The sequence below is a fragment of the Prinia subflava genome, chromosome 7 (genome assembly GCF_021018805.1).
Source record: "Prinia subflava isolate CZ2003 ecotype Zambia chromosome 7, Cam_Psub_1.2, whole genome shotgun sequence".
Classification (NCBI taxonomy): Eukaryota; Metazoa; Chordata; class Aves; order Passeriformes; family Cisticolidae; genus Prinia; species Prinia subflava.
The window spans coordinates 13,282,405-13,354,493 of NC_086253.1; the positions used below are offsets into that span (position 1 = coordinate 13,282,405).

General features: G+C 38.0%; 1 long non-coding RNA gene across 1 annotated transcript; it reads left to right on the forward strand.

Annotated features, from left to right (window-relative positions):
• Window positions 1–24,917: 24,917 nt before the first annotated feature.
• LOC134552509 (uncharacterized) lies at window positions 24,918–59,083 on the forward strand. Its single transcript, XR_010080881.1, has 3 exons — window positions 24,918–25,017; window positions 42,128–42,243; window positions 56,678–59,083. It is a non-coding gene; the product is annotated as an uncharacterized LOC134552509 (long non-coding RNA).
• The last annotated feature ends 13,006 nt before the right edge of the window (window positions 59,084–72,089 follow it).

Below are 72,089 nucleotides of genomic sequence, written 5' to 3' on the forward strand. Positions count from 1 at the left end.
GTTAGATCTACATTTACATGAAATAATCTCCAGTCCATAGGGAAAGTGCAGCATCTCTGTCTTAGCATATTAACATAATCAAAAGATCACAGTACTTTTGATTGAAAACTCCTCTGAAAAATCTAACAATTAATGTCCCACTGCAAGGAGCTGTAAGTTGAAAACTTGAAAATCTGGCCCCTGTTTCAATACCCTGATGAGAGTAAGAATTTTGGAAAAGTCTGGCCTATGCTGTCATTCTGAATACTAAAAATACAGCTTCATACATGCAACTCACATCACTTCTGTATTTAACTGTACCCAACGCAGCAATGCCACCATATGGTGTAGTTCTCTTAGCTATATCAGTATTTAATTGACAACACCAATGGGAGCCAATGAAAATACAGTGATTATGAGTCAGTATGTGGATAACAATGCCAGGTACAGACATCCTCAACATCCTCAGAGGGAGAGCAGGGAATGCCTGAGGGAATTCATTAGCTTCTAACATCCTTTCCCATTACTTTCAAGCCCCTAATTTCTGTCAGTAGGACTCACCAGCAAGTTCATGTCTGCTGTCTTCTGAAAACTGCAGGATGAAATTTCCCCACGCACAGCTTGGAATAAAACAGGCCATGTGCAGTTGAGCAGGCAAGAAATGTGTAAGACTAAATGTAGTTTGCACTCAGTTTTTTTCCCAGGCATCGTACCTCTTAGGGAAGAATACTATGCAGTGAGTATGAAAACTGTCATCTGTTGTGCTGGAATCCTTATCCAAGTACCTTGGAAGTTTCTACCAAATTCTGGTTTGGTTTTTTTTAGTGAAACATTCATGAAACATATGGAATTTTTTTATCAACTTACAAGAAAACACAAACCCAAACCTCATAGAGAATATTTTTCTTTTTATGAATGTTATCGTTTCTGAAAAAGGTTTGAGACCTGGAGTTAAACTTTTTCCACTCTGTTCCTTAAAAATCTCCTCTGACACTACTTACTGTGCACAAAAGGTCATAGAAATAATAGAATATACTGAGTTGGAAGGGACCCATCAATGTCATGGAGTTAACTCCTGGCCCTGCACAGGACCATCCCCAAGAGTCACATCATGTGCCTGAGAGTGTTGTCCAAAAGCTTCTTGAACTCTCTTGGGTGAGAAACCTTTTCCTGATATCCAACCTAAACCCCCCCTGACTCAGCTTCATGCCATTTCCTTGAGTCCTGTCACTGATTATGACAGTGAAGAGATCACTACCTGCCCTGATTCCTCACAATAAAGTCTTTCTTTAATCTCCTCCAGGCTGAGCAGACCAAGTGACCTCAGCCATGCCTCATACAGCCTCTCCTCCAGACCCTTCACCATCTTCATGGCCCTCCTCTGGACAATCTCTAACAGCTTTATGTCTTTTTTATACTGTGACACCCTAAACTGCCCAGAGGATTCAAGGTGAGGCCAGCTCAGAGCAGAGCAGGACAATCCCCTCCCTTGCCCAGCTGGTGATTCTGTGCCTGATGCACCCCAGGACGGGGTCGGTCCTCCTGACTGCCAGGGCACTGCTGACTCATGCTCAACTTTCCAAGTCCCTTTCCACAGTGATGCTCTCCAGCCTATTGCCATTAATATATTGGGGAAAAAAAACCCTCTTTTTATTGTCCACCATGCGTCTTTCTAGTTTCAAGTCCTGTTGAGCTTTGGACACCTGAATTTTCTCCCTAGTTGTAAGCAACACTTCTCTATTCTTCCCAAGTCATCTGACTGTGCTTCCACTGGGCATACACCTTTCTTTTAATTCCTTATTTCCAAGAGAAGATCCCTATTCAGCCAAACCAGACTTCTGCCTGGCCTCCTTGACTTGCACCATTTGGGACTTGCCTGCTCCTGTGCCCTGAGGAGGTGATGATTAAAAAGTGACCTGCAGTGATGGACTTCAGCACCTGCAAAAACATTTTTCCTTGACAGCAGGGGTGTGACTGGCATTGAAGAAGGCTCCAAGCATCAGCTAGTTAGTAACCTCTTAGTGCACTGACCTTTTCTCTGTGCCCTTCCCGTGGGCTGCTCCACACAACATAGACTCCTCCTCTGCACCTATTCCTACATCTTTCCTCTGCAGGACTGGCTACCTCCTTCCTATTCCTTACACAGCTGCCTAACCCTGTTTGTCCCTCATAGAGCATCTTACCTTATCTGCCCCTTGAACAACAGCTTGACGCTTCCTCCTCACAGCACAGCCAGCAGACTCTGATTGCCTCTTGGCCAGCCAACCCATTCTCTTATGACAACCCTTCCCACTGGACATAGACTGCAACCTCATTAAGGTCAAGGCTGTTTACACTCTTTAACAATCTATAGCTGCAGTTCATCAGGGGAGATTGCCTTCAGTACTATCCCTATTCTCTTACAATCTCCCAATTTCCTCATGGTCCTTCCTTGCTAATTCCGTGAGCAGCCTGAAGTCAGCTCTCCTCATGTCTAAAGCTGAGGTTTTTCTGGCACTTTTCCTCCTGTCAACAGCTTTTAAACTCAATCACTTTGTGGTCATTGTGGCCAAGACGACCACCAATCTCCATCAGAAGGTCCTTTCTGGTGGCAAGCAGTAGATCAAGGAGGGCATCTATCTTTCTGAGTGGTCTCCCTTAAGGCCTATTCCATAAAGTTGTCATCCAGGTTTTTTGAGAATCTTCTGGCCCAGGCTGCAACACGTTTGTGCTGTTTCCAGTTATTTCTGTGAAGCTGAATTTGCCCAGATGGACAAGGGCACTTGACTTGGAAACACCCCTTAGTTCCTTGGAGAATAATTAGTTGGCGTCATTGTCCTGGCTGTAGTAGACTCCCACAGTGACATCTCTTGATTCTTGTCCAGAGGCTCTCAGCTGTGCCATTGCCAGCTGTGGGCTCCATATGTTCCAACCCTTCTATTACGCACCGTGCCACACCCCAGCTCTTCTGCCCTGCCTATCCCTCCTGAAGAGCCTGTAACCACCCAACAGGGCACTGCAGTCACAGGACTCCTCCCACCAGGTTCCACTTATGCCAATGTGGACATTCACCCACCTCATCTTTTGCCTGTCTGTCTAGTTCCAGGGCCTCATACATGTTTTAGAAGGTGCCAGTCCTAACTGTTAAGTTTTCAGAAAGAGGAGGATCCTTCCTCCTGGTATGTGACCTGCTTCCAGCCTTCATCTTCCCTTGCAGAAGATTCAGACCCTTGCAGGATTCTAAGTCCACCTGCTTCCCTACTGCAATAAAGATTTGAGACTCCTGAGTGTCCTGAGCCTGTAGTTTCTCTGAAATTAACCTGTCAATCTCTTGCTCATTCACTCAAATACAGTGTAGCTTGTTCACTTCCTCCTGAGCTCCCTCCCCTGGTGACACAGCTCCTGCAGCACAGCACTCCTGCAGCAGAGCCCTTGGTCAGCCCCACAGCAGACTGGCAGCCTGTCCTGGGAGCTGTGACCTGGACAGGTCCATGTGCTGCCAGCAGGTCTGGCTGGCTGGAGGCCCCTGACACGGCCAGGCTCCAGCAGCTGCAGGGAAATGAGCTCCACAGCATGTCAGCACCATAACTGCAGAAGGTTTCACTGCTACATTAATAAGGCTGAAGGGGTCTTGTTGTGCTCTTCTTCACCAGATACAGAGTTTGTTTATCTGCCTGATGGCTGCTCCTGAAAGGAGAGAGGGCTCCTGTAGAGAAGCCCTTCCTACTCGCCCCGCCTGCCTGAACTGCCATGCAAACTGCTGTGCCACACATTCACTGCCATGCCACACTCCTGCCTGTCACACTCTGCATCATTCATGCTCCTCAGATGCATTTAAACTTCCTATCTGCTCCTGGAAATGCCCCCTTCATGCCTGATTGGCTGCCCAGGGCTTCCAGATCCAGATGGGTTTCAGGGCTGCTGCTCAGGTGTCCCTGAGCTCAGGAAGGCCCCGTGCAGCTCAGTCCAACCTCACCCTTGGACCTGCCTCAGTCACCAGTGCTGCCCCCACTGCTGCTGCTGCTGCTGCTGCTGCTCCAGCTGACCCAAGAGATGAGCACAACACCAAACGCTAACATTCGTTAAAGTTTTGACATTTAAATAGAAGACTGAAACTACATTTATGCCACTGGACAGCTTCACTTCAAGTATCCACTCTACCTTGTTTCCCTCCACATTTTCAAGTAGGTAATCTATTTTCCACAGTTCCTGTAAAGAGCCATACACTTTCAGAATATGTCTGAAGTGTACATACACCTACAGTTTGCAATATGCTTGTGCACTGAAAGCTGATCTTTTAATGTACTGTAACAGGTATCATGGACTTCTTCCAGAGCACATTAATGTCAACAGAAGATTCACAATAAACTCTGAAATCCAGATCAAATCCTGTTTCCTTACTATTACTGTATGGATGGACACAAATAAATTATCCATTCTCACAAATGTCTCCTGAACTCCTCTGACAGGTGCCACATCACCTGTTTGTACTGAGAGATACTTCAAATAGCATCTTAGTAGTGCTGGTGCAGTGGATCTGCAGACTATTTCTCATAGAGAAAAAAGACACCTAGGCATTCAATTTTTGTTCTAAAAACATACTGGGTGACCAAAGAGGATTAAGTATAGATGAGTAAAACATTAAATAGAAAAAGAAATTGAAATTCTTTGGTTTCACATTTGCATACTTTCCTTGATTTACCTGTTAACCTTTATTTTAAACAGAGACATCCAATGATAAAAATCATACTTTTAATTACGTACCACTCTAATCACATATCATGTGAAAAAGGGTGTGTTTTTTTGTTGTTTGTTTGTTTGGGTTTTTTTTGTTTGTGGTTTTTTTGGGTTTTTTTGGTTTTTTTTTTTTTTTTTTTTTTTTTTTTTTTTGTTTTTTGGTTTTTTTATAATAATGAAAAGATTTTATAAGCTTAAGAAACTATGGATTGATTTAAGGTCTGTTTCTAGAAAGTCATGCAAAATTAAGTTCTAAAAGGATTGCTTTCTTGTGAATTCCAGTATAATTAAGAGTCGATATTTTTCAAAAATCCCCTTTGTATATATACCAAAGCCTTAAAAGTTTGTGTGGTTTTTGATCCATAGCATTCCTGAAGCCATAGGAAGAAAAATATCAGAAAAAATTTATTCTCATGGGCAGTTAATATTCATACATTTCATATCCAGAATCTAGAATTACTGCTCTGTGAGTGCCCTTCCGTAAGAGTCAAAGCAAGTATCGGCCTACCCTGTAACATTTATGGTATTTTTTCTGGCACTAATTATTACAGACTAAAAGAAAATTGATCAGTACTATCTGACCCCTCTTAGTCTTTCTAAACCTCATCTGTAATTTTCTAAAGTTAACGGAAAGATGCCTGTTGACTTCAACAACTTGTAGGTTAAGTCTTATTAGAATACTTACTTCCTGAACAAGCGAAAAAAGGAGAGCATGGGGAAACAGTATTATTTTATGCTGCATTTTAATAATTCTACTCTCTCAAAAAATTTTTCACCTCTGTCTGGTCTAGCCACAAGGAATAGAAACAAGACCAGAAGCACACTAAGTGAGCTCCAAGACAATTATTTACTATTAAAAATAAAATAGTATAAAAACAAAAGTGAAATTTTACACTTTATTAGTAAATGCCGTAATAAGGATTGCTGGGTTACATTGGTGCCATAACAGGTATCTTAATATCTCTGGTTATGCCTGGATCTGTGAAGTGCTGTGACAGTTGACATTGCAGAGTAGGATTCAGGTTTCATCACAGGACTCTGGAATTGTCAAAACCCTTCAAGAACAGAATGCATAATTTGCATTGGCTGTGGAAGAAGAGATGGTGCCTATTCTAGCACAGGGGGAAAGGCCATCTACAGCTGATCCATGGCCTAGCCTGCAGGTGCAAAGCAAACTGACCACAGCTTCCAGACAGATACGAAGGAGGATAGTGTGTTTAAAGCCTTGATGGTAGGTCTTTAGGAGAGTTTATACTCTTTTGAAGGTGAATTTTGTTACAAGGAATGAGAGAAAAACATTAAAGATGGAGGCTGAATCATTCAATCTAAAAGAATTAGGCATCCAGGGCTCAAACTTTCCTAGTGTTCTGAGGGATTTGAAGAAGTGAAAAGAACTTTTATTTCCCCAGACAGTCCTTACCCCACATTGCAAGCTGGAGCCTTGAGAAGTCACAGTCCATCCTATGGCTGCTTAGAGGGTCTATGTTCTTCTTTAATCTTTGCTATACTGAACTGGTGTTGACTGGAAAGTCTAGAATCAAATACATTCAGGTTAAATTCTCAGAAAGATTCTTAATTTTATACCTTGCAGATACTTGACACATTTATTATAAGGTAAGCTTCAGATGTAAAAATATTTCTGTCATAGTTCAACAAATTTTAAATATCTAAATTTTAAAATAAAATCAAATCCGTTGACATTCAACATGTCAATGGTAAGTGTCTATGCACAAACACTTTTAAAATGTTTTGGAGTTACCTTTGTTCATGGCAGCTTGAACTATAAAAAACATGACAAAGGCACCAAGCTGATGTAAACTCATTGTCTATGAATAATGTAAAACAAGTGTGCCACATTTGTACTTCTAGGTGGCAAAGCTGGTGCACAGATGTGGTACTAATGATAATGGTATTATTTTCTGAGGTTCAAGCTAAATGAATAAATCCAAAAAAGAAAGATTACATGTTGATAATTGTGTATTGAAAAAGCTGCAAGGAAAATTTCAATATTTACATCAAAGATGCTAAATTCTGGGCCAAGAGTGGTTTTAAGCAAAGCTCCAATTCAGTCTTTTTCAGAAGCAAGGATAAACACAGAAATGCTTGATGTATGCAAGCATGGAAAAATGCAAGGAGGCTGAAGCTGCTTTGATAAATACCCTGCGCCAATGTATTGGCCACACCTCTAAATAACAAAAGAAATATGTATCTCAATAATAACAAAAGGCATGGCAGAAAGTTTTTGCTAGTTTTTGAGATTGTGAAAAACTGATTATTTCTTTTCACTTGTCAATAATTTTATTAAAATACACGAATCTTGCTTTGAAGCTCTATTTTTGCAGTATATAGTGGTTGCTAGAAGGGTCTGATACAGACCACAGAACTGTGAAATAAAACAGGGTGGATCTAGACAGTCTGTGAATGAGAGCATTAAAATTCAAATGGCATTTTCCTGGGAGCAACAGAGGGTTCAGACAGAGTTTATTTTCCGAATGTCTAAGCTTCTTTAAGATGGCTTAACTGCTAATGTTAAAAGTGGTGACTGAAGGCGGTTAGGCCCAGCTGGTGTCACACAGCTATGTATAAAGCAATTATTTAAAGCTATGCTCTAGTTTAGGTGATTGAACCCAATAATTTCTATTGCAATATCCTCTGCATAATCACTATGGATGAGCAATTTTCAAGGTGCTCTAAAAGTTGGCATCTTGCAGAGATACACCATAAGAACATGGTACTGTCCCGTTTTAAGGCTATCAGGACTATCTTGACTGGATTAATCAATGGCTCTCTAGAAGACAGGAGTGCCCATTTAGTAATTTCTGTATTTTGCTGTGTTTAACAGGTTAATGGTATAAGTCAGCAATCTAATTTGATTTTGAAGGATTTAAAAATATTTGCTTAATTTTATTGCATATTAATATTCATTTTGGGAAGACTTTATCCCCAATTTTTTATCTCCTAAGAGTTTACCAATATCATAAACCCAATGTTTACTCAACCTTCAGTCAGCACTGCCTTAGAGGATTATAAAGCAGAATAAACTAAGCTATTATGCCTTTCATTATTACAGCTTTGAACACAATGATCTTGTTCCTTTTAAAAAGAAAGTTGGACTTTTCTTAGGAAGATTAAGTAAGGTTTGGATTAGGCATCTAGTTTGCAGATAGTCTTAAATTATTGATATAAAATATTAAACTTATCCTTACAACCAAAAGAAGAAAATGCAAAATTTATGGTTTCATGTCTGAAAAGAGATCGACAAGCTTCAGTTATTTGAGAATAGCTTTTACAACTTCCTAAGCCAAATAAACTTGATTAACAGAATAAACAAAGACAGAGACAGAGATGTGGCTGTAAACATCAGAAACACCTTTTGTTGCCAGGACTTAGTCTGCAGTCAGGGAGGAGCAGGAGGACTGCTGCAAGTGATCTCATAGTGCAGAATGGTGTTTGGTGCTTCCTGATACAGAGAACTTAAGGATATGTTGGTCCTTAGATGTAAAAATAGTGAACTGACTGAAAAGTCTTGAGAGGGTTGAAATTTTTTGGCATGGCCTTTATGACGTCAGGTGCTTCCTGTTTCTGCAGCTAGAATGATACCTGACTTTTGAAATGGTGCAACTAGTAGAACACACTCTTTATCATGAACTAGCCATCCGTTACACATTTAGGAAGGTAGACAATGTATATAAAAATACATAGATATAAAATTTGAGTGATATTATGACAGCACTGAAATTGAACTTAAGATTTATAGTTGCTAATGCAAAGCCCTCTCCTCATAAGTTAAAAACATGCTTTTCATTGCCATGCTGTTGACAGACATCAACCTCTAAATACAATCTGTCTGTATTATTTTGGAAGGGTAGTGTACAATACTTAATAGTTCAAGCTTATTCTTCATTCCACAAAAGTTGAATTCTTAAGTACACTGTCACTTGCAAAAATGTTTTGGACCAGATCCAAAGATCTTTCTTTGCTCCAAGATGGCCTTTGACTGTGTGTTTCGTGTCTCAGAGTAAGTGTGGGTTTTCTTCAATGCAAAACACTTAAAGACTTTTTATGTGTAATTTCCCAAGAAATTTTCCGTTTTTTTCAATTTTTTTTTGTGGCAAAAATAGACTGGTCCACTTTGTTAACTTTTATGATAGCATATTAAGGAGTTTAAACAATCTACACAAGCTGAATAAGTAATTGGTAAAATACACAAATAAGAGTAACATGTTCTATATTATTATGGATCAAGATCCTTATTATCATATGTTAAGTGTTCAAAAAGCCTAATATTTTCCTTGGAACATTGTTAGCATTATGTGCTTTGCAGCTGTGATGAGGTTCTTTAGACATCATATGCCTGAAAACTTGAAAAAAATAACTTCTAAGTTGATTTTACAAACAGGAAGGGAAAGGAAGTAATAAATCTAGCACTACCTATCATTTTCATACTGAAATTATGTTCTGCTGTACCACAGATAACTGATCTGGACTAAAATAACACCAGTCATTTCTAGTGGTTGGGATTTTGGGATTTTTTGGGTTGGTTTTGGGATTTTGTGTTTTGGGTTTTTTGAAGGGTTTTTGTTTGTTGTTTGCTTTTTTTTTTTTTTACTTTTTTTTTTACTTTTTTTTTTTTTTTTTTTTACTTTTTTTTTTTTTACTTTTTTCAGGAACAAAAAAACAATTTCCTCATCCCTATAAGTTTACAAAATAAATAAAATGGAGTACATCCATTATAAGACAAATCAAATGCTATACAGCTGTTAACAGTGAATTTGTGCATATGAGTGTTTCTTAACTTAGAATCATTATTTCTATTTTTAAAAAACAAAGAAATAAATGTAAAAAGTGATAATAAAAAGACTAGGGAAATATTTAATAATTTTTTTTTACTGTAGAAAAAGAAGACTTCTAAAGATTAAAGAGGTCTAATATTCTTCAAGATTTTTGTAGTTGCTTTCCACTTTTTAATAGGAATACACACACTATGTCAGGTGAAGTAAAAGTAAGAGGAATTGTTCAGAGGGGGAAGTCTCATTTTGGAAACAATAGGGGATCATAAACCAGGGCAGGATCTGTCCTGCCTGCCGGGTGTGGTGCACATCCCTTGGTACAGCTCCGTGGAGCTGGGGCAGCTCAGACAGAAAACGTGCCTGGGTGGCTGTGGTGGCAACAGTCTGAGAGCAGGGACTGAGTGACTGAACCTGGTACAAAACTAAAGAGATGCCAGTGACAGGGTCAGGAGGAAGATTATGGAGCTGGAACTGCACAAAGAGGAATTTTATCCTCTTTAGCATTAGTAGTCCTTGTTGCATCTCTCTATGCACAGCCAACACTGCTGCTGTTATCTTTGCCTGGCATTTCAGCAGAAGAAAGGGAGGGAGCAGAGGTTGCACACAAATTGCAGCCTCCATATTTCCTCTGTGTAAAATTTCTGTTTCTGACAGGATGGATGATCTTTTTTAAACACAGTATATGCTATTATCCAAATACACTATTTATTTCCTCAGCATCATATGGCTGCCTTGTGATATTTCCTTGAGAATAAATACAGACTGCAACCATCTGTGTCTGGACTCTTCTCCTATGTCTTCCCACAGTTATTTCTTCTATGAGTTATTTAAGCTTCTCTTTTCTTTGTAGGTGCATGTGTATTAATATACAAGCTACAAAGTTCCAGTTGGGGAAAAAATTGTCTCCCTTTTTAAAAACATGTTCAATCAAATTTTCTCTTAATCACATGGAATTGTAGTCCTAGTTTTTGACAGTTGATACTTGAACGCTTATATTTTGTCTGGTTGTAATTATTCACTCTTTTTCTACTGTGTAAAGATGTTATCACAGTAACTGCATTGCCTAAACATGCTGGGTGACGTAATACTGTAGATAAGAAATGTACAGATCCAGTTTCTATAAATATGTGATAAAAATAAGGGAACAATTTTCATAAGATCAATGATACAAACTCCTAATTTCATCATTGCTTTATTTAAGAGGAAATCTTTGCTAGACACCAGTTTGTAATGACAGTTCTCACCAATTCCTTTAAAGGTTGTCAACTTCTCTAGAAAGATTTGCCCAATATTTCAGAGTATTCTGAAATATACTTTGTGTTGACTGATAAGCAGTTACTGAGAAAAGCTATTAAATCCATCATGGGTTTATTTTTGATGAAATTTGTAGGAAAGGTTGCTGCCAGATTATCATGAGGAAATTCGGGCATATGGTTTCACCACAATCTGCATTAGTCAATGGAATTTTCTGTCCCACACAATGTGAATTATTAACTACTGGCTTAAATATTTGAGAGCTAGTAATGTGTCTTCCAGTTAACTTCCTCAGTGATGATGTTTCACACACTATTTTCTCTTCAACATAGAGGGAAACAACTGAAAAAACCCCAACATAATGTAAACAAACTGTGTCTCCTGTAGGTTGAAACAAAAGGGAGGGATTGTTATTTGCAGTGGTTCTTATTATCTTTATGGTATCCAGCATAAAGGAGTCACTAGATAGTACTGTACTTGTGAGGGCAAAACCAACAATCAAATATTCAAGATTGAAGGAAATGAAGGTTCAAATCTAATTCTGGAATATCCTATTTCAAGTCAATGGATTTAAAATTTATTAACTTGAACCTGGTTGTAACAGGTTACAGAAATGTTGACTTTATCCCAGTAACTTTTGGGAATGGTTTTGAGTGACCTAGTGTTAGCCTTTTTTATTTCACACTTTTGATAGCTTGGGAAAAGATGACAGTAATTTTGATGTGATTAAACTCAGATCCATTCTGAAGAATCAGTATAGAGGAATTTAGTGCTGCTTCTTTTTTTTTTTTTTTTTTTTTTTTTGTGTGTGTGTGTGTGTGTGTATCAAAGGACCATTTTTACATACATATACTCTACAAACGTAGTCATTGATATATAATGAATGTAAGTTTTCTTCTGTATTAATGCTCTCTTAAACAGGAGTAAGAGATTTCCTCCACCCAACATCTTTTTGTATACTAAATTCCTGTAGAGGAGCATCATTTGTTGTGTGATGTGTTAGAACATGATTTTTTTTTTACTTACTTTAACAGGAAGTCTAGTAAGTACTTTTGCAATATACATAGTGAAATATAATGCAGTCTTCACATTTTGAAAATTTTTTGTATGTACAAATGAGGTGGATGAACAAATTTAAAAGCCTAAATTTTTGTGTAAACCGTATCATCCACAACCTTACTAGAAAATAAGTTGAAATAAATTTGATAGGTTTGATACTGTGCAAGAAATTCTATATTTTGATGTTACTAAATGATTGAATTGGAAGGAGAGCTTTTCAGAATTGCTTTTTATAAAAGATATTAAAAACGTACTAAAGAAGGGGAAAATTACTGACACACATTTTTCTATGGATAAAATCAGAAATAAAATCTAACAGAATCTTGTATCACAGAACTACTTCATCCTCACCATCTTCCCATAATTGCCTGTTATATACTTACCCTTCAATCTTAAAGAGTTATTCCCACTACTTTTTTCCAGGAAGGCTTGGTAATTGTCCTTTATATTTTGCACAATATAAGTGCTACAGCTTGAAGTAGCAATTTTACAGCTTTTACTTTCTGTCTCTCTTCTGCTAGTTCATAAGTGTTATTAACATTTGATATTCTTTTTCTTATTCTTTTTAAGAAAATCAAACGTTTATATGGGCTCACCTTCACTCAGTAATACTTATGACTTTGAATTTTACTGTTCTTCATGTTTATGATGAGAGGAAAAAGGCTACCTCTACATGAAACTATTGAATTTTAGTGTGAAGTTCTGGAGAGGTGAGTCTTTTTAGTTAAAAATAAGACTTCCTGACAGGAGGCACTTTTGTAAGAACATCTCAATTTTCCTTTTCCTTCTATGTGTTTAGACAACACATTAGTCAGCCTGAAAGGCCGTGTGTAGGCATCTTGTCTGCTTAGTCATCAGCTGTCACTGAAGCAGCTCTGCACAGATTGGGCATTTTGGGATCAGAGGTTCTTCCTGTGCCTGGTGTGTTTATAGAGTACCCAGCTCATTGCTGCTGCTGATCCTGATGCTCTCAGTGCTCAAAGCAGCCACTTTATCATGCCTCAGGAGACCTGTGGAAAAGGGGCCATGGCTGCCTTGGTGTCTACACACTGTCTACTACTGTCTACTGTACTCTGTAATGGTAATAATTCCAGCTAAACACTATTGAAATCAAGGCTAGTAGAGTTCCCAGTGGGAGAAGAGACTTTTGTACTTATTAACTGTATCCACACAGAAACAGAACAATGGTTATATCGTGAAAACATTCTGTGCAGTGCTGTGTGTATTTACACACATTGTCTCAAAAAGGAAAGTGACCACTATTCAATATTTGTAGACTTTGCATCCATCCCTTACATTTTTTTTCCAGATCTGATTATAAATATAATTCAAGAAAAAAGAAATTACAACAGAAAAAATGTTTGGCCTCTCAGAAGCTGCAAAAAAATCCCATCAATGCCTTTATTTGAGAGTTGTGTTGACAAGCATAGGCATATGTAAATATCTGCAAAATATCTTTTTGAATATTTTGTGTGCCAGTTCTATTTCCCAGTGACAGACAATTTGGATGTATTTGCAAATATGCTTGAATTATCATCTATACTTTTGTTTTAATGTGATTTTTTTTTCATAGTACAGTGGTTAGAACATTCAACAGGAAGCTACAAGTTAAAATCTACTCTTTTTCTGATTTAGTACAGATATAAGATCTGCGTTCACTTCTCAGACAACGGTTGTTATAAAGCTTTGTGAGTTGACCACCTCCAGATCCTCAGCTAATATAAATTCTCACTGAATGAAGTCCTTCTTTGGATAAAGCAAGTGTGTAAATATGACTAATCCAGTGTCTGGCCATTCAGAGAAAGGATGTGAAAATTTGGTTTAAAATCATATTATAATGTTTAAGTATTTTTGACACTGTTGAGCTTACCTCAAACTGTATCTAGCATAATTATTTGACCACTATCCTGTGGCTCCCTAAGCAGGGAGAAATGAAGGACAGGCCTTACCACATTTCTGCAGGACAATCCTCAAAAAGAATACTTTCATGTCCTTCCAAGATAAAACAGGTGATCCCTGGTATTTCTGAATGTTTTTTTTTTTTTTGCAAAACAAAATGTTTTTGAAGTGAAGAAAGTAGGAATTCTTTTTTTTTTTTTTTTTTTTATTCAGTGAGTGACAACCACCTAAGAAGCTCATAAATTTCCGAAACTGAAATGCAGAAAAGAAACAATTAAACTGAGTATACACTTCCAGATATGGTATCCTAACTTCCATTTTATGTGAATTGCCATGTAAAAAATCTGTGCTGGTTGAAATTTTTGAGATCACTGACTAAAATTTTGATTGAAAAAGAAAAAAGTATTTGTTGGACCAGAATCCTAAGTATGTGATAAAAAGACTCAAAATATACTTCTTGGAGTCATGAGACTCAATTCCTGCTGCAGTCAAATTCTGAAGTCCAAAGAAATCTATTGAAAATAATTGTCACTAATAGCTCAAATACTACATTGTTAAATTTTCTTGCAAGGCTTTCATGCTAGAGTATTTTGCTCAGCTGAGAACATCTTCATTTCATAATTTTACTGCTTAAATTTATTGAATGTGTGTGCCTGGCTTTCTTTGGCAGCAGTAAAAATGTCTGCCTTGAGTTTAACAAAAAAAGGCCGAAAACTAGCAGACCAACATTTTCTTTGGACAACATCAGCCTTCTTTTACACATGGATACATCTTTCTTTGGCATGGTGGAGGTGCCTCTTTTAACAAACTGTATTGCTGACAGCAAAGAGCAAGATTTTACAGCCTGAAGCCAGTGGGAGTTCTGCTTTGACCAGAGTCAAGAGCGTATCAGAGCACAGGTTACACTCTCTCCCATAAGGCTCTGTCAGATCTGAGACACAGTCCTTGTTTGGGAACCTTTCAGCACAAAGCTTCTTTTGCTTTAGCAAAATCAGAAATCTTTGACTCACAATGTCTTAAACAATACATCACTTAAGACTGGTTAGGCACGTAGGTTCACCTCCTGGCTTCCAGCTAAACTTTGTTCTAAAAATTGCATTACAGACCAGTAATGACATTACAGGTCTAATACATTTGTGCAGTATCTTTGAGTAAATGGAGACATATGTAAAGAATGTTTATGTATTTATGAACTGGAGATGAGGTTGTGCTGCAGTTGAGATTAAAAAAGATGTGACTTATCCTACCAGCCAGGGTTGTATTGCAAATTTCTGTGAAACCTGGTTATATTGTATAGTCCTAATCCACTCTACTGGGCACATACAGCCTAAGTCATGCTCTTTCGATTTTTCAGCATAATACTTAGATACAATAATTGGGAATTTCTATTTCTTTAAAACCCTTATGAAGGAAAACATCTTTTTGACTGGAGTGAGCATATCCTTATATTCCTTTCTTTCTTTCTTTCTTTCTTTCTTTCTTTCTTTCTTTTTTTTTTTTTTTTTTTTTCTTTTTTTAATATTTCTTCGTAAAATTCTGTTGAAGAAAATCAGAGAACTCCCATTTATTTTGTGATCTTCTGTTCCCTTTCTGTGTTTATGTTGAAGAGACTTTGGCATGAAAAATTCTGCAAGCAGAAAATATGGCAAATACAATTGATGAAGCACTAATTTTCATGCATTTGCCAGCAATTCAAATTCATTTGTGCAGTGAAGACCTTTCCAACACAACCTTCTATTAAAGGGTAGAGGGAAAGGTAATTTACTGTACTCATCAGAGAGCAGAGCTTTCATTCAGGGCTTTCAAAGTGCTTCCTGCACTGAACTTCCTGACCATCTTTTGAGTTAGTACCAGGTAGGTGAAGTGACCATTTTATTTCAGCACTTCTGTGTGAAACACATGCATGAGAGGGAGCTGATCCAGCAGAGGGGTAAATGATGCTCTGTGGGGTGCATGGAGCTTGGTCATCCCTGGGTCCTGCAGACAGTGGGGCTTCTGTAGCCAGTGACTGCAAACCCAGAACTGCACATCATCTCCTCTGCCTCCAAATGCCAGCATCAGGCTTCTGGTGCCTGCATCTGCTCACAAGGAGGTTCTGCTGCTCCCATTGTGTTTCACACACTTCATGTGCCTTGCCTGCTCTTTGACTGTTTTTCTCTCACCTTAAAATATAGGCCAGATTTCTCCCCTGTATCATTAAGGTTGTTGTAAGACATGAATGATGCTATGACATCAAGTATTTTCCCCTGCAAATACATACATATATATATAAATATGCATATGTGGTCTGATTTGCTGTTTGCTGTGAAGAGGTATTCAATATCATATTTTAGAAAAGTCTCTTGGCTTTGACTGGGGAAAGCGTGCTGGGTTTTGCCAGATGTGTAGTTAGTCAGAGTAATTAAATCAGCTGAGTTTGCAGGTGGTATGTGGGAGGATATTTCTTGGTTTATTCTCAAGAAAAATGGAATAAAAGTCAAGCACATTTTTATGTTGAGGATTTTAGCCAAAATTCAGGGCCAAATAGTTAAATAAGAGGAGAAAAGAAATATTCATTTTTGTCAAGAGCATAGAAGTCTGTTTTCCTAATCAGATTTCTCACAGGACAGTTTATTTTTCTATAGTTGTCACCTCCTTTTCTGACAGTGCTCATGTCTGGAATTCCCCCACAGTTTTTCTCAAGGTCATTTTCCAGTACTTGATCAGATGATTTTCTGCTGCTTCCCCCTCAGCATTGCACTTGTTTGTCTTCTTTCTGAGGTGTTAGGTTTTTTATCAGCAATCAGTGCTTTTAGTGAGTCACCTCCTAGACCACACATGAACTTCTATTCTGGTAAAGGTTATAAGCCTTCAATCTCTTAGGTCCTATAAGGGAGTCTGGTTATTTTTATGTTTTTGGGCAAGTCCAAATAATAGCCCAAGTATAATGTTTCAGAAAAAGATTACAAGAAATAGAAGTTCTGCCTAAATTATGATACTTGAAATAGTTATGGTAATGTAAAATGTGACATATATAATGAAGTAAGTAATATAGACTGTTAGGATAAACATTTCCTGTATCCTTTTCTGCAATAGCTTGTGATGGTAATGGTGAAGTAATGCAGTCGAATGAAGCTTATACTGCTAAAACCTTTAACCCAAGCAGTACAGGTACGTAGAGCTCCTGTCCAGACTTTTCACACAGAAAAGCTCTGGTAGGAATAATCCACATGGCAGAAGGAGGAAGAGTACAAATGACATGTCAGTTGCAATTTCAATGTTCATTGCAATCCCTGGAACACCCCTGGCATAAAGCAAAATCAGACAACTGGACCAGATGTCAGGAATGTTAATGTGTGTCTTTAAGGTCGTATTTAATTTTCATTGTTTTGAAAAGAGTTGGGTTTGGTTTCTGGGATTTTAGGAGGAAATAAAGAGATTTTAACTACCTAATAATAACCAGTGTGAATGTGAGAAGCATGTTTAAAGGCATTCTCAGTGCAGTATCACAGCTGCTGTAGCTGCCTCTACTCAGTTCCCACTACAGCATTTAATCACTATAAACCTTTTAAGACTAAAAACCAGATCAATTTTTCAGTAGTTTCATTCAAGTTTACAGAGCATAAAGGTAGTTAATATCCACCATTCTTGTTCCCGAATTTTCTAAAGAGAGAAGGTTTTAAAAAGATTTTGTATACAACAGTTGCTCTGTTCAAAAACTGTGTGGGATTCATTTGTCGATTTACAGTGGTGTAATATTTAAAAATTCATAGAGAATTTAAAATGTGTCTTGCCTAACCAGGAATGATTCCTTTTGTTAAATATATATGTTAGATTAAATGCCTGTCTTCATACACTGCTTATTACAGACAGAATTCATTCTATTGTAAGAACAGACAGCTTGGTTTGATGGAATGTGCTCCATTCAAGGGAGAGAATTGAATAGTTTGACAAAATACATTTTGTGGATGGATTAGGCACAGGAGAGTGAATTGTGGCATGTTGTCTAAGGAAAACACCGAAGAATTGATTTAAAAATGTTGAGTACAGAATGGATTAGAGTAGTTTAAAACATGCACATTATTGATCAATCAGACTGAGAGGCCTGACAAAAAGTAAAAAGTGCCCACGGAAGTAATTCTGTCAATGGGGATGTTTTTCATCTACCTGCATCCTCAACAAATTGTGTTTTCTTGTATACTTCATGTGCTCTTATCAGCACAATGCCGCTTTCTCCCAATTTCATTCACCTCTGACAATAAAAATGGTTTGGTGAAATTCCTTGCTGTGACAGATTTCACAGGCAGTGCAAAGCTCAGCTACTCCTTTTTGGTACTTGCTTTTCTGGCCTAGAGAAGGATCACAGAGAGACTTTGGGCAGCTGGGCATTTGGCTACAAACCCATCTGCTGCAGATTCACACATGGAATTGGGTGAGTGATGTACAGGTAGAAACCCATCCAGGCCAGTGTTTTGTATTCAGATGCCTGATGCAGGGGAGCAGTGAAATTCATATCCCTAAAACACCTGATGTTAATTAGACCCTTAGTAATGGTGTTCAGAAAATCCCAGGTGCTGAGAGAAGAGGAAAGTTAGCTCGAGCATCATGAGAGCACTTGGAGGCTGAGAGAGCTCCCACCCACGGTGCAGTGTTTGCTGCTGCTCAGGATAATTTCCCAGCGACGTGCCTGCGTCAGGCTGGCCCTTTCCTCTCTGGGAAATGGCAGTCTAGCAGCTCGGGTCTTTAACATTTAGCTGTAGGAAAATTTGGTTCATATGCACAGCATGTGAACCTGCTTTATGAGTAACCTTAAGGAGCTTTGCTCTTCTCCAGAGAAAAAGTAGTTATATTCAGAGTTCTGCAAGTACTGGGGAAGTGACTATAACGAAAGCATAAAAAGGGCATGGATACAGCCAGTTTTCCAGAAAACCACACAAAGAGCTTCCAAAGGCTGAATTGGCTGTGACTGCAAAATTTAGGCACACCTAATATAAAAGGAGAATGAATTCCCATTTTTTAACCTTTACTCCTTTCTAAAACACTTCTGGAAGTCAATTTCCAACACTCTTACACAGAAAAATCCAATGCCATTAAGTGATGTGCAGAAAATTACTTTTTAAAATATGAACAAATGAACATAATTGAACCATAATCTGATGTTGCATTTTACAGTGGGCCTAGTTTAGGTGAATTCAGTAACTTCTAGATGAGATATATTCCAGGTTGAGATAGTAGCACTCTCTGGGATCTGAGGTCAGACATGGCTAGATCCTCGCAGACCCACTTGAACAGTATCTATAAACCTGTTGCAATTTTAATTTGAGAAAAGTGTGTTGTTGGCATATAAAGAAGCTTTTTGATTTTTTTCCCCTTATTTCAAAATTGTTATCACGACTGTTTTGTATCAAACATTCTCATAAGAGTTCATAATGCTGCATAATAGGGGTAGGTTGAAGTGTTTATGAATTGTTAATGAATAGTGTTAACTGACCAAAGTTAATAAAGATTCATTAAAATTCATAAAATGGTTCATGTATATTTCATTGCAAACATAAAATGAGATACTTTTCCAAACATGCATGTTTCCTGAAACTTAAAATTAAGAATTTTCAGAAGCATTAATTAGTGGAAAGCTGAAGAAAAAGGTTATGATGAATGTACATTTTGAGCTATTTTGATTAGCTCTTCTGTATATGCTCATAAATTATTCAGTACAAACCACTTATGTAATATTTCTTAAAGGTAAAAGAAGCATCCTTTCAGGGTTGGTTGCCCTTTCCTTAAAACAAAATAACTCTGTTACATTACTGGAACCAAGTTACAGAAATAAATTGATTTTTCCCCCCAGGGCAGGCATCTGTTACTTCCTAAAGTAAAGAAATGCTCAGGGAACATATGGTTGAAGGGATTTGGCAGGGTTCTGTTTTAGAAGATGAGATGTATATGAGATTGAAACAGGAAACAGGAAAGTATCTGATTCAGCCAATAGATTGCCAGCATGTTTTATCTAAATTTAAGTCAGTTTCTGAGTTAAGGGCAATTCAGCTTCTTAATGCAAAAGGAAGTCAGGCCTTATCAGCTGGGTAACAAACTTTGCTTAGACTTTATTCTGCATAGTTGGCTAGGCTATGGTCCTAGTCAGATGTTAATTTTCATTAAATTAATGCCTTGGGGGTGAGGGTTAAGGGTTACTCTCATGAATAAACATTTCAGAAGTGCACATATCACATCCAGAAGGGCTACTGAAATAGCATGTAAAAGCCAGTGAAAGCTAGCAATCTGGCTCCACATTTGAAGTCCACTATTCATTTTGAAATAAAGTCACTAAAACTAATAAAAAGGGTATTTCATTTTCCTTGAAATGGGAATATGATCAGAATTCAAAATTGTTAATTAAAACATTGTGCATTTTCGACAGTCTGGAGGCTTTCACTCTTAGGTTATTTCCAATTACTGTTATTTTTGAACTCTAGGAATAAGGATGGGGATAATGTCATAGTCATTATGCCCACACAACTTAATAGAGCCTGGCAGATAGATATGTGACAAGACTTTTCTGGAATGGTTGCATTTGAAAAAAAAAAAAAAAAGTGGGTTTTTATATTTTTCTGGAGCTGTCAAGCTAAGTTTCTGCTCTCATTCATTTATCCTCTTTGTGGTAAGGGCTATGACATTTGCAATATCAGCCCCTTGTTAGATGCATTGCCACTTGCCTTTCAATGAAAGAGAGAGGAGTCAAAGACCTTCCTACTTTTTCTAATCTGTGCCCCTTTGCAATAGAAATCAATGGAAAGTGAGATGCTAAACTCCCAATGTCATTTGCCAGGGTACTGATGAATGACTATCAGAAGAATAACTATAAGAAAAATCTAGACTCCAATGGAATAAAGGTGCTATTTCCAAACAGGTCACAGTAAATTGTACTCCATACTGCTTTTCTGCACCCATCTTACTGCTTAGAAGTATCTGGTCTCTTTAATAATTCAAGTAATCCTGTGTTTTTAACCCAAGGCATATTACTAACAACCTCTGAATGTTATTGCTGGAAGGGCCCCTCCCAAAATGTGCCTTTTTTCCCCATGTGGAATTGGCTGCATCATGACTTGCATACTTGTTTTCATGCAATATTGAACATTTGAGTATCTTCCCTCTGAGCTGCAAGGGAAGGGGGCTGGCAGGCACTTGGAGTGTCCTCAAGAGAATGGGTGTGCTACAATGAGAAGGGTCAAAATTTCCTGGCTGCTGAGAGCAAAGAAGCTGTCAGTCAAGGGAAGCTGCAAGATAAATGCAAGGCAAAGGTTTAACTTAGCAGAATAATTCTGTTGTTTAAAAAAAGACCTTTTAATCACCAGATTTCAAAGGTACTCAATGTCTATTTTTTACTGAAGGCACAGAGATGTGGTCTGAAGCCAATGAAATTATGCAGAAACAATGCCAGAATCAGAGCATGGGGAACCTTTAATCTCAACTTGCAGTTTGTCTTCTAACCATACCACCTCATTTTTGTCTCAAAGTAAGCTTAAAAAGTGTAAAACAACAGACTGAAATGCTTTTCTGGCTTCCTGTGCTGAATCAACTGCACCCTCAAATGATGTCAGGTTGTTTCCTTCTGAGTGGTATGGGCATCTCCTTCCCCAGAGTTACAGTAAATATTTTATGTTTTCTTTCTTTGGAGCATATATTTTTTTTTTTCTTAAGTTCACATCACAGAGTTTTTTGCCACAGGCTGTTAACAGGTTTGATTATGTGTATGTGTATTTTCTTGATTTTTATTGAGGTTCCACTCGTATTTGTTGATTTGCCATTGCTAAAAAACTTTTGTAAGAAGCATTTGACCTACTGCTGAAACAGTTTCTCTCGTCTGCATATTGAATGACTTGACAATTTTGCAACTTCTGTATTTCTACTAATATTCACTCCAGTATAGTAAGACAAAGCCTGATGTCATTGGTGAATCTTAACTTTACACAGCATGATAGAGCAAGTTTAAGGCTTACTATTTGGGTTATGAAGTTTTCCAGTTCTGTTTTTAATAAATTGTTATCTTCTATTTAGGCAAATTATATGTGAAATTCTCTATATTGCTACAAAGGCTGCCCCAAAAGCAAAATGGCACATTCAGCACAAGAAAGTTCTGCTTGCAGATCTGAGTGAATGTCTAAGCACTCAGGTTTCATTTGGCTTGAAACAAGCAGGTCATTTCTATGATTTTAATTTTGCAAGGTAAAACCCACCCATGTGTGGCTACTTTGAAAACAGTCCCCAATCTACTGACAACTTAAGTTATGATAAGTATTATCACTAAAACCATATTTTCTTTAAGTGGGGGCTGATCAGCATTCAGAACCACATTCAGATGATTACTGCAGACTCGTGTGTTTGTAGAAGCAGGAGAGAGTGAGCAGTAAGGCAATATTGCCAGCCTGTACTTTCTCCAGCCATAATTCTGTGCATACACCCAAAATGTCTTCCCATATTACAAGTACAGAGCTCGTACCTGCAGCACATCAGAACTCTTAAGGTGATTGCATATATGTAGGAAATATCATATTATTTAATAGGAAAATCAAGATTTAAGAGTGGGGAATGAGGAAAATTTTGCATTTTTCAATTTTGAATTGCTTTAGGCATGACAAGAAAGAATTGAATTGTTTGCAAGAGATTAACCTTAGGTGATGGAGATGATTAAGAGATGTATGTTTGCAGGTGAGAAAGAGGTGTAATTTCTTGTACCCTGGTGCAGTGCTCTGACATGAGATAGAAGCAGAAGCCTGGTCTGGCTTTGTTGCAAGACAAATACAAGAAAGTTAAATGAGTTATAAAGGCTGTGGAGGGAAGATCATTGGATGCCATCAGCCTACAGGACCCTAGTGTGAAGGAATTTCTGAAAAGAATCTTAGATATTTCTTTGTACTAGGAAGTTATGTACAATAGAATCCTGTGTGGAGCTGACAATTTGTACCTATACATGCAATAAAAAAAAAAAATTAAAAAAAAATTAAAAAAAAGAAATTAACTTGAAGCTCCATCTTTCAGTAATGAGTTATAGGGAAAAATGAGTTTAAACCTTTAAACCTTTTGTGTGTTTCAGGAAGGAAAATGATAACACAATGAGGTCTAGACACCTAAAGTGTATCAAATGTAATAAACGGCTCCATTTTTATATGAGGAAATACATCATGAAAGAAATGGTACTGGAGCCAGTTAGGACACAGGGAATGATACTTCATGGCTCAAAGAATTTAAATGTGATATTTTCTTCTGAGTGGTAGGAGATGTTTAATGCTGACTTTACTGTCATCCCTCTGGACAGAAAATATATGCTGGTATCCAATATCTAGGTTTTCTAGCAAGAAGAAACTATTAATGGTGATGTGTTACTGCTTTTGAAATTCTGTTCCTTCAGATACCACTGAGGTTTGATTTAGGTTTGTGCTTTACATAGCTTTTTTGTGAAAACAACATTAGAAGGACATATCTGCCTGAATGAATTCCTTCTTGCATTTGTCTCTTGCACACCTACATTTTGGTAGCATTTGAGTAATTTTATGTGTATGACAAAATCAGATTGAGTACTACTGTTAGGTGTATTGAAAAGTAGGAAAAGGATAACTTTTCTCCTTTTGTTGCTATATTTCCAATAAAAAATACTTTGAGTCATGTCTGGGATTCCTTGTATGTGTTCACCCTCAGAACTCTTTCAAAGTGTTTTCCATTGTGTTAAACTTTACAGGATACTTAAAACTGCAAAGTTATCAGAAGTTCTATTAAATTCTATCTGGTTTTCTCTGAATAACAAAAATGTCTCCTTCTGAATCCTGAATCTTTATTCCGTTTTAATCTGTCTTCTCTTGCAGTGGCTTATATAAATTTCTTCAATTTTGTGCCATTAAAAAAAGTTTCAGAAGTATACATATAACGTTTCATTGAAAGCCACTGAAAAACTGTAGGACTGAACACAATAAGGATTGCAGTGTAAGCCACTTCTTTCTTTTGTTCAGAAAAGGACTCTGTCTCCTTTGCCTCACCCTTCACTCTTCTGCTATTTTGGTTTGACTTGAGAGAGGTCAGAACAAGGTGATATTCTCTAAGTCAGAATCACAAACCATCCTTTGCCAAATAATATATTTGTAAATTTTATGTAGTATGCATCCCAAGTAAGTGCTTTCTGCAACCAGCTGAGAGTTGGAAATCACACTTATACTTTTGATCCTTCTTAAACTTTTGAACAGTATTAGGCATCCACCATTCCTCTTGTGCTTCCTCTGTCTGCAATGAGATATTTGTAATATTTGCCAAAGGCTTTCCTGCTTCCCCTGCTACTTACTTCATAATGATAGGATATTATTCTTGTAGATCTGCTGGCTTGTCATCTTTTATTACATCTAGTTGCCAGACTTTATACTATCTTGTAATCATAAAATCTTAGTGCATTTTACCATTCTCCTCAGAAGACTCAGCTCTGGTCTCCAGTGTGTGATCTTCCTTCCTTTGTTTTCTTTTTCAGCACTAAGGCAAAACTGTATTTACAATCAGAGCAATGTGCAGGCTTTGTTTTCTTTATGAATCCCTGACTCACTTCACCCCAACTATTCATCTCAATATTAAGATATTTGAAAATTGGGTAGTGACATAACTTAAAGAAGTATTATTTATTTGTTTACGTTTTAGAAAAATGTATCTAAATTGGAGCAATGTTGTTGAAAAAGCCAAGGACTGAGCTATCTTTCAAGTGTTTTTCAATACCTCCAGAATAATCTTCTCCAAACCTCACTAGGCACTGAAGTGAGACTGACAGGCCTGTAGTTTCCAGCAACCTCCTTCTTGCCCTCTTGAAAACTGGGACAAGGTTTGTCAGCTTCCAGTCAGCTGGGACCTCTCTGGATTCCCAAGACTGCTCAAAAATCGAGAGCTTTTGTCATAACATCAGCCAGATTTTTGAAGATTTTTGGATGAATCTCATCAGATCTCATAGATTTATAGGGATCCAGCTGGATCCCACACCGTTTCAGGGTCAGCTGGGAGTTGAACATTCTCACAGTCATGGTTCTCCAGCTCAGGGCACTGAGACTCCCTTGGTCCATCACCCATACTGAAGCCAGAGGCAAAGAATGCATTAAACACGTCTGCCTGGTCATTGTCCCTGTTTGTGAGGTGACCATCCTCATCCTGTAATGTCCAGTGTTATTTTCACCTATTGCCATTAAGATATTTGAAAAAACTCCTTTTGTTTTCCCCCACAGTTGTAGCTGGCTCCCAGAGAGCCTCAGTTCCAGACAAAAGGGAAGGGACTGTAAAGATGTTTAGAAAAAAACTTTACCTCAGAATGAAAGGAATAAAGGTGAGTGATGCATGAATAAGCATATGGACTGAGAATCAGATTTACCTTTAAAACATTCATATTATGGACCAGCCATGCTGCAGGACTGGGAGTACAAGTCCACCTTGTCTATTACAGGAAGACTGACTCTGGATTAACTAAATATCATGCAAAAAGCCAGAAGTGCTGCCACCATCAAAGCTATTACACCATCACAGCTTTTGCTTACCATTTGGAGGACTGCAGAGAAAAGGAAATTTTGAACAGGTGGTTATCCAGCTTGAAGTAGATGAAGGTCAAACTGTTGATTTTCATATGAAGATGCAGATACTAAATCAGAAGTATTAGGGCAGCCAAAATCATTCCGATCTATTTGCTTGGCTTATTTTTCTAGTGCATCCCTAAACTTCTTTATTGACCAGGTAATCAAATGAGTATTCTTGATACCAGTACAAAATCCTTGTCATCCAAAAACATCACCTTGATCCTTGGCATCCAAAAACAGGATTTGCATTTACAGGTAGATATCCATCATACATGGCTAGAAATTAAGATTAATCTAAAAATATGCATATATTTCTGTAACATGCCTGAACATATTCATGCAGGAAGTAAAACACCTTTATATTTATCAGAATTTTTCAAAGTATCTGTATTTTTTTTCTGGATATTTAGTTTCATTGTTTTAAAATCTGTTTTTTGTATGAGAGTTGCTCTTCATCCCTTAGGTCTTATGGAAAAAAAATTTTTTTTTAGACTGATAGGCCACTAGCAGATATTGTTGTTGGAAACAGTGTTAGGCAATTCTGAGAAATAACAGATAACACGTGAAGTTTTTAATAGGCCATCTCTATAATGAAAGTGAGTCCAGATGTGACCTGTAATTTCCAGAGAAGTTACTGCAATCCCTGAAAGAATGTAATAATAGTGAATCTCATACCTGTAAAACCACCTCTTCAAGTATAGATGGAAGCATCAGGAAAAATAATAAGGAAACAGTGTAAGCATCTTCAGGATCTATTTTTTTTCTGGGTTTTGTGGGTTTTTTTTCCCTTTGGAAAGGAATCATTGTGGGTTTTTGTTTGTTTGTTTGTTTGTTTTAGATATATGTATTTATTATATAAAGGCCCTTGGAAAGCTTTTTTCAATTTCATTGGAAGTTTTCTTGCCAGACATCTTGCAAGGATGTAACTGTTTGTATGATGAACACCAAATCTGCCCCTAATCATTTCCTATGTACCCTGTTTTTCATATTCCTTCCCATTAAGTCCTCTTGATTAAACTTGATTAAACCATCTTCATTTGTCTCACCTTCTCTCATATGAAAGTCTGAATCTCTGTAACTAATGTTTCTCTAAGCTGATAAGTCCCTTCCAATCATAAAAAATAAAGCATATTTGAGTTTAGAAGGTTTGCTGCTGCTGAAGCATCTGGTTTTCTATTGATTCCTCAGCCTGTATAGCTAGTTTCATTAATCAGTGAGGTGACTGAGAAAGTCTTCAGAAACATTGCCAAAATTTTCAGAGTCATGTGAGGATACCACAAATGACTCCATTCAAAATGTCTGAGGAGCACAGAACAGGAACTGAATGTTGAATTCCAACACAGTGATTAAACAAGCAATCTCAGGTTGCCATGTAGCTTTCCTAGCTATGACTCCTTGTTTGATGTGAAGCCCCAGTACTAAACTGACTTGTTTCACTGTAGACCAATGCATTCCTGAAACTCTGAGGAGTATGCTTTGAGCATACCTAATTTGTGCCAGCAGTGGCTCCCTAACTACCACCACAATGGAACCTTTTGGGCTGCCTTATGTTTTTTTAAGGTTTCCAGCTTCCACAGAGGTACCACTCAAATGGTTCACCCAGGAAAAGCTCCCTCCCCAGCCTTGGCTCTGCCCAAGGTAACAGCACCCACCTTTTCAGAGTGTTTTCCTCTGAGGCTGGTACTGGAGTGGGGGAAAATAGACAAAACTTTGCTTGTCTTTCTGGTGGAATTTGGAGGAAGGAATATCAGATTTAGGAGGTCAGGAGAAGACAGGGCAAGGAAGAGTTTGTTTGTGTACCAGAAGCTAGAAAATGAATTTCAGTAGAGGAAATTTGGACACTGTTCTCTCACACACATATGCTTTTTCATCCTGTACAGAAAGCTCATGATGAGAGAGAAATGTAGGACCCATCTGCTAGGTGAGGGCAACTACTGTCGCAGAGCTGTGAGCTCTCTCTGGGTCTTTCTTCTTGGTTCAGTGTAGAGTGCCTAACAGGGGTGCTGTTGCAGGAGGAAGAGTGAAATAGTTCCTCTCTTCAGGCTTGTGCTGGTGTTGGTTAGAGCTGGGGCTTTCATACTGCCTGGATGAGCACACCAAATACTAGACAATTAAGTAAAAAGAAAACGAACAAACCAAACCAAACCAAACCAAAAACCAAAAACAAAAAAACAACAAAACCCCAAAAACCAAACAAAAAACCAACAAAACAAACAAACAAAAAAAAAACACAAAAAACACACCAAAACAAAAAAAACCACAAAAAACCACAAGCAAACAAACCCCAAACAAACAAACACCAAACCCCCAAAACAAACAAACAAACAAAAACAAAACCAAAAACACACCACCACCAAAAAAAAAACCACCCACAAAACCAAAACCACGTTAGGAAATAAAGAAGTGTATTTATTTGTAAATGCAACCTGAACGAGGGAAAAAGGAAACCTATCTTAATTTCTTTAAAAAAATAGCTGTTGTTGTCTTCAAAGGCAGATTTTGACCTTCTGCCAGTAGTCATCCTCTGGAAAAACGTGGTAATTCAAGCTATGTATTCTGTTCTCAGTATTTATTAGTTCTACTTTCCCAGCATGCCATATTTTCAAAATCAGTCTAGAGTGTGCATGGTATTTAGGAAATAGTAAGAGCCATTTGCATTTTTGGTCCTATGCCTGGCATTTCCCACTGACTCCTATAGGACAACATTAAGAATGTGAGGCTTGTGGGTGCAAACCTGCAATTAGGAGCCTCTAGGTCTTACTGTGGGTCCAAGACTTCACCTGGGCTGGGGATCTGCCTTGTGGCCAAAATCCTGTGCTTTGAAGTCCTTATTGAATGTAGCCTCAAGTATTTTTTTTCCAAAGGCATAAAGTAAATCAAAGATTTAGGAGGGACCTGAACCCCTAATTTTCATTTTGTCTGTATACATGGTGAATTTAATAGCGCCATTATTTTTTAGTCAAGCCAGGCATTATATTGCATGGCTCTATTCATCATTGAGAACTGAAAGATTGTCAGGATACAAAATGTTTTATACTCATCATCATTATACAGAAAGATTAGAATTAAGACCAAAATATTTCTGTTATTTGCTATCATCATAATTTAACAATGTCAATGAGAAATTGACTTAAAAAAGCCCAATAGGGATCCTTGATTTTTCTTAAAGACATTCCACCAGTTTATCCCTTTTTGCAAAATTCCTCTAGGAATTTCATAAGCACTGGTTTATTTTTTTTTGGCCAACACCTATCTCATACAAAAGTGATTTTTACAGCCAGAAACATAAAGAGTATCCCAAGGACTTTTATAAAGATTTTGAGCAATACTTATTTGTCCTGTAATATAGCAGTTGGCTTTTATGAAACTATATATTTTGTCGTATAACCAATTGCTTTGCTATAAATGTATTCAGCAGTATAAAGATTTCAGTGGTCAAAGAGTTTCCAAAGGCTTTTGCTACAATTAAATTGATCCTGGATAGTGTGTATATAATGATAATTGTAATGGCACTATTATTAGAAGGAGGTGCTTTGGGGTTGATAATTTGGAGGTCATTTTTAGACAGAAACTTTATCATTATTATATCATTGTTTTTTATGTGAAGTACAAACTGCAAGACAAGACTTGAAGTTTACTCCTAATGTGCTTATTTTATTACTGAGGAGGAGGTGATTAGGGTTCAAGAAATTAATCTCAGTCTCTGCAGGTGACATTTCTCATAGCTCTGCCATCAATTCCTGTTTGACATAACCTTTTCATTTCGTTGCCAGTACAGCACTGGTCTTGTGCCACTCTGTACTTGGCCACTGCACATCTGTGCAAGAGAGGAAGGACAAAGTAGGTGAAATCCTGTGGGTTTATGCTGACATGGAGAGAAGCAGCAAGAGGACAAAAGACTGTAACAAGGTGATAGGACTTATTTTTCTGGGACTGTACACGTTCTTTTTCAGAGGGGCATTTATTTACTCATTCTTTGATCTGAACTTCCCATGGCAAATCAGGGACAAATGGAAATGCAGTGACTGATTCCAGGTGAACAAAACAAACACAAGGTCTGAAGTTTCTAACATGTTTTTAGAATTTAGAGGAGTGTAACTGGACTACAAGAGAAAAGACCTTCATAGAAGTGATGAGACCCAGAAGTCATGGGGGGGGGGGGGGGGAAGAGAGAATAAAAATAGGGGTAAAGCTGTCATTTCATAAAAAATTTTAGCTATTAAATTGTTTTGCTACTAAAGAACTTCAAAGAACACAGAATAGGCAGAAACTTTTCCCATTGAAAGTAACTTATCAATAAAGTGAGATAATATCACTTGAGATAATATCACTTACTGAACCATTTCATAAAAACATTATTCTTATCTATTATGAAGAAAGCTATAACAGCTGTATTGACAAAAATTTCTTTTAAATATAATTTTTCTGCAGCTGTCCAGAATGCCAAGAGACAGATATATGAAATCTTCTAAAACAGATGATGTTTCCAACAGCAATGCATTGCAAGGTTTATGTAGAGGTCTTCAGAAGATGATTGCCAGTATGGAAAATTGTACCTTTGAAACCTAGTTTGGCAGTTTTGGCAGAAATTTCTGACTTCTGGCTGAAATGAAGGCCCAGCTTGTTCAGCTCAGCCCTGATAACCTGTCAGTGCCTCGTGTGAACATGGCTCATACCCTGACACCTGGTCTTCACTAATATCCTGAGTTTCTTGATCTTTTGATATTTGTTTTATGTTTGTGTTTCTTTTGCAGTTCATGTCAAACAAAGCATATTTCCATATGACTAGCAAAGAAAGGCCAGAGCTGGGATTTCTTGGAAGAGTCTTTGGCCGGTTTTACACATAAATCCAGTTCCTCAGCCAACTGATAAAGGAAAAGAACCTCTTTAAGCACAGACAGGGGAGATGGGAAATGGGGAGGTGGGGAGATGGTGGCTGTAAGCAGCAGTATGGGGAAATTCTGGAACCTTAAATGAGGATCCTTTCCCAAGGAGAGCAGTTCAAATACAAGAAACTATTCCTATACCTATAGGTACTTCAGCTCCCTCAGCCAAAAGTGTGGGTATCTGTGCAGCTATCTGTGTTCCCCTGTCTGTTCTAGAGGAATATCCTAGACATGTTTTTAGCTAATTTTGGAAGTAGGACACTGGGCTGGAGGGACTTTTGGTCTAATGGTACAGACTGTGCTGTTCATTCTGCTCCTTTACCTCTCTTTCTCCATAAATATCATGTCTTTTACCCCTCTAAAGCCTCATTCTCCTCTCCTGTACTCTTGTCTCTGACAGCCCACCCCAGGTTGCCGGCTGATGTCTTGTTTTCTTGCATCTGCTATCCTCCTGCTCTGTGTCCTGTCTGTTGCCACTGCATAAATAAATTCTTCACATGCCTCTGTAGAGGCTAGGGTTACACACAACATTGCCACTAAATTCCCTTTCCTTACTGACTGGAGTTCTCTGGAGCATCAGATTCCTTTGCATGGTTCTATGCTCAATGAAATCAATGTTAACAAGAATTACAGGATTTTAGTCTGGATACCCTTATCTGTTTATTCACTGTAAGGATTTCTGTGCAAACTGCTTTGAAGTTTATGCCTCTTCACCAAGTTCAGTTTTCAAGTAAGGAACACATTTTAATGCATGTAAATTGAGAATAGGTGCCTTTGTCTTGCCACCCTCTGTATTTGGGAATTCTCAAACCTCTCAGTGTAAAAACCTCTTGACCTACTTTTCCTTGAACCCTGTTCTGCAGTCCAAGGCAGAACACACAAAGAGAAACCAAGACAAACATCCCTCAGAATGATGATTTCTCCCAGTTGGTTTCCTGCATGTCTGTTTGCTCTGTCACTGTGAGTCCTGATAGGCAGAAAGCTTTGTCCTGTATAAAAGTTTCTGTGAAGCTAATTTAGGGCACAGCAAGGGCCTCATTTAAGCAAAACAAAACCCAAGCAAAGCACAGAGCACAGCAATCCAAATGTTTTTTGTTTTGTGTCAGAGAAATGTATAAATATTTTACTGTAATTGTCCAGGAGTTTATGGTGAAGTAGCTCTTTCTCTGGAAAACAGAAAATGATCTTTCCTGAGGTCCATGTTAGTATGGCATTAGTACAATCAGCTATATGAGACAGGAATACTCAAGGCTCTGAGTTGGCTCATTTTCGATTATGTATCTCTTTTTTCATTGCTTTCGTTTGTTTGGTTTGGGGTGTGGTTTCGTTTTTTTCGGTCAGGAGTTTTTTCCTAAGTCCGAAGACTTTTGTTTTGTTCTAAAGGCTTAAAAGGAGAAAGTAAAAAAATTTTTTTGAAACATTGAAATATTTCTTTAAATGAGCAAATGACCTAATGTAACTGTAATTAGTCTATAGCTCTGTGGAATACAAACATTGAATTTCTGGGATCTGTCTCGTCCTAATGATTGAAGAATATAGAAACAGGCTCTTGCATAAGTCTAAGTGATACTATACAAAGGCTTAGATTCACATTTGCTTATTGATCAATTTTTCTATTTGGCAGAATTTATGAGTTCTTTACCAGACTTACTGAATAGGAGAGTAAAAGACTACTACTATAACACATACTGCATTTTCTGTCATTAATAGTGCTCAAATGTAGTGTTTAAATAGATTACAGGTTTGCTTTGAATTTTACTTTGTTAATTTATCTGCAAGTATTGAAAATTCAAACTTGTTATGTTTCAGATTCAAAGGGGACATTGCCCTACATCCACTAATCCCACCAATATTTGTTCAGAGATATTTCATTTTTGAAGTCCAAACAGTGAAAAATTTAAAGCATCATGGCATCCAACAGGACTGTTGCTTTGTTCCAGGCTTAGATATGGTATTAAATACAAGTCTGAAGGGATGCACACTGCTGTGAAGAATACAGTAGATGAATTAATCCAGTATTTCAAATTGACATGCTGGGTACATGTAAAAAATTTTCAGTTCTGATGTCTACAGAGAATGCACAACACACAGTAAAATCTCAGCACCTTCTTGATAATTTTGCATTAAGTATTCTCTAGATAGTATGCCAGGATCTTTGACTTCTGCCAGAGATGATGATTGCAGTGTAATCCCTCTGAGTAGATGATGTGAGTGTGCTGATCCCATGAAGTCAAAGTCAGAACACTCACTGGTTTTGCATAAGGGTCTGTACATGGAATATTGTTATATAGTTGAGGCTTAGAAATGTTTTATGTATTGAATGTGAATAAACGTGATCTTCTGAATTTGGTATTACTTCCCCTGGTAGGGGGTCAGCTTCTAGTTCAGGTTTTGCAGTGAAGAAGTTGTCACTAAAATAACTGTGGTGACTCATACAACTGTGACTACCCTCCCAGTAACACAGTTTATGACTAAACCTCAACTGAAGATGAAAGCCAGAGTGAAATAAAATAAGCATAGCAAAGAATAGCAAAGGAAATGTCCAGCTTCTTCAAAATTTTCAGACTGGTACAGGAAGATACAAACATTCAGAACAGGCTGACAGGTGCCAGAATGGCCAGAGAGAAAGCCATGGCAGGGCACTACCACTTTGGCTGTGGCTATGTCTGCATCCATTATTGTTTCCATAGCTTCTTCCTTTAGCACAGCAAACTGCCCAAATTTCTGTGACTCATCCTGGAGGTCAGAATGCTGCATATTGTAAAGTGATGCCATTTAGTGCTCTGCTGTATGACCCTCTGGGCACGTATTACACAGCTATGTGAAGCTGGGATATTCTTGTAAAGCTTCTGTGGGGGCTGTGCAGCTTCTGTGCTGAGTGAGCACTTAGGGTGGCGAATGTTTTCCCAGTTTTTAATAAGGGATAGAAGGATGTAGGTAAATACAGACCAGTCAGTCACTGTCATTGGTCACAGCCAGCATGGGTTCATGAGGGGAAAGTCCTGCTTATCACAAACTTATTTTCCTTTTATGGCGTCACTACTCACCTACTCAATCAAGGGACGCTAACTGATATAATCTTTAAGGATGTCAAGTTTTTTGATACTGTCTCTCACAGGATCTTCTGGAGAAAATGTCTGGCTCACAGCTGGATAAACACATCATGGGATGGGTGAGCAGCTGGCTCACGGCTCGGGCACAAAGGTTTGCAGTGACTGGGGTGACATTGGACTGGGGACCTGTCACTGGTGGGGTTCCACAGGGCTCCATCCTCAGCCCTGTGCTCCTCATCAGCTCCATAAATGACTTGGACACAGGACGTGCATCTGGACTAAGGAAGTTTGCCAATGGTACAAAACTGGAGCAGATGACTCCTACAAAGGCAGAAAGGCCCTTCTGAGAGACTTCCACAAATCTGAGAACTGAGAAGCAGGGGCCAGATTCTGCACCTGGGATGGGGCAGCCCTGGATATACAGACAGTCTGGGGAATGAGAGGCTGGAAAGCTGCTGCAGAAAGTGACTGGGAGTTTCTGGTTGCTGGCAAGTTGAATATGAGTCAACAGTGCCCTGGCAGCCAGGAGGGCTGGGGTGCAGCAGGGGCCTCTGTGTCCTGTGGAGCACCAGGCACAGCATGGCCAGACAGCTGAGGGAGGGGATTGTCCCCTCTGCTCTGCCCTGGGGTTGATTCACCTCAAGTCCTGTGTGCAGCTCTGTGTGCCACAAGGTAAGAATGATATAAAGCTATTAGAGAATGACCAAAGGAGGGCTACTAAGATGATGAAGGGTCTGGAGTGGAATTTTTATAAGGAGAGTCTGAGGCCACTTGGCTTTTTCAGCCTGGAAGAGACTGGGAGGAGACCTCATGACAATCTACAACTTCCCTGTGAAGAGAAGCAAAGAGCAGACACTGATCTCCTCTATCTGGTGGCCAATGAGAGGATGCAAGGGAATGGCCTGAAGTTGTGTCAGGGGAGGTTTAGGTTGGATATTAGGAAAAGATTCCTCACCCAGAGGGTGCCTGGGCACTGGAACAGGCTTCCCAAGAAAGTGGTCACAGCACCAAGCCTGACAGAGTTAAAGAAGCATTTGTACAAGACACACAATGTGATCTGGGGACTTTTTCCAGGAATTAGACTCAATTATGCTTGTTACCTTCCAGTGAACACCTTCCAGCTATTCTCTGATATTCTATTATTCTATGATTTAATTGCTACTATTTCTCCCCGTTTTCAAGAGTATATGTTTAAAAAATCAATAACTTATTTGCTTTGTAATTCTGAAGAAAATAATTGTCAGAAGTATAAAAGTTCTGTAAAATGTTGGTCATATGTCAGCTCCTTGTCCATATGTGTACATGTAGCAAATATTGACCTCAAGAGAACAGAACTCAGCAATCATCCATAAATAAATTGATCTGACAGCAAGTTCACATAGTGCTGCAGGCAACATCTTGAAACAGGTTTGCCTGTAGTGAAATTTGAAAGTTTGGAAGAACGCAGTGTGAAAACAACACCTACAGTTTCATTGGGTTGGAAATGTCAGCATATCACAGATAAGACAAAACTTGGTATTTTCTGTGTTGGGCATGAAGGAGAGTTAAAGATGGAATAGCATGCAGGTGCTGAAGTGTGGTATGAATCTTTCTTCACATTTCTAGAGAAAGGTCATTCAAGTGCAAACACAGTGTCATCCTTATGGGAAATTATTTTTGTTGAAATGAAAATCTAAATTTATATTAAATAAAATACAAACTTGGGATGAGCTTTAGTGTAAGACAGTAAGCACTAATCAATTGTTAGTTCTATTTTGCAAACCTAAATTTATATTAAAGAATGGTTGAACTTATAAACAAGTTTGTGCATCAAGATAAAAATCTCTGACTGTATGTCTGTGGGGCAGAAATTCATCCTTGCAATAAAAAGAGCTTCACTGACACTTAGGAAATGTGTTTCAGTCCTGATCCTGCCTCAGACTTCCTGTATTATCTTTGAAAACTTAGTTTTTGTTTTTAACTGTAAAACTGGGATGAGACAATTTCCTCTAAAAAATTCTTCAGTTTATAAACATTCTCAATGAAGGACACTTCCATGTGTGTGTCCTGCATTGACCTTGAGTAAATGAAGGTCCTAAGACATGCTGTAACAAAAATAAAAACTATGCAAGTGCAGAAGGTGCCATTTGGTACAGAAAGTGCTGTTTTGACAAAATTAACAATTCTTTGGAGCTTGGCTAAGATGTTCATGACATTTACACATGGGATGTTTCCCATTTGGAGAATAAGGTTTCCAAAGAAAGTTCTCTTAACATATTTAGCATACATACAGTTTAAAAATGAAATATTTAAAATTTACATTTTAGGAGAAATTATATATGTATATTTTTCTTCTGAATCAAGAACAAAAAGACTGAAATGTCAATATATAAATGAAGTGGAGAAAAGTAGCATTTACAAGATGAAAATACTCATCTAAATTTTATTGGATTTTTTTTTTAACTAAGGATTATTCAGTTAAGGTTTCCTTTCCTCTGTAGAGAGTTAATTCTAAAGTGTATTCAATATCTTGGATTCATTATCTTTTTTTTTTGCTTTTACACTAGTGTTGATGCTTTTTCAATAATTCTCAGCTTTTTCATAATTTTCAGCTTACTTATGTGTGCATGCTCTGTAGTAACCACTTGAAAATGTAGAGGTTTTTATGAAAACAAAAGGAAACACGTCTGAATAGAGATTCTTATTGCAGAATTATCTTTACAATGCAGAGTCCTGCTTGCTCTTACAGTGCATTTTCACTGTGATTTATGAACAGTGTATGCACAGCAGTTGCTGTTGAAGTAGTATGAAGGAAAATTAAGTTTGTAAGGATATCCGCTGTGGTAAAACGTTAGTGAATCGGGGGTAATTCAAAGATAATATCATGTCCTGTTTTCTTTTTATTACCTTCTGCAAGCTCATCTTCAAGATGATTCTTTTATCTGTGGTAATGCCTATTTGGTTTGCTTTGCTTACTTCTACAGGAAGAGTTTTGAGACACTCAGCTTTAAACTGGCACTGATATTTTATTTATTTTGCTGTGCTTTTGGAATTTAAAATTTAAAAATGCAAGGATTGAAAAAACAGCAACATCATGCATATCATTCTGAACATTAACAGTCCTAAATCTGGAAAATTCAGAGATGGGAGGAATGTGTTTTTTAATACAGTCTTCAGTGTGGCAAATAAGTTTTCAAAGGACAATATTTTTCCAAAAGATTTTTCTTTTGGGATAAATCATCACTGGCAATGAACAAGGACCTGGAAAAAGTCATATTCCTGAGCAATATTTCAGAGTGCTTTGGAAACATTACAAATAATAGCTTTTGCCAAGAAAAGAAGGAAGCACAGGAAGCTATGACAAAAATTGTTGCAGAAAAATAACAGAAAAATCATAAATCCTCATGTTAGCTTATACCCAGAAAAACAGAAAAGCATTTGCCTCTTCTGGGTTATTTTTGTTCTTGCTTTTAAAACCAATATTTGTATTCAAAAATGTCCAAAAGGACCTGTTAAATTTTCACTCATGTTTCTGTAAAAGGCATAGTTTTATTCCACCTCCCACAAATGTCTTTTAGTCTTTAGTCTTTAGGTCGCAGGTACATAGGATCTTAATATACTTAAAGTACTTAGAATAGAAATAATGAAACTCTTTTCTAATTTGAGGCAATGAGGTTTATGGAATTTTATTTGTTTGCCTTTGTTTCTGATGAACTAAAGGAAAGTCAAGGGTGATGCTTGCATTTAAATGTGAAAGTGGCAGCAATCATAACACTGATTTCCTGTAGAAGAAAACCCCGTAGCTTAAATATCATTCCTGTGACAGGTCTGTCACCTGCAATTACCTGTCTTCCTCTTCTAGAATAATGACAATCAGAACATTCCTTAAGAAACTTATCAGTAAGGGGCTAAAGTTGTAGGTATTCAGTAGAAATTCAATACAGAGAGAAACTCCAATAATTCAGGCTTCTTTTAAAGGAAAAAAAAAATAAGTCAAATAAGTAAGTGGACCTTGTATTTTGGTAGCTTGAAAACCAAAGTCTTTGCATAAAGAGATGGCTAATTTATAATTCTGAAGTGAAATTCCTCATTAATAAGCTGGATGAAAATGGTACCTGAATAGACAGAATTTTCATCTAATATTATACTGATACAAATGTTAACAAGGAAAAGTGTTTTCCATACTCTGCTGTGAAAATGTCCTCTAAACTATAAAACATTGATATCAGTGCTCACCTGGTACTCAAGAAAGTACCCTGTTTGATACAATGCAATTACTCATGTGAATAATATTAAATCATGAAATCTTCAAATGGTCTGGCTTGGAAAGGGACCTTAATGCTCATGGAACTCCTTTAATTCCAACTCCCTACTTCTGGCAGAGGCACATTTCACTAGACCAGGTTGTTACACCCCGTGTACAACAGACACTTCCAGAGGTGTCATCCAACTCTGGGCAACCTCATGTAGGAAAGGTTGTGCTCACCTGGACAAAGTGGGGAAATGGCAGAGAGCAAGATCTTCTCATACATCCCAATTCTATGGAGCAAAGCATTAACACCAAGATTTTCCCAGCATTCATAGAAAATCATAAATGTGAAAATTAAATTACACTGGGACAACAGTAACTTCTTTATTTATTTCAGAGGAGACAGATCTTTGCCACAGGACTTTTCTGATACATTTTAGCCCCAAAAGGATCCATTTTCTGTGTGTTGGTTGTTTTGGGGTTTTGTTTGTTTGTTTGTTTGTTTGTTTTGGGGTTTTTTTGAGATGTTTATGTGTCTCTCCAATAAACCAAAATGGTTGTGAATGAAAATGTCCTATTACTTGGCTGCTGTTGTAGAAATATTCTCTCTTCTTTATACTACTCATAGAAGTGTTTTTCTTCTATGTAGTGGTATTTCCTTCAAACAGTACTTTATGTTACACTGCTTTTTCTTTAACAGGATGGATTTCCTGCCACAGTTTCCTTTTTAACCTCTAAAACCTATGTCAGCAAATATGAAAGAAAGAGAGAAAAAAAAAAATACATGGCCTCATGAGAAATAGACGAATAAGGATTATTGAAATACTGTTGAGAAAGGGGTATTTCTGCCTTTATCTTTCCTCTACCTGTCAGTTTATGAGCCCTGAAGGACTCACTGGCAGTGGCATGTCAGAGAAAATGCAATTGCCCTTTCAGGAGTGAATCAGAGACAAAAGTAGCACTAGAAATGCAATTTTAGTAGGTAGTCTCTAAGCATATATTAGCTGCTATTGCTCAAAAATCTCCTTGTGATGCTTGCAAACCCTCAGTCAAACCAGATGCAAGTAAATTAGACTTCTTCCAGATAACCTTTTATATTGCTCTACCTTTTCTGTCCTTCCTCACATGGATTTGCACTCCCTCCTTGCCTCACTGACTGCAGCCTCACCAGTGGTTTGAAAACAGAATTTCTTCTCCCCCCTCTCAAAGGAGGTGAGCTGCAGGACAACACTGTGTGTAAGAGAAGGAGAATGTGGAAGTTAAGCCATCTAAGCCATTTGCTGTGTTTGCTCACTAACTAATAATAGAGTTTTCAGGCTTTGCCTTGCCAAATGTCACAAGACAAGGAATATGGAGAAAAAAGAATTGGGAAGAAGGGGGCTTAAAAATATCACTTAAAGAAATATGTGCTGGTTTCCTTTTATTTCTCTCACTGCCTGGCCCTCCTGCACGTTGCAAATATCAGGATCAGATTTAAAAGCATTTTGGACAGAAAGGCACAGAAAAAAGGAATTTATTTTCTTTCCTATACAACACAAATTAGGATTTCTAGAGATTTTTCTGAGATTATGAGATTATATTTTAAAATATAGAATGTTCTTCTAACAGCACTAAGAATAATGATATTGCAGCCGAATTCCATTAATTTAAGATTCTGGTGGGGGTTTTTTTTGTTTGTTTGTTGTTTTAGGTTTGTTTTTGGTGTTGGTTTTTTTTTCCCTTTTTTTTTCCTCCCTTTTTTTTTCCTTTAAAATATTCTAATAAGAAGACATCTTTATGAGTCATTATTTTCTTCTGGTCAGTGGTACAGAACAACATGCTTCTGTGGCAGATGTAGTGGATGACTTTACATTCACCTTTTCAACATGTTCTAGTTTTTTTTGCTTTTTTACAGTGTTTTCTTTCTTAAGACAGCTTGTGTACAAATAGGTTTCCAACAGATCTACCCCTTTCCCCTGATCAGGGTTGGGGAAGGAAGCGAGGCAGGGAACCCTTTTGGGCTCCTCTCTAGTGAATTGCTGAACAAAGGTGCATATTCTGCAGTTAAGCACAAGACATAAATCACAAACCATAATCCCACATAAGTATATTTGACATTAGTAAAATAAGACATCATCAAGCATATGTGTTCTGGCCCACTCATGGGACTGAATATATAAACTTTTATCTCATAGGTTACTCAATATGGGGTAAAATCAAGGTCCTTCTGGTGCTGATGTCAGTCTGCTGACTCAAGAGGTGGTACACCAGCTTGCAGCAGTAGAATAAATGCTGGTTTTATTTCACTGCTGGAAATTGGTCAGTTTTCTAGAGATTGTGTCCTGAAACCGCAAAAATTTGTGTTTGTGAGTAGTCGTGGTACTGTGAGCAGGGCTGTTGGAAGTCATGAGGCAGTTTGCTGTCAGTGAGTTTCCTTAGACTTGCAGGTTTAGGATAACAGTATTTTTTGTAAGATCACATGATCCATGGTTTTCAATGTTTACTTACAACATTTCTATTCCAGCTGAGAGTGAAAACTCTTCATCTATTCCTTTTCTCCGTCTCTCTGTTCTTGAGAAACAATATCTGTATCTCTTCACAGCTGTAACACATCCTCAGTGCTGCTGAGGGGAACTCTGGCCCTGAATAATTGCAATTTTCATGCTGCTGTCACTTTCCTGTCCCTGGCACTGAGAGGCTTACAGTGTTTTGACAACTTTCCTGTGTTTTTGCCAGCTTGAAGTTTCCTTGTCTGTCACTTGCATGATGCATTTTAATTCCAGAATTTGTAACTGCTAATGCATCATTACAGTCAAGACTGAAGCATTGAAAAAAACAGATTTACTAGAACTGGGAAAGAGTTTGGAACATAGAACTGATTTATTTACTGTATGTGTTCTGGTCCTTCCATCTTAAAAAGATTCAGATAAAGCAAAGAAAAGTATCAAAGTATGAAAAACTTCCCTACAATTGTAGGAAACTTTCTAATTTAAAGAAAAAAACTCACTGTACATGATAAAGGTCAGTAACACATTAATAGTGTAAAGAAGTAGTTGTTTTGTGCCACAGTCAGGAACAAGAAGGTTTAGTGAAATAATAAATGCAGCACTTAAAAGGCTTGAAGCACTTTTTTCCCACTATATATAATTTAAATGATGACTCTCAATTTGAGAGGAGGTCAAAATTATAAATTGGTTCAAAAAGGTATTAGGCAAATTCATGAATAACAGCAGGATGAAATACAGTGGCCCAGAGGTAACCTCCAGCTTGAGAGGTCTCAAAACTACTGATTACTGTCATCTATCAAGAAAAGGGTCGTAATTATATGTACTTTATTCTTTCACAAGCACCAGCATCTTTTACTGTAAGAAAAAGTCTGATCTGGGACAAGAAGTATGCCCATTTTTTTTTGCTTAAGATTGAAAGCTGGTGTCCATGAGTTTTTAAATAACATAGAAGAAGTGAGAATTCAAATATAAATGCATTAATATCAAGGAGTATGAAGAATTATACACAATGTTAAAAAGACATGTAAGTAGTAACAATTGATTGAAAGGAAAATTCAGCCTGTGTGAAATTCTGAACAAAAAAATGTCCTGAGATTGGGAACAGTATCTTCCTAGAGCTACTAGAAATAAAAAACACTTGAAAATGTACTCACTGTGAGAGAGAGTTCTGAACTGACATCCAGATGGCATAAGTTAAATGCCACAAAAAATGAGTTTATTTCAGTGGATTCTGGTTTTATCATGACACACACAATTGGCCTGTAGCTCTATGGATCAAGTGTGTTCTGAATTGCATTGAATGTAACTTCATAAAATGCATGACAGATTTCCTTACATAAAATAAATCTGTTTTGTAATGGTGCAAACTTGAAGTATGTTAACATCAGGGATTTTTTCTTGGATTACTGAGAACAGATCTGGACCCAACAATTCAAGTTTGAAAGATGTCTCCAGGAAAAGTTTCATCCTGTTTTAGAACTTTCAGGATGGTGAATAAACAGTATTTACTTTAAAGTCAGAAGTCTTAAAAAGTTATGCAAAACTTTTAATGACTAGCAGCATTACCATAAAGATGAATATCATCAGAAATATTGTGCTTAAACATTGTCTTGGGCAATGCCATTGTCCCCAGAAAGAAAAATCGCTGTGAGGCTGAAAAGCAAATCAATCAGGCAGAGAAGACCATGAGGAGATGGGTCAGAAGGAGAGAGACAGGTATTATCCAGACTTGTAAGGTGCAGATGGACTCATCTTTGTTTTGCCACGTGTGGCAAATGCAGATATTTATATAACCAAAAGCTCTTTCTCTAAGTTCTATCAATGTGGTTAAGAAGCTAAAAACAATTTATGCACATTCCAGCCATTCATGACTGATTCAAATACCTGCAGGTTGACTTTAGCTCTAATTGCATGTTTGGGATTGAAATTTTCTTCTTTCATTGCACAGTCTGTTTTCAACAAGGTGGATATTTATGGGAATGTGAATGAGTGGTGATTTAGAGGTTAAATTAGAGAATATTTGAAATGTTATCACATGAATTTCTGATCTGTTTGTTCAATTCCTCTTTCTTGAGATACTTTTAAAGTGTACAAAGGAGGTAATGTAAAATTTCTACTGTCTTCTAATAACTGGGTCACTTCTATAGAACACATTTGAAGGTCTTTCCACTAGTATCACATCAAATATAAGAATATATTATTTTTATAAAAAGGTGGAGTTTGCTGATGACTCAAAATGAGTGGTGAGGTGAACACATCAGAAGGAGGAGACATCTTACAGAGGATTGAGAGACCTGGACACGCTGGAAGGCTGTGCTCACACTCCCAGGTACAGAGATGAAGGTACAGACTCAGTTCAATAAGGCAAAATTCAAAGACCTGCACCTACATAACCAAAGAGAACAGCACAGATCAGGATTTGTGTGGCTGAAAGGGACATGGGGTCCTGGTGACAACAAGCCAGAGGATTCAGCAGTGCACCAATGTAACAAGGAAAGCAAATCAGGTCCTGGGCTTCATCCACAGGGGCATTACTGTCAGACCTAGAGAAATTGTCATCCTACTCCATTCAGCCCTTGTCAGGCTGAGACGAGACCTCGTGATTGTCTACAGCTTTCTCATGAGGGGAAGTGGAGTGTGACAGGCACGGATGTCTTTGTGGTGACCAGGGACAGGAGCCAAAGGAATGGTAGGGGGCTGTGTCAGGGGAAGTTTAGGATATAAGAGAAAGGTTTTTCAGCCAGAGCATGGTTGGGCACTGGGACAGGCTCCCCAGGGTAGTGGTCACAGCACCAAGCCTGACAGAGCCTAAGCCCCTTTCAGACAATGCTCTCAGGCACATGGTGTGACTCTTGGGGATGGTGCTGTGCACGGCCAGGGGCTGGACCTGATGATCCTTGTGGGACCCTGCCAACTCAGGATATTCTATGGTTCCATCATTCTAACAATGTCCCCACGATCTGAGGAAGATGCAGAGAGATGGAAGAGAATCCAAAGAAGGGCCATGGAGATGATCAAATGGCTGCAGAATGGATGCTTTAACAAATATGGTGTGCTAAAGTATTCTCAATTTATCTTTTGCAATGTAGTCAAGTACTAAAAAAGTTAAATTTCTTGGTGGATTGAAGTTGGAAAAGGGTGTTTTTACATGTGAGTGTTACATTTTGATCTACTTTTCTCCCCAATTTCTACTCCATTTCCAACTAATGAGTTTTAAATATGTCATTTGCCAGGCAGCAATAATAAATTATCTTCCAGAACATGGGGCTGCTAATCATGATTTTCTTAAACTGATCACATTATGTCACTGCACCTATCCAGCAGTATACAGTGTTCATCTGAGCAACCCAGCTGACATAATGAAATATCATTATTCTTTTCAATTGTTCATTTAAAATGTAATTGTATTTTTAAATTACTGTGCAATTTAATAAAATCATGGATTGTAATTGCTTTCTTTCAAGCTGTATATGTTATAGAATATTATAATTTTCTAAACTTCTGTGCATTCTTCTGTCTTCAAACTTACAGTCAGCATGATTTGAATTGATATCTATTTATTGCTCATTCTGAGTCATCTTGCTAATTTATCTATAGCCCGTAGTCTTCAAATTTATCATAGTTTCTGAAGAAGCCCTGGTTGAAGTCCTGTGGACCTTAATATTGCTTAATATCCTCAGCTTCCTAAGTCTTCACAGACTGGATAGAGATGCTTTCTTGATTGTGACTAACAGTGTTTCCCAAAAGACAATGCAGAACTGCACCACAAATGGAGAACACAGAATAAATGGAAGAGTCACAAGCATTCCCTGGCTCATAATATTCTATGGATGAGAAATAGATTGCTTAGTGTATTGGGTTTGGTAGTAGGAGGAATAGAGGACTGGCACCTCTGAGAAGCTGCCAGAAGCTCCCCTGTGCCCAACAGAGCCAATGCCAGCTGACTCTAAGCTGGACCCACCGCTGCCCAAGGCTGAGTTCATCAGCAGCAGTGGTAGCACTTTGGGGATAAGACAGTTAAGAAGGTGGAAAAAAAATATTGTGCAGAAGTAATTGTAGCCAGAAAAGAAAGGAGCGAGAATATGTGAGAAAAACAGCCCTGCAGGCCCCAAAATCACTGAAGAGTGTGAGGAGGAAGGGCTCCAGGCAAGGGATCAGAGACACCCCTGCAGCCCATGGTGAAGTCTGTCCCTCTGCAGTCCATGGAGATCCATAGTGGAGCAGAGAACCCCTGCAGCCCATGGAAGACCCCACACCAGAGCAGGCTGGGGCCTGATGGAGGCTGTGGAAAGCCCACGTGGGAGCAGCCTCCTGGCAGGACCTGTGAGTCCTTGGAGAGAGGAGCCCATGATGGAGAATGTTTGCTGGCAGAGATACCTTAGGAAGGTTGACCTGAAACCAAGACTGGTCAGAGCTGGAGAATAAAGTAGGCATTTATTGAAAGGCCTCTAGGATCCACCTTGGGCAGGACAAGAGCCTGACCAGAGCTACACCCAGGGTTGTAGAAAGGTCACAAAATGTCTGAGCAGTCATGAGGTCTTACATTTTAATAGTTTTGGTCCATTTGCATATTGGGGTTTTATTGTCCCAGCCTGTGATGTCCCATCCTTCTTGTTCCTCCCTTCAGTCCACCATTGTTTACGTTTTTGGGCTTGAAAGTTGCCCTTGGTCTTCAGCAGGAAAAGGATTTGTTTTCTCTGCCTACTCTGTGGAGATTACTGGTACTTAATAGGAGGCTCAGAGCTACACCTCTTATCAGCACAGAATCTGAAAAATGTGAAAGACTTGTGACTTCATGTGGAACCCACACTAGAGCAGCCTGTTCCTGAAGACCTACATCCCACTGGAGGGACCCACAGGAGCAGTCCACGAAGCACTCCAGGGACCTGTGGCAAGCACTCACACTGGATAAGCTTGTGAAGAACTGTCTCTCATGGGAGGTACCACACAGCAGAGCAGGTGAAGGGTGTGAAGAGTTCTCCCCTGAGGAGGCAGCAGTGACAGAAATGACAGAATGTGATGAACTGACCACAACCCCTATTCCTCATCTCCCGGTGGCACTGAGCGGGAGGAGGTAATCAGTCAGGATAAAGTTAAACCCATGAAGGAGGGAAGGGTTAGGGGAAGGTGGTTTTAAAATCTGTTTTATTTCTAATTATCCTACTCTGATTTTGATAGGTAATAAATTAAACTCTTTTCTCAAGTGGAGTCAGTTTCGTCCATGACAGTAATCAGTGAGTAACCTCTTCCTGCCCTTAACTCATGAATCTTTTGCTGTATTTTCTCTGCCCTGTGCAGCTGAGAAAGGGAACAATGAGTGGCTTTGGTGAGCACCTGGTTTCCAGACCAGGTCAAACCACCACACTTAGTTTCTGGACTGTCCTTACTGAAGTGGATGGTAATTTTACCTATGGAACATTAAATAAACATCAGTTCTTGTTGATGTTTATCTGTGATGCTTGGTATAGTGAAATCTGTTCAGGTAAAGTCTATGGACCTTTACCAAATTACCCATGGACAGAAGCAGGGCTTCACACAGTGAAGAGGGATCAGCAGGAGATTGTCTGTATCAGATACTGGATTTTGCTCCCAATGTGTTTTTCCTAAAGTGGGCAACATCCCCCTGAATCCATAGTGATTCTTGCTTCAGAGTTTTTACAATAGAGGCATTGATCTTGCAGCTAAAGAACTGAACTGAGCATTTCACACTCAACAAACATAAATATTTATGCCTTGAAACGCAACTAGTCAAGAGCTAACATCCAGGAAGAGAAATTTTTGAAAGAACAAAATTTGTTTTGAAAGAACAAAATTTGGTTTGTTTTGTTTTCAAAATAACCTGAAGAATATCATCTTGGAAATATTTTTCATGGATTGAAGCAAAGCCAGATTCTTCTCTTCATAGCCTCATGTCCTGGCACTAGCACTAAATTCTTGAATACTCCAGATTTCCTGAATCATCCTGTCCTCTAGCAAAATTAGTCTATTTAATCTGTAGGAAGAAAGCTGTCCCCTTTTCTGTGAAATGGGGAAGAATCAGGACTGTGATTCTTTTCCACCAACTCAAGAGATGTCCATCTGGCATGACTTTTAAGATCCTCATCTCTGTAGTGCATAAGACCTTCATGAAGATCAATCAATTCCTCTTGATAATACCCCAGGTGTTTTATCATCTCTACTCAGGCCCTAGGAAAGTAATAAAGATCAGACAAATATGATTGATTATGCATTGAAACACATTTCTAGAGGACTGTGCTAATGATTTAACCAAGTTATTTCTCTTATCTCCCTGTGTTTTTCTCAGATTCTGATTTATTAAAAGAAAAAAGTGACCTTGTGATCTTTCTACAAACATCAAGCATTACATGCTTTCTGCAATCCTTTAAGGGAAAGTGAAAGAATGAGAGAACTGCAGAAATTATGTTTTTAAATTACATGCTTTTAAATTCCCTCTTTTTTACTATCTGACTTTAGGAGTTAGATCAAAATAAACTGCTAAAGGATAAACCAAAGAGGTAGGGAATTGACACAAGTCTAGAAAGACAGGAGGTCTCCCTGTGGGGAAGTATTCTCTATCTCCATCAAACTGGAAGTTTACTCTTCCCAGGTTTCAGAATGAGGCTAAATGGAGTCTCCAGGAAGGGGTGGGATGGGTTCTTAGTCATCAGAAATGCAGAGCAGTAGTGAAATGCTGTGGGCAAACAGGTGACATCCTCCCCCAGAAAGAGCTGGTAGTCATTAACTGATTTCAAATTTGGTCACAAAACTATGAGTCTGTGTTTTTTGTTCCATAAACACAACTTTTCAAATGCTTACAAGAAGAGATACCTAAATAAAACATTATTCTGAAAATACTTTTTTTATGCCTTTTGAATATGTGAAACACCAGATTCTGAATGGACCTTTCTAGGGACTTGAACAGTTATCTAATAGTTAATTGTCAATATGACAAAAGTCTGGGGTACAATAAGGAACTAATCCGATCTAGAGTTTGCCCACATATTTCAACTTACAGTCAAGTATGAAAATCCAGGCACCCTTTTTGTAAAGCTGAGTGTAGAGCTGTCAGCCTGATGTTTTCTGTCTCCGGCAGAAGGATAATTTTATGAAATAAATACTGGCACAATATGTATCACCAGATTCTAGAGTTGAAAGCTGACAAGATGCATCTGCCTAAAAGAGAGCCAATCTGTAGCCCTTTTACTGCATCCAACCCTTCTGCAGCTTGGATTTGGCTTCTCTGGGAGGATAATATCCCACAGGAAAGGTCTGAGGTGCAAACATTCTGAAGCTCCATGTGCAGACCATCCCACATCACAGGGAAAGGCTTCTATAGGAGTTCTTTCTGTCCTTGATAAGAGAAACACTGGGGTATTAGCACAGTTGGCCTCTTATCACTCTGCTTGGGAAGGCTGAAGGGTTGGCTTCTGCTGATGAAGCTTGATGCCCCTTACCCATACCACTATTTCATTGCATTTTCATCTAGGAACTTCAGTACTGACTCTAAAGCTGCTGTATGGTTGGCCTAAATAATAATAAATTCTGTCAGGAGAGTTAGGTGGTGTGTGCCACTGGCAAAGTGACAAGAGAGACCATGGTGTGAGCTTGAGGCCTCTGCAAAGGCAGGAAACTGATTAGGAGAGATGTGCCCAGACGTCATAGCAGGAAATTCATGACCTGAGCTGTGCAGAAAGATAAAAAAACCCCCACGTTTCTATCATCCCCTTGAAGTTAGTTTTTTTTAAATGTACAAGAACTTCTTGCCACAGCTTTGTGCTGTGAACTCATGTTGAGACAATTACCTACGATGACCTCTAAGTGCCTTTCTGAATTACTTATTTCAGAGACAGAAATTTGTACAACCTGCACTCTGGGTTCTTAGCTATCTTGTGTTACATTTGACCATACAAAATGTACTTATATTACTTTGCGATCATCGGCCAAGTGATTCAGGTCTCCCTGTAAGAGTAACAGCACTATTAAGTGTACTCTTTGATCCTATCTGTTACCATGTTAATAAAATTTTTGTAGCTTTAGCTCAGATAAAAATAGAGGACAAGAAAAAATTCCCTTTGGCCTTATGATTAAAAAACTCAATTCCTGACTACATTCTTGATATGATTGGTATTGTGATATTCATAGGGATCTCAAAAGTTTTGATTAATTTGGCTTTTAGCTCCAAGGTCTTGAGATCAAAAATCAGAATTGTCATAACTCTAAGACAATTCCAAATATATAGAAATGTAACTTGATTATATCCCTTAGACCTGAAATCCTGACATAAGAAAGGAATAGTTTATTTGAAAAGACCTACTTTCCATTAATTCATGCTGACTGATAGTGAACAGTTCCATTGCCTCTAAATTTAATTGGCATCTCAAATTTGTTATATATTTTTTTCCAGGAATTGTTATCTAAGTGCACTCGAATTCCCACAGCCCCTGCTTTTATTCAGTTTTTAATCATGGCACTCCTTCAATCCTTTTAAATTACTATAAGTTTCAAGTGTCTGTTAATTATGAAAAGTAATAGATATGTTCAGAAAGTTTCTCAGCAGCTTCCTCTCAGACAATTGGATCTTGTTTATTCTCTCCTGCTGTTTGATTGGCAAATCTTTCATTTTTCTGCAGATGTCTTTCATTTTTTTTCACTGTAAATTAATTTAAATGTTTTGTGCTGCCCTTCACAGCTGACAAGGGGTAGAATTTTCTTGCTTGTTGATAAGAAAGTTTATCAACCATTGCTATTCCTCTACATTTCTGACTATGGTTTCTTAATTTATTACTTCTTTAATCCTTGTTATCTAGTTTTCTCCTTACATGGACTTTAAACATAGATGATATTATATTACTGCTTCTGTATGTCTTTTTAAAACACTAGGGATAGATTAATTTTCTTTTTTTGGGCATAATTGCCTGCAAAAACCATTGCAGGTTGATACACTTGGGAGATATACCAGAAGACGAAATGGTGCATTTTGGTGAACCTGTGACAAACCTGATCCTATCCAGATATAGTCTAAATATTTTTTTATCAAGCACAAATATTTAATTTAATTTAATTAATTTCTATTGATTATGCAACCAAACAGCTATAAATTTCTTGTTTAACACATTCCACTTGTTTTAGCAGTCAATTAACTTGGCAGTGCTTTAAGAATGTCTTTTTTAAAGTCTTCTAAATATGTATTCTAGTGGTCAACGCTACATTCCTCATGCCTTATGTAAAGCTGGCATCTAGGTCTTACAGAAAATTTGTGAAATTTCTAATTCTAGAGTGACAGAATAAAAAAAAAAAAGAAAAAAAAAGAAAAAAAAAAAAAGAAAAAGAAAAAAGAACTAATTGTGTTTAGAATCTATAAGGAAAATTCTGTCCTAAGACTTTCAAACATGAAGGAATGTGTTTGGTAATATTTATTTATTTATAGGAAATAGCTTTGAAATAGCTTGACTCTATTGCCCTTTAAGATAGTGGATCTTAAATTCACTTAAAGCTTCATTCAATACTGAAAGACCAGTGCATTAATCAAATAGCAGGCTTGGAAAACACACATAAAATTTTTAACCATAAACCCTTGGTGCCAGTGGGTCGGAAGCACCCACTGTTAAGTGCTGCTGCATTTGGCATCACTGCTGAGGAGTCAACCTCCAGGTGCCACAAAATCTTATTAACTTTAAATATCCAAGTGCACTGTTTCTCAGCTGTAGTGCTGCCGCCCTTAAGATCATCACAGTGGATTTATTATGGGGTTAATTCTGCTAGTTTACAGAAGAGGTTTTTGTCATAGCAGACCATTTTTCTGTCTCTGTCTGACTTTTGCCTTCCTCAAACCCTTACCTTCAACCTTCATATATTCAGCGAAGGTATGAAAATGCAGGACTATCCCTATGTGTATGTGAAGCTGTGCTTTGTATTTTCTTTCAATTATGATGGCTTCAGGCCTGAAGCTTACTTATCATCTCTCGTCCATTTGTTGTTTCCTCTCTGTCTGTTTTTTTGCCAAGCAGACATCACGGCACCGTGGTCTTCCACCCGTATGGAAGCTTTTCCTGAGCATGGCAAACATAACCTTACAGAACCCTCTGCTCTCTCTAGGACACACATACCAGAGGCATCAACAGTGCATCAAACAAAAGCAGTGGGGCCCCTAGATGTCAATCACAATCTGAGATCCTTGCAATATCAAACCCACTGGTGCTGTGGGAGGCTTGACTGGAGCCCCAGAAGGAAGAGCAGCAGATGTGATAGGATGAAGGGCTGACTGGCCCTGCACAGGGGGCTACATCCCCACCTGGTGAGTGAGGCTTTGCCTGTGGCCACACACTCTTCCTCCAGGACAGGGAGCAGGCCAAGATTTTAGACTGCCATTTTGTGGGTGGTTGATTCTTTTTCTACCTCTCCATAGAGAAGTGAATTTCACAGCAAAATCCAGCTGTACTTCATGAGCTGCATGAGGTTGCATTTGTCTCCTTTATATGAAAAATAAAGGACTTGGTAAAAATTGAGGAACAGAGAAAGAGAAGACAGTTTAATACTTAATAACTAACTGAGTATGTGGAAGTTCTGTACTCAGTCCTTTGGAGATCTTTTGGTCCTTAACTTTACATATAAAGCTTACTTTGCATCCAAGTGACTTTACATATTGAAGTGAAGATCAATATCTGTGGATAACAGCAAAGTAAACTGCAGCCATACGGGTTCCTGTGTGGTGCCACTGGGATCATAAAGTCTCATTGTGCACCTTGGTTCTCAGCTAAGCTCCACCATTTCCCATCAGTCTTGAATTGGCTATCATCAGAATGCATGAGGTTGCTAAGGAGGCATTATTCTTGCTCTCAGTAGGGTAATAGGTTGTTTTACAATTAATATTTAATGGGAGTGAGTTTGGAATCTCCAGGAAGTCATTAATAGTTGATCTGCTTTAAGGGGGGTTATTTGGGTTCATCCCATCTGCAGTAATTATAATACACATTAGCGTGTGGGCAGCAACCACTCAGCATACTGGGTCTTGAACCCTGAGGGGAGCAAAATTCTGTCAGAATGAGGAACAGGTAATTCATATAAGATGGGAAAGTGCTTTCTAAGAATAAATATAGCGTATAAAATCATACCTAAAGCTATTAATCTTTGTGTTTAAACTTAAAAAAAATTGAGAAAAAAAATCCTTTATTTAGACATGCCTTTATTGTTTTGTTCTGAAGTACAAATAGGGTACAAATCTAAAGCCAAATTTGCTCACAGTGCAGATCATCAGACCTCAATGCAATTCCAAGAGCACTGGAGCAATATCACAAAAAAGCAATGAAAAATGAAAGCAAATGAAAAAAAATATAAAAACCTTAGGTTTAAGTTATCAGTAGAGAATGTCAGTGGGTAATTTTTTCATAAAAACACAAATACCTCATTTATCCAAAACCACATTTTTGATTGACTGCAGTTATTTGTGATGTTATGCCAAGTTTGGCAAATAGCTCCACCCCACCACGAATACTATTTCCTAAAAGGAAATAGATCATTTTGGCAGTTTATAAACTAGGTATTTAGATTTTTTGTTTTGAAACAATCATTCTAAAACTAAATATATATCTATATCTATATCTTCAAAAGTTTATAAATTTTTCTTTAGAAATTATTGAAGCTGAAATCTTGCAGTTAGGGTGGAATAATCAGCGTGGGGTTTGGGGTTTTTTGGGGTTTTCTTTGTTTTGTTTTGTTTTGTTTTGTTTTGTTTTGTTTTGTTTTTTAGACAGCTTATGGAGTTTTAGTTGCAATTTTTTCTAAGAATCTGAAAATTCAGGTATTCATAAAGCAAGTGTGGGATGACAAAACACTCTGAAGGACCAGCAAAAGTCTTCATTTCACCCTAGATACAGAAAAGCTTGAGATCTTACTGTTTACAATCCAGAGGATATTGGTATTTGTGGGAGTGAAACCATAACATTTGAAACTTTGAGTTTCTACATGGAAAGTCTTTCAGAGTGATTCGGAGTTATTTAGAGGATGTGAACATAAAGCTGACTGTTTATAAAAGGCCCCAAACCTTTCCTGTCCTTTGCAGTGTTCTTAGCAAGCTTGGCTGCTACTGGGAGCACATGGTGCCATTGAATTTATTGTTCCTTATTGATCCAGGTTGTCTTGGTTTACTGCAAGTTTGGGAGCAAACATTTGAACGGAGTGTTTTTAGAAAGCAAATTTAAGCGGTCTTTCTTTTTCTATTGGTTCAGTAAAGATTTTTTTTGAAGAAGAGTGGAAAAAAATGTTTATTTAACAAGCCATGTTCTCTAGCCCAAGTGTTGAATAGGCTATTTTTGAAATGAGTGCTACTGTCTGACTCAATTCTCTCAGGGATATCAAGCCTCAAAAGGACTTGCTTTTCAAGGTCCAAGATGGTGTTACGGGCTGTAGGGTGAGGTACAGGGTGGGTTTCTAACCACCCAATGGTGGCTTTTATTATTGTGAGGACCTAGTGCTTACCTTGGTGGGTTTGGGGCAATCACAATTACAATGTGATGTAATCAATTTTCCAGGCTTCCTCATATTTATACCTGGACCACCACCTGCCATACCATAGGGGCTCCACTCACTCAGCCTGCTTGATGGCAGCACACATCTCACAGCCATGGATAACCTAAATGTCCATGGTTAAATTTACTCTTCGGTTTTGTGTCACTTATCGGTGGCATCTCTGCCTTGATGACCTGAGGCATCATGAGCCCATTGAGCTAGGAACAACTGGGGAGGAGATTAAAGAGGGCCTTCTCCAAATCTCAGCAGCACAGATCAGAGGTTCTGGTACCAAACACAGATGTTCCCCTGACAGGGAGAGAAGGTACACCCCACGAGGTGAGCTGTAGTTCTTCCTGTGTGGTTATGGGGAAAATATGGAGATTCTACTTTAGAATCTTAGTGACTGGCCTGTAGTCACCCTAGGACATAGGTAGACTCTGAGTACTGACCTCTTTTCATGCTAGCTCTGATCCTCAGCAAGGATAGGGAAGGCACTCTGTGCTTCAGTCATCCTAAATTTTGTGTCAAAGTGATGTCCTTAATATTCTTGGCTTTTATAAATTTCAAGCTTGTTCTCCAAAGGAAATTAAAAGAATGAGACTCAAGGGGTAAGCTCCAAGGCTGGACCAACAGCTCTTAGAGCAGGGGACTGATCTCTGCTGGTCCCTTGTGGCTGGTTTCAGCTCTTGTTCCAACAGGATAGTGAAGAAAAGCTGGATTTCAGTAAAGAAATAAAGCCTTTAATCATCAAAAGAAACCAGTATTAAAAAACCAGAAGGCTAATCCTTTCTTTCTATTAGAATAGATGTAGACTCATCAAAAAACATAGTTCAAACTTATACCCAGAAAGCCAAATTATAAATTAATCTGATGGCAGTGATGCAGATTAAGAATTGATGGGTTTTTCATGGCTTTTTAAAAAATCCTTTTAATATGTTTAGCCAGCTCTCAAGATCCCAGGATACTGCTTTCTTATTACTATATTAACTCTTGGTATATTGTTTTTGCAGCTTAAATTTCATTGTTACACCTTCACAACTTGGATCTGTGGAACTGGTCTCATATCACCACTAAGTTATGACAGCTTTGCTGTGTGCATTATTAATTAGCTTTGCCAGCATTTGTTGAGCTGCCTTTGTATATTGAAGATTGAAATAAGTGAAAATATACTACTATTGTTGCTGATAGAAATCGATCTTTGTGCTATGTAGTTTTTGAAGTCCTCCAGTTCTGAAGCTGTTTGTGTGCTCAAAGTGCACAAGAAACTGCAGGCTTTGGCTGAAGTTTCATCAGCATTACAAGAAAATCTGCTGACCTGTGCCAGTGTACAACACATGACAAGCTTTAGAAAATGTCAGGAACTACTGTGAACACATTTGATAAGAAATCAGTGAAACAAAAGAAATATTACTATAGATAGTGTTAGTTAGTGCTGTGGTGTTATATTTAATTCATGCTTTTAGATGATCTCACTGCACCTGGTAAATATATCAAAAATTAAGTCTCTAATTAAAAAAACTGGAATGTGATCCTGACTTCATTAAAACTGTGCATTTTCCTGTGTTTAGTCCTACCTGTAGATACTTGAAGTAAGGTTCTGATGCAGAGACAAACTTCCACATTTGTAGCCTCTTTCAGTGTGATCTTGTAGAGTTTCAACAAAGGAAGAAGTGAAAATTGAGATGGCATTGATTGATGTTACATGATCTCCAAAGCACCTTTCCCATAAATTTGTGAGATTTATTTCTATGGCAGAGTTGCTTCAGTGCTAAAGGCAGGAATCTAAGGATTATGCATCTACAAGGATTCTTTAACCACTGTGCTCCTGCTTCTTCACCTCTTGGATCTTGTTTTATGTATACGGAGAAATGTTTTTGAAGAGAAGTGTTTTGCTTCTATTCAAAGATGATAACCTTGGGATTGAACAGCTCCTCTGGGCTCCAGACAAAGGCAGGCAGCCCTGATTTCTTGTTTACTCTTCTCTAACTTGACATTAAGTCATAGATAGACTCAGCAACAACACCCATTTGACAGGTTTTGTGCCAAAAAATTACTGTTTCTGAGGATTCTGAGCCTGGATATGATTCCTCAGGAGAACTCCACAGAGCGTGTCCACAGCACTGCCATCTCTCCAGGCTTCTCTGATACCCTTTTCAGGGACAGGGCAGGAAGAATCAGGCTAAGCAGCTCTTCAGGCAAGCAATTTTCTTGGCTGCAATACTGTGATCTGGGCGTGCAGTAAACTTTCATCCAGGCCAGAGACAGAGGGAATTTGGTCCAGGAGTTCTGTAGCTGGTGAGCTCAAATTTCCCTTTTTGGTTTCTGTGAGACTTTGGGCACCTAAAAAACTGATTTCTCAGGTCTCTCTGCTCTCAGTTTGCACTGCTGTCCCTCAGCCATCTTTCTCTGCCCTTCCAAGGACAGCCCATCACCAACCCTGTGTAGCTGAGTGTAAACAAACCTTCCTAAGTCATCATTTTGGATTTAGAATTCGTAGTGTCCTCCTAAATCCTGTTTTATATTCTCATGTCTTTATTCAACTCTAAATCAAAAGAGGGTATATATCTCAGTCTTAAAGGTTAAAGAATCTGATTATCTCCCCTGACAGTGAACAGTGTCTTGAGGTGAAGTGCAAGTCATATTTGAGTGCCTCTTATTTAAGAAGGCAATCTTTCATTTGCCTTTGCTTTTCATGATTATTTAATAATTATATGTCAATTTTTCCTCAGTTACACAGGACTAGAAATATCCCTTCAACAAGATAAAATGAGCAAAGAATTGAGGATTATGTGAAGTAGAGGCCAAATTCAGGAGGAACACTTTTTTCTAATATAAGACTGTCTAAGCCCTAATGGTCACTTAAAATCTAAGCATTGAAGCTTGTAAAATTTAATTTGTTCATAGGTCAGCAGTATGAAAACACGATCTCCACATTGGTAATGCAAGTTTTGCTGCCTGGGGAAAAGGCTTGTGACTTAGTTCTCATTTTTTGCAGCTTGTTGTATGGGAAGAGTGATTTTTGCAACATGATGTAATGTTATGGAAATAAATACTCTTGCATAAAAACCAATTATTCAGGGTAACAGACTGAGAACAGTTGCTAGCAATTGTAATCACAGAATCATAAAATCATAGAATATGCTGTGCTGGAAGGGACCCACAAGAATCATCAAAGTTCAGCTCCTGCCCCTGAACATCACCATCTCCAGGAGTCCCACCGTGTGCCTGAGAATGTTGTCTGAACACTTCCTAAGCTCTGTCAGGCTTGGTGCTGTGACCACTGCTCTGGGAAGTCTGTTCCAGTGGCCAGCCACCCTCTGGGTGAAGAACCTTTTTCTAATGTCCAAACTGACACAACTTCAGGCCATTCCCTTGGGTCCTGTCTCTGGTCACTAAAGAGCAGAGATCAGTGCCTGCCCCTTCTTTTCCCCCCACTACAAAGTTGCAGACTGTGATGAGGTCTTCCCTTCAGTTTCTTCTTCTCCAGGGTACTGACTAAGTGCCCGCAGACACTCTTCATACACCTTTCCCTCCAGACCCTTCACCATTCTCATGGCCCTCCTTTGGATGCTCTTTAATAGTTTAATGTCTTTTTATACTGTGGCACCCAAAACTGCCCTGGAGGTGAGGCCTCCCCAGCTCAGAGCAGAGCAGGACAATCCCCTCCCTGGCCCAGCTGGTGATGCTGTGCCTGATGTCCCCCAGGACAGAGGGGGCTGCCAGGGCACTGCTGACTGAAGTTCAACTTGTCATCAACCAGGACCCCCAGGTTCCTTTCTGCAGGGCTGCTCTCCAGCCGTTTGTTCTCCAGTCTTTATACACAACCAGAGTTGCCCCATCCCAAGTTCAGAATCTGGCACTAGTTAAACTTCATATGGTTGGTGATTTCCCATCTCTCTAATCCATCAAGTTTTGTAGATGCGCAGGTGGGTATTTGCTCCATAACCTGCAGTTTTGTTTCATCCTTTGTTTTCCATGCTATTTTTCGTGGTAATGGAGCTCTTCATTAGTAGTTTATCCACTGTTATATAACGGCAAGGAAGAGCAAAATATGTAAGAATTTTACCAACAGAGAAATCCAGCATTCACTCAGTGCATTGGTTTTAATTTTCAGGTTTTGGGTTTCTTGTTTACATGGTTAAGTAAATTTGTCTCTCTGTGTTAGGGGCTGAATTTGCCTAGCTTGTACTTTAGATTTTATTTTTCTGTAAAAGCACCTTACAAGAGGATGAAGTGTATTTATTTTTCTCTCTCAGATATATCTGTGTCCATTTGTTTCAACCATCTCTCCAAAGAGATGCCAGAAGGCAAGTACAGCACCTTTCCTGATGTCTCAGGATGAGGAGGATGAGTTGATGGTGGGGTGATCTGTGCTGACTCAAGCAGGCTCCTGTGTATTGCTCCCTGCTGCTTTCCCTGGCTCTTGGTGCCCACTTACCTCAGAGGTTCTCAATGTGCAAAGGCAAAGAAAAGAGGAAGGTTTACATCAACCCTTTCCATTTTCCTCTGGAAATAAAATTCATGATACAGTGCTAGAATTACTGTTTTGTTTTTGTTCTCTTGTTTTTCATTTTTCTGTTTTTATCTTTATTTCTTGTTTTTAGGTGGATGATAAAACTGGTTTATCTTAAATCAAGGATCTTCTGCCTCTTTACTCAGTGAGAAGAAGAAGGAGCCAATCCCAAGTGCAAAGGAATGGATATTTTTATTGCCAACATCTGTAGTCATGGAAGTCATCCACTTCTCTTTTTACTCTGATTAATTAGGGGATATTTGGTTTTAGCTTTATTTTTGTTTATTGTCATTTTCCCTCTGTCACCAAGGCCCTATAAAGGTCAATAAACCCCAGTAAAGATCAATAAATTTTTTAGAAAATACTTTTTTTTCCATTTTTAAGAAACTGAAAACATAAAAAGTTTCAGGTCCCACTGCAGAATGTTACAAACACTTGATATAAAGAAATGGGGGCAGACTTCAGGGAATTAATAACTAAATCTGCATCAATGCCATTCACATAATTTGTAATGTAAGGATTTAGTGAAAACATAATGTATCTATTTGATGAGTGAAGAAATACTGGGCTGTGTTATATGACAGAATGAAAATATTTTGTACAAATGACCTCTGTACAGAACTTATGCAAGGAAATTCATAACACTTTAACCTGGCACTGTTTATCATACCCATAACACACCCATCCATGTGATCATAGAGGCTGTTCCTACAGAATTAAAATATTATTGGTCTAGGGAGCAGTTTTGTTGTATTTTGACCACCTGAAGAATCAATAAGGGTTTCCATCACTGGAATTACAAAGAATTCCAACAAGGTATGTGTACCAAAGATAGAAAATTGTAACAAAAATTAAATAGTAGACTGGAGAGAAAGGGAGAATATAGGGCTGTGAAATGTTGTGCTGGCTTATTTTTAAGAGCTAACTGAACTCTCCAAGTGAAAAATAGACAGCAACAGTCTACCCAGCAGTAATAGTTACAATTATTACATGAATAAATGGAAAATGAAAATAATGATTTGGTTTGGTTTGGTGAGGTTTTTTTAACTTTTGTTATTTTGTAATATGCTTTAATGCTATTGATGATATAATCTATTTTTTCATTAGCAATTATATGAACTATCTGCTTGCAAATGTTACTGGTTTTGAAATATTCACCTGTGAACAAATGAGCCTGTATGCAGCAGGTTAAATGGAGTCTAGGACACAGTAAACATTCTTGTTTCTTTATATATCATACTCACAGCTGAAAAAATGGACAGAGGAATGAAAACACTTCTATTTGTTCAGGTAAAGACAATATTATGCATGCAAGTGGTCTCCTTACTCTGAAAAACAGTCATGATGAGTTTCTTGATTTCCAAAATATTCAGGAGTAAAACATCAAAGAAATAATATGCTCCTAACATTAACACAGTTCACATTTCAAATCCTGCCCAGACTGCTTGGTTGTTTTGTTTGCTGTTACTGAATTCAAATTGTAATGTTTTCCATTGCTGTGAGAAATTTTTCCCTATTCAAATATTTTTCTCCAAATATGTTTCTCTAAACATCATTCTCAAGGTACTCAACATCTAATAATGAAGAAACTATGCTTGTTCTCTTTGGTCTCCTCTTTTGATGTGTTATGAGGGTAGGTTTTACTTTTATTGTGTTTTGTAGTTCTGTTGTCAAGACTGAGCTATGTGTTCAGTCACTTAGTGAGGAGACTTTATAAATATATTTATTATTCTCCTCCAGATAATAGTTTGATTTGGGTCCTGTTCTCATTGTTTTTTGTATCCCTTGAAGAATAGAGAATTTAGGTTGTTCTTTTTCATGTTATTTGTTCTCCTTGTAGAACAAATAACAAACTGGAAAAGAAATGTACTAGTGTGTTCATTCCATAAATAAATAGAGAATCGGGTGAAACGGAACATTTTTTTTATTGTTTTTTCCAAAGATGAGACCAAGACATAAAAAGGAAAGTTAAATCAAATAATACTACTGAATATCAAATAAATACAATAAACATCAAATAAATCCACAGAACACCAGAAGATGAGAAGCCAATAGCTACAGTGCATGGTAGCATCATGGTATTGATGCAGAACATCACAGAGGCAGTGGGGGGCTGTGACTAAGACATTCCCTTGCTTCCCTCCCCCACTATCCCTATGCCTATAAAAACACAATCTTTTCACTAACTGGTCTGGTTGTTACATGGTTACTGCAGCAAAGTACATTTAACTATTTTTTTGCATTTCGTGATCTCGGTGTTTCTTCTGGCCAGTGCATTACGTGTCTCCCTTCTGGTTCCTACACCACTGTGCTTGTCTCCTGTTCTTCTGCCTCGAGATTCACATCTGCACTGTGAACCCTCTTTCTGCCTGTGCTGCTGAACTGCTAGAGCAGAGAAATCATCAAGCTGCTTTTGACTGAGTCAGGTTAGGTGACACTGGATGTGAGTTGGGAACAGAGGTCATCTGCTGCTGTTATATCTGAGAGCAGAAACACAGTGACAAGCAAAGCCTTAGCTGGTCCTTAATATTTGTTTTAAGTAGAACTCCATTTAGAGGAATATATGGCATTGGAATACATGTCATTTAGTTCAATGCAAATATCTATCACTTACTACACTTGGTGCATAAATGTATGCTACTACTCACCTGCTTCCCTGAATAAAGTGAATAAGGTGAATAAGTTGTATCCTCACCTGACTTTCTGCAGACTCAGCTTCCCACTTGCTCCTGTGGATTCTGTGACTTTTTCTACTCTGTCATTTGACTTCATGCTCTTCACCACCACAATCCACACCAGCTCCACAAACACATTCAAGTCTAGAAAGGTTTCCCTTTTCTATGCTTTGTAATTTCACTGATGCTGCTTCTGATACCTAGAAAAGGTCAGTCATGGCCTCAACAAGGGTTTTTTTTTTTTTAAGATTTGCAAACTTAATCCTTTACAATTTTTCTATTTTTTTTTTTCTTACAACTAACACCACTCCCTTCTCATTTATGTCAAAATAGGATGTCCTCTCTTGGCTTTTTCTGTTATTATAGTACAGGATTTTTGGCAGTAACGCTTTTCTTTTTCTACAAGTGTGACGCTGCATGAGAGCATTTAAGAAGCTTTGACTGAGTCAAAGTCAAAGTTTGGCAAACGGATATATTTTTAGAGAAAAAAGACACACACAGGCATTCTTCAGGATTATACTTAACTAAGGATTTTCTTAGTTCTTATGCAGACTTGAAAGGCTCATAAGCCATTACCATTTTTTTCTCAATTAGTTGAATAAATGGTATTATACCTCTCTACAAAACTTTAATTTAAAGCTGTTCTATACAGACATAATATTATTCTTGTGTTAATTAAGAAACTTGCAGACTTACTGAGCTCATCCCATCTCACTGTTGCTGTGCCAACAGGTATTTTGTTTCATTTGGGGGTAAATTGCCTGCAAATGCTTTGTGGCACATGAAACATTTCTTTAGGAATGTCAGATCAACACATAGCCTTGTCATCAGAAATGCTATGAAGATGGCCAGCCATTGTGCACTCAGTTGTTATTAATTAAAAATCAAGCTTTTAAAATATCTCAAAACTCTCCAAAATTGCCAACGCTTTCAATTCCCATAAACTTATAGTGGAAATTTTTGCACTGATACTTTCTATCTTCTCAGAATTTTTATTGACTTTTTTTCTTATTGACAAGAGTGCATACTTTCCTACTATTTTTTACAAAAAGTATATAATTAAGTGCATGAGAATTCAAACAAAAATGGTAAAGGTAGCATATATAATATTGCCAAAAAAATGACAACAGAAATTTTGTACACCTGAAAAAAAATCTGTATTGCATCACAGGGAAATAAAATTTTTCTTTTACTAGCAGAAGTATTTTCATCTGTAACTAAATGAGAAAGAAAAATGTCATATAGTTTAAAGTTGAAATTTAACTGAACAAGGTTCTGAGTATTATTTGCAGTTGCCATTTCCACTAACATTTTATTGTTGAAAAATTATTATTCATCTACGAGACAAGGATGAAAAGAGCTGGTGATTATGTTTGTTGGCTGTTCCAAAAATTTGAAAAGGGAAATAATATTTCCTGAGTTTCTTGGTGAATATACCAAGCAGGATAAGATGTTTCCTGAGTAAAAAAGGATTTGTAGCCCATACTAGCAGGAGCTGATTCTGTGGTTTGTATAACTTAGAAGTAAAATTTCTGCTTTTCAGGCCATGCTCAGTTTTCCCAGAGAAAGTTCAATTGCTCCAGCACTCAGTTTTGTAAGTTCCCTGCCTCTGATGGCATGAAGCAGCACTTAATGGAACGTATTGGATGTATTGTTTTAGAATGATTATGTGTCCAACCTACCTGCCAAAATTCATTTTGAAGTCAAAATACCGGCTGAATCAGCTTCAGAGCATTATTCTGTTGCTCTTTTTAGTTTTATACAACACTGACTTTCCTTTCTTCCTTTTTCTGTATTCTGTCTGCCCTGTTCCCACATGGTTTCTTAAATCTGTATTAATATCAGAGGATTAAAATATTACAACTAATTAAAATTATCCCTATTAGTGACAAAAGCAGTACACTACTGAATTAAAACCAGCAGTTTAATCCTTGGTTCAGTGGTGCAATGCACTCTCAAGTTTGCTCAGTGGCAGCTTTCCCTGGGGAGGAGGCAGTGGGGCTGAGGGAGGAGTTACCCTGCACTGCCTTGGGTCTTACAGACACAGAGGGGCACTGCAGGACCAGCCCAGGACCCAAAAAAGGCAAAGGGAACTCCATCCCTGGCTATGGGACATGCTAAACTGCTGAACTGGAAACCATGGAGCAAAGCTTTTATGGTTTTGTCTTTCTGATCAACACATCTGTAACAGCTCTGGTATTTGGCATGGATTAAAAAACTCCTGCAAGCACACATGTAAATAAATAAAATGGCACAGGTGGTGTCATGCTAAGCAGGCCAAACTGATTGTGAAATGCATGCTCACACAAAGAGGAACATTGAACTATGCTTCAAAATTTGAGCAGAAGCAGATAGCTTCTGTTGGGGTTCACTGTATAAAAATATGATCTCAGATCTTTAAAAGTACTTAGGTCTTTTACTCAAATCTTATTCAATGGGTATTTGACACTTAAATACCACTGAAGACATGAGACATTATTAATATTTCCTTAATCACTCACAAAATCTTTAGCCTGTTTAGAGAAATAGTACCACCGAAAGTCCCTGTTCAGGTTCCTATGCCAGATCTAATGCCACCATAAAGCTTCAGAGGTTTTTAAAGTGTCTAAAAGCTTCAGCTGTTGAAGCCAAAATTACATTTTATGTGGTTCACAGACCAATACATCACTTTCTTTTTTCAGTTCTGTTATTTTCTGAATAACCCTTCTAAAGCACAATTACATTGGGAAGAATAAGATACAAGGCCAGTGGAGAGGTTATATATTGTAAATAAGAAGGATATGCTTTTTCTTTTAAGAAAAGTCTGTTATATTTTTAATAGTCTTTATCCATACAAGTTCAGCATAATCCATTTATTGTCTTCACATATGTATAACTGAGAACTCCTTTTCCTGCTCAATTTATGCTGAAGCCTGGGGAAAGACGCTGTCTTTGAAGCACCTGGAAGTTTACTGTTTTGTGACTTCTAAGCTCCAAACCACTCAGAAATGAAGTAGCAACTCATTACAAGCACTTGTCCCTTTTCTGTCTTATCTGAAGTTCCTATTCTCTTGAGTGACTTTAACAGCTTTAAATCAACATCATCTACTCAAGAGTTGGCAGTCTAGTACTTTTTTTCCAGATCTCTCTTTTAATCTGATTCCGTGGAAAGCAGCAGGATATGCCAGCTCTACAATTTATCCTCAATAAAAGCAATCAAAGATGTTATTTTCTTGCTCTCTGAGCTCTACTTTATCTCATATTGTGGAATTTTCCTTCCCTGACTGGTAGCAGCAGCTCAGGCCAAAAGCTGTGAAAATGGCAGAGAATGATCACTCCTGGTGACACTCATTGAATGTGCTGACTGCACCTTCAGAGAAACAAAATACTTCTCTATGACAACAAATTTGGCCATCTAGCACCTGACATTTGGCAAAATCCTGAACATTTTGGTAGTGGATGAAATCTGTTTCTTTTACTTAAATGTCAGCTAAAGGAAAGTCCTCTAAGCCATAGCTTCACTGTAGCAAGCTGAATTTTTGATTGTGATGGCAGCAGAGACTGTGCACAATTAGTAAATTAAAATACTTCTTCCTGCAACTGGCTGTCCTCCCTCTCTGTTATGGTTACTGCCCTCGAGAGCAGAGGCAGTAGGACAGAGCCTGGATTTGCACCTCATTGCTCCAGTTCATATCTCAGTGTGCTAGATTAATCCATTGATGAGGAGCTATAGAAGCCCCCGAAAACCACACTAACACAGTGGACTGGAGCTGTGATTCTGTCATACTGATACAGAAATAACAGAATTCTAGAGAAAAGGAAGAGCAAACAACTCCTCACTGAGGTCTTAGTCAGCTATGACTAGATTTGACATATTCCAGAAACTGCCTGTTCTGGGCATCACAAGTGGAAAGAGTTAGACTGCTGGCTGGGATTCACGATTCTGAGCTGGCCTTGTGAAATTCCATCTGAACTGAGGATGCTTCAGCCAGCCAGAAAACTAGGAGGAAAGGCTGGAGGCAGAGAGAAATTTGTACTTCTGTTCCAGCTTTCAGTAGTTCAGAAAACTTCTAAGCTGGTGTTTATGAAAGACTGGCATTTACAGCCTGAAGGGCTTCAGTGCCTTCGCTGCCACTCTGTGTTTGGATGCTGTCTTCTAGTTCTCTTTGAAAATTCAGCTGAAAAGGAAGGTGTCACTTTCTGTCCACCTTTCCTTTAACAGAGGACTTTCAGAGGCAGTTCAAATTATCTTGCATATCCCAGAAGCTGTGCCTTCCTTTCCTGGTTTAAGACAAGAATTACAGAAGTTTTTCACTGCTCTTCTGTTGAAGTTGCACCACTGTGTACTAAGAAAAAAAGAAAGACTGAGAGGGCCAGAAAAAAGAGAGTAAACAACTGGGAGTGTAACTTACAGCCTCATGACACACAGCCTGGCCCAGGAAGAGGTCAGTTCAGATACTGCTTCTGTATTTTATTTGTAGATTCTTCAATGCCAAAATGTGTAAACAATCCTTGGGGCAGGGAGCAGAGCCGGGGGGAGGGATCACATCAGATCACTGAAGAACCTCTCTGTTCCCTTTGCTTTCTGTTTCTGTGCTTCTGAGCCTTGTGCTCTTTCCACAGCCCTTAGGTCTGCATGGTTCTCTGTGTGCTGGAACCAGTGATGGCCTGAGTACAGCATGAGCCAAACAAAAGATATGAGACCAAGACAGTGTGCTCATGGGCTAACTTACTTCTTCCCATCAGTGCACACTAAACCTTACTCTGGCTTCTGCATGACCTCAGCATTACTTGTATCTCCAAAGCTTTTCAGAACCCAAGGACTAGCTGCTATATCAAAATCCTGTTGAGTAATGTGCTTCTAGTGTTAAGTCAAGGAGTTAAAAGAGTTAAAAGTAGCATAAAGTTTTCTTAGTAATTCAACTTCTTCTTGGATAAGTTTCTATTCAGAGATTGGCATAATTCTTGAGAACTTCCTCGTTGTGCATATGAACTGTGTGACCACTGTGTCTTCTGGGCCAGCAATTTGTGACACCAGAGGGCAATATCTTGCTTTCCATGTTAGGCATTCACCACAGAGACCACTGAGGCAGTGACAAAAGTGACAACCTGATAAATCAGAAAAAAACCCTCCCAATAACATACCTCACAATAAAAAAGTAGTAAAATGAATAGCCCAGGAACAGCAGTCTGCTCTTGCTAATTAGCCCTAAAATCTAGCCCCAAAATCTGCCTACAGATTGCACTTTTGATCATCATATCACTGCTTGGTCTGCAAAGTGAGATCAGAATAATCATTGTGGTTAACAAGAGCACTACACTCAGCATACAAATCACCTCAGATGCTTTCTCTTCAACTATGACATTGCTGAGCTTAGTGTAGCTGCAGCAAATCTCTGATGTGGCCATCAAACATCTTAAATGCTTGAACTCTCAGATTTTCCACCCAAAGTGTTTAAGCATATTGCATTTCAGTTGATGCAGTGACGTCTCTCTATGGGATCAGCACCTGAACATTAAGTTTAATAAGCTGCCAGCAGATTAAGTAGGGTTTTCAGTTATCATTCATTGTGGCAGAGGTGTTTCAATTCCACATTGTCCCCACATCTTCAGCTTAGTCACCTGAGTTTCTTCTCTGTTAGAGGTGACAGAAGAAGACTGACACCACTTAATGGTGAAATAACCACATAAGGCTCAGGATGGCTGAGGTCTTACCAACTGTAGAGATTACTCCTTACATCTAATTTTCTCATTTGATTATTTCATTTAAGTAACTAAAGTTACAGTGGATTAATCCAGGCCCAAGTGAATTTTCAATTAACTAGATTAGCAGTTAATCACTATTAACTGCTGTCCACCAGGCAGTTGTTGACAATGTCTCACTTACTATCTTGGTGATATGTAGTTGAGTTGTCTAATTCATTTGCACACAAAGATTACAGTATTTAAAATATGATGACAGTTCTTTTTTGGGTTTTTATGGACAGCTTCAGATTTTCTCCATGATATATTTTCAGCTACTTAGGTAATATAATTGGTAGTATTGATGGTTTGAAAGATTACAGCTATAATCTCACACAGACGTTATGTGAGTCAACACTCAATGAGCTATTGAAATTAACTGATAAGGCATAATTTAACATATGATCCTTTGAATGCAACAAAATTGTGATTTACTATGGTTGCATAGAAACAAAAACAATACCATATCTCCTGTATTTTGTGCATTTGAGGAGACAGAAGACAGGAGCCCATAGCAAACTAAAGAACAACATGAACTTTGTATACAAAGTTATAATTAAAACATGCCTGACTTTTGTTATTCTTTAATAATTGTCATTATTTTGGTGGTTATATATAATAAAGAATGCTACTTGATTGCTGTCATCAAGATTTCAGCTCATCACAGCCTCAGTAAAATGCTCTGAGTGCACCTTCTGGGCTGACACAATGTTATCCACGAGGCAGAGACCTTGAGGTTCCTCTGGTGTGGTACATCCCTTTTTTACAGGAAAAACCAGCCATCAAAATGGTTTATGCAACCATAGGCGTTTATTCAAGGAGAATGGGAACAGGTGACTTCACAGGTGCATTTCCATGATGAGCTACAGCTAAACACCACTGAGCACTGAAATGGGTTGTAATTTTAATCAGCTCCAAAAAATAAAGAGGTAAAATTCATTAAAAATCTATCCAAATCATGAAACTGTGGCCCATGCTACAAGCAAGGAATAATTAACTGAAATATTGGTCTCTGTGAATGGCACGGCTAGGTTCTAATTTTGACTCTTAAAAATTTCAAACCTCCTGTTCCCTCAATAATTTTTTGTCAAAGACCTATAATGTTGTGACCACCAAAAGAAAACATTTGAAAAAATGGCTATGGAAATAAACATTGGAGCAATTAAGATGGGGAATGCAGACCTCTGTGTCCTGACCATTTTAATCTGGGCATAATGAAGCATTTATTAGCATATTTTATTTTTAGATATCATTTTGAGTGTGTTGCACTCCTAACAGATCAGGTATAGAGTGCAGTGAACCTACACACCAATGAGAGGGTGCTTTCCAGTTTATGTGCCAGATATTGAGAAGAATGGCTTCCTAAGTACTTGATGTGATCTATCTCCTTTCAGGAAAATAGTTCAAGGATAATATTTTAATAATAGAAAAATCTATGCATATAGAGAATTCCTCTATTTCACTTATGTCCCTTCTCTTCTGTTTACAACTGTTACTTCCAATACTTTGAAGATTCGAAGGATTAAGAATTCAAATTTTTTACAGGAGAATTTATCATTATTTTGAATTTTGGGATTATTTTAAGTCCATTTCAAGTAGTTCAAGAGAAAGTAAAATCTCAACTTTTGTAATAATTAATTACTTTACGTTATCTTATCCATAGCAAAATAGTCCCCATGAAGTCACCATATTGCAGATATTGTGTGACATGGACAGTTGCTTCCAAGCCGAATTTTATTCTTCTTCATGTTGTGTTTGTAGGTGGCTTTTCTGTTGTGAGAAGCTCTGCAGAGCCCAGGAAAGGAGTGGCATCTGTTATTGCCTGCTCACTGCAGAGAGCTCTTACAGCACCCCACCATTTCAAGAGTGCCATGCAAAGAGGGAAATATGCTTCCTTCGGGCTTGGCTGGATTCAAAATTAGCTGCTGTTATTCCTTCATCATTTCATCTCTCTCTTGTTAGCAGTTTTGCATCATGAAAGGCACCTGGTATTACACATTCAGGGTTGCGATTTTTGTCAACTTGGTTATTTTACTGCTTTTGAGGTAAAAAGTTCTTGACATCTGAGTTTTAAACTGTCCTCTGCTTGACCTACCTTAAGGCATATTCCTTTGGTTTCAGAAAGCAACAAGAATTTCTGCTCTGATTTAAATTTCACTTATTATGAAGCTTCACTGTTTTCAAAACAGCCTCTCTAAACATAACCTTTTTAAAAGAGTGTCTTTAAATTTAAACAGCTATCATAAAAGGCACAGTAACGTATTAATAGCTCTTGGAGAGATAACTTTTGTCTTTCTGAATTTGGCACAGACATGGTGTAAGCATTGTCAGATAACAACTTTCCCAATTAACATAAATAGCATATGCTCAAATGGCTTTTGTTCCTAGTAAGAAACCCATTGAAGTTGTTTGATTTTTTGGATACATGAAACATTTTACTAGTCATCCAATATGGCTCTCTGGAAGTTGTTATTTCCTGATTAATAATATAAAGAGTATTGGCAAGCACAGTTCTGAAAAAGGATTTGTCATCTTAAGAATTTCAAGAGAAAGACACGATTAATGTGTTGAATTCAAACAGAAGTTAGATGAAAGCAAGCACCAGGTTATTTATGGAAAATATCTTCCCACCATTCCTGATTTCTTCCAAGTCTCTAGAGAATTATCAGTACACATAGATGTTTAATATACTTTTTTTTTTTTTTTTTTGGCAGGATTAACCTAAGAGTTTGTGGAGATTTTACCTTGAACAGAGGGATGTGGACAGGATGATATTTATTTTTATTACTGCTTTATTTTCCTGTTCTTATAATAAATCCCTTTGTTCTTCAGACATAATGTCCTGACATTACTTTTGGTACAGTACCCTATATTTGTAAGGAAAACAAACCTTTGCTTTCAAACCATTTTTTTCCTGAGGTAGCAATCATGTCTTAAAAGCAAATGTTTGGTACTAGAGGAAGGAACGCTGAGGGCAAAAGAAGCTGTTTTTAAATGTTAGTGAAATGTATACAAGACTTCTAAATTAGTCTACTTTTTATCTAGAGATTTCTACTATATACTCTGCATATGTTAAAAAGGCAGCTCTTAGCAGCTAATGAATATATTTATAGGAACATAATACATAACATTGTAAGAAGTGAAGACAAGATAGGAATTACTCACCTTTACTCATTTTACATGTGTATTTAGCCTTTGCATTAACCCACAGCAAGGCTATCTCCTGAGCACTCGTCTTAGTTGAGCACTTGACAGAAAACAAAAATATGATAGAATTTCTTTTATTAGTTTGAATTCATTCCTCAGTTAAAAAAAATAAAAATAAGGTAGAGAAAACCAAGACACATTTGTGATACAAAAATATTATTTTAAAATAAGTAGGCATGGAGATGCATTTATAGAAACTTGAGAATAAATTTATGAGAATAAATTATAAAAGTCCTGGTACTATCCATTTTTGTGTCAATCTTTATTCTCCTTCTCTTTGTAGAAGTGTGTAAAGTCTGTTCTGACAATTAAACAAATTCCTAGGAGCATGACTTTGACAAGCTAAATTCTTCCTCCTCCTTAATTTGCTATCCTCCTGCCTACCTGCTCTTAATTTCAACTTAGTTGATTTAAGAAGGAATACACTCTTTCTCTGTTGAATAAGATTCTGAGAACATTGAAACCAAATTACTTTAGATGATCACTGAAAGATGATCACTGAAAGTTAGAAGGAATTGAGAATTGTGTGTCCTGAAGGCTGACTAAGGCAAACAGTGCTTTCATAAAATAAAATGAGAGAATGCAAGAGAATGTCTGCTTGTGGTTTTCCTGTCCACTCTTGCCTCCTGTGGTATTTTTCATTCGAAATTTTTTTGTCTGAGATAATATTTTACTGAGGTTTTTTACACACAGTGGTGGTACCTCCATCTGATATGAGAGAGTTATAGCTGAACTCACATTTCACTTGCCCATGTTTGTATAGGAAACTTGGCTCCCAGAGAACACAGCTATGTATGATCTCCTCCACAAATGCAGTCTTGGGAAATGATGCATCAAACAACACCTACTGCAGGTATTTATTTTGCAATAAGCATTCATTAGATCTCGCCACACATTTTTGTTATCTCATTTGTGATAATCCTGGTCATCTTATCTTAGTGAAGAGCAATAATTTCACATTCTTTGTAAATTCATTACTGATTTGAATTAGTCCCATACTATCACTGAAAAATACTTCTGTTGAATTTTTCTCAAGTTGCCCAACAGAAATTACAATTTCATAGCACTGCCCGTGTTGCAAATGGATATTTTATTTCCTATTCTAACAAAACACAAATGTGTAATTATGAGTGGGGAGAACAATTTCCGCAGTTTGTCCTTGGACAGGTTGCTACTAATTTAATTTAGTTTTAAGTTGTTGGAATACAGTATTCAAACACAGCTCAGTCTGTGGCTTGCTAAAGAATTTTGGCCAGTGTTTGAAGGTGCTGAAGCTCTCTATAACTGCTTGATGCTCCCAGAAACATTGGTAGGTTCTTGCAGCAGGGACAGGAAATGGTGTTTTATGCACAAATTACACCTCCTCAGAGATGAATGATTTATTTCTATGACAAAAAGCTCTTTTATTAACACTTGCATTACTTCAAACCCATTTTTACATCATATACTTAGAATAACAGCCACCAAAATCTTCATGCAATTCCTCACCTGATAACTGTACAATCCAAAAATATCTGTATTACAAAGTATTGTGAAAACACCAGCACATAAAGGAAAGATTATTATGAATTCAGATGAATTGTCACATGTAGATCTGCTTTAGAAGTACCAATATTACACTCCTCTCACTCTCTATTCACCCCCACTCCCTGCATTTTTCTCTGTGCCTTCTTATTTAGAGGAGAATGTGTTAATCTACATTAAAAAAAAAAAAAAGTAGTCTTTATTTCCTGTGATTTTCTGTAATTTTCCTTTAGATTCAAACCTCTAAATTATATAGGGAAATATGGTGCCACATTCACATGCAAACTATTTTTAGAGAACATGAATAATTACACCAGATGGTTGTTTAATTCTCTTGGCATTATCTCTACTGTACATTTATGGCTTAAAGTAATATTTCCTTACACTTTTCAATAGCTATGGAAGGTCATGGGTAAGTCCTGTTTCATTATTTACATCTGATCCCTTTTACAGATGTATTTCAATGCTACAGCTGTTGGTGGACTACAGAGATGCTGATCTGCAGGCTTGAATAAACTATTCAGCTCTTGGGGACAAAGAAGTATGTTCATAAGAAAACTTTACATCTTTGACAGCAGATTGTTGTTAGAGTTTTATATACAAAAGAGCACTACTCATTCTATGATTGCCTTCATTTAATCTTCCAGGATTTACTAAAATTACCCCTTTCAATTGCATCTTCATTTTATGCAGCAGTGAGAACAGAAGAGGTGTTTCTTCACATTCTGCATACCTTAACTGTTCTCTGAGGATGTGAAGGGAAAATTTCTGCACTTCAGTCTCTTTGGTTGCTTAGTGAAATAGCCTAGGCAATTACTTTCTTCTAAACTCCTAAACATTTGGACCAGTGTAAAAGATTTATTCTTTAGGTGTTATTTCTGAAAGCCACAGATTGTTATGTGTCAAAGTTAATTCAACTGATCTAGAGAGATTAAAAGCACGTATTCTTAGGAAGTATCTGGCACTAGACTGAGGAGGATAAAAATTTTGTATCAAAAGAACTTCAGAATTGTATTTTTGTTCTGTTCTGAAACAAAAATAAAACCTTTCAGACACTCACATAGGAAGGAAAATATATCAAAGTATCTGGCTTTAGCTCCAAAATGCAAGTAATTCTGTTTAATAAGTGTATTTATAACCCATGTTGCTTAGAGAGCTGGCCTTAGTCATAGAAGCCATCTGTTGTGTTTAATTCCTTAAATTTTGATCCGGCATATCTCCGGAGAAGGCAGAATAAGCCTTTGCTTTTGTTGTCTTGCTCAGACTATTGTCCTAACTGCAGCTATAGGTTTTTATTTTGGCTCTAATGAGTATGTTGGTGTATGCTAATTTTATTAAGAAGGTCCTGATGGTTCAGCTAAGTCTGGGCTATGGGAGAATGTAAGAAAATAGAGAAATTCTAATGATTTTTGACCCTTCTGAAGCTGGAAGCATTGAGCAACCCAGTAACAGGCTCACACTCAGACAAATATGGCTAAATTCAGCATATACATACATACATACATATATATATATATATATATGGCCAATTTCTCCTTCTATATATTTATGTGCACCTGCAATTTATGTGCAACAAGCAAAAAAATTTGCACTCCATGCAGCAATTGACCTTTTATTATCCTCACCTTGAGCAGGGGATCTGGGCTATGAAAAAAACCTGTTGTAGGACAGAAGGGAAGGGAAGGGAAGGGAAGGGAAGGGAAGGGAAGGGAAGGGAAGGGAAGGGAAGGGAAGGGAAGGGAAGGGAAGGGAAGGGAAGGGAAGGGAAGGGAAGGGAAGGGAAGGGAAGGGAAGGGAAGGGAAGGGAAGGGAAGGGAAGGGAAGGGAAGGGAAGGGAAGGGAAGGGAAGGGAAGGGAAGGGAAGGGAAGGGAAGGGAAGGGAAGGGAAGGGAAGGGAAGGGAAGGGAAGGGAAGGGAAGGGAAGGGAAGGGAAGGGAAGGGAAGGGAAGGGAAGGGAAGGGAAGGGAAGGGAAGGGAAGGGAAGGGAAGGGAAGGGAAGGGAAGGGAAGGGAAGGGAAGGGAAGGGAA